At 37.5% G+C, this 60,948-nt stretch overlaps 5 protein-coding genes across 5 annotated transcripts; 4 read left to right on the top strand and 1 right to left on the bottom strand.

The window, feature by feature from the left end:
• The first annotated feature begins 236 nt into the window (after positions 1-236).
• On the top strand, positions 237-9,528 carry LOC149012727 (cytochrome P450 CYP736A12-like). The gene is made up of 2 exons (XM_089159175.1): positions 237-930; positions 8,593-9,528. Exons 1-2 carry the CDS (start codon positions 256-258, stop codon positions 9,418-9,420), a joined length of 1,503 nt encoding a protein of 500 aa, XP_089015301.1. The 5' UTR covers positions 237-255; the 3' UTR covers positions 9,421-9,528.
• Positions 9,529-14,909: 5,381 nt separating this feature from the next.
• LOC149012726 (cytochrome P450 CYP736A12-like) lies at positions 14,910-18,383 on the top strand. Its single transcript, XM_089159805.1, has 2 exons — positions 14,910-15,646; positions 17,385-18,383. The coding sequence occupies exons 1-2, from the start codon at positions 14,972-14,974 to the stop codon at positions 18,210-18,212; spliced, it is 1,503 nt and encodes a 500-aa protein (XP_089015931.1). The 5' UTR covers positions 14,910-14,971; the 3' UTR covers positions 18,213-18,383.
• Positions 18,384-25,956: 7,573 nt separating this feature from the next.
• Positions 25,957-27,843, bottom strand: LOC149012725 (glucan endo-1,3-beta-glucosidase 8-like). The gene is made up of 2 exons (XM_089159628.1): positions 27,509-27,843; positions 25,957-27,061 (listed from the first exon to the last, which is right to left on the bottom strand). The coding sequence occupies exons 1-2, from the start codon at positions 27,841-27,843 to the stop codon at positions 25,957-25,959; spliced, it is 1,440 nt and encodes a 479-aa protein (XP_089015754.1).
• Positions 27,844-41,970: 14,127 nt separating this feature from the next.
• On the top strand, positions 41,971-44,136 carry LOC149012724 (cytochrome P450 CYP82D47-like). Its single transcript, XM_089159339.1, has 2 exons — positions 41,971-42,997; positions 43,513-44,136. The coding sequence occupies exons 1-2, from the start codon at positions 42,104-42,106 to the stop codon at positions 44,134-44,136; spliced, it is 1,518 nt and encodes a 505-aa protein (XP_089015465.1). The 5' UTR covers positions 41,971-42,103.
• An 8,060-nt stretch (positions 44,137-52,196) lies between these two features.
• LOC149012723 (cytochrome P450 CYP82D47-like) lies at positions 52,197-54,316 on the top strand. The gene is made up of 2 exons (XM_089159848.1): positions 52,197-53,165; positions 53,693-54,316. Exons 1-2 carry the CDS (start codon positions 52,197-52,199, stop codon positions 54,314-54,316), a joined length of 1,593 nt encoding a protein of 530 aa, XP_089015974.1.
• The last annotated feature ends 6,632 nt before the right edge of the window (positions 54,317-60,948 follow it).

Here is a 60,948-nt window from a genome sequence, read left to right as displayed (position 1 = left end):
ATCCTCCACACAACCATCTGGCTAGAGTATCAGTTCATCATATGGAGAGATCTGATTTCATCAACAAAAATATGATCAGAGATGTACCTTATGATAGTACACACGATAACTGCAAAGCATAATATCAGTTCTCTCTCTCTCTCTCTCTCTCTCTCGTATGTATAAATTCATGGTATGAGAGCATTGAAACTTAGCATTTCAGTCTAACCCATCTCCCTTACTTAGGCATAGCAAAACACCCTTCTTTCTTCAGAAATGTCTCCTTGGGAAGTCGTTGCTCTCATATTAGCTCTTGGTGCAGTATGGTGGTTTTCAGGTGTCCGAAATTTCTCCGGCGGTCATCGACTGCCACCGGGTCCTCCGGGGCTACCAATTATCGGCAACCTCCACATGTTAGGTAATCTCCCTCACCGTAGACTCAGCCAGTTAGCTACTGAGTATGGACCCATCATGTTCATCCGGTTAGGCCAAGTACCAGCCATGGTAATCTCTTCCCCTAAGGCAGCTAAGTTGTTTCTCAAAACTTATGATTCCATCTTTGCTAGTAGGCCTGATAACATGGCAGCTAAGTATTTATGTTATGGGGGCAAAGGGATAGCCTTCACCCCATATGGCCCTTACTGGAACAAAAAGCGTAGGCTTTGCACTACTGAGTTTCTTAGCAACTCAAAGATTGAACTGTTCAAGTTGATGAGAGAAAAAGAGATTGGTCACCTTGTTCGGTCACTGATGAAAGATGCCCAGACCAGTTCCACGGTGGATATCATTGCAAAGGTGGGATCACTCATCGAGCAGATGACTTACCGGATGGTGTTAGGCGAAAACAGAGATGATTTCAAACTCAAACCAGTTATTAAGGAAGCTTTGAAGCTGTCTGCCGCTTTCAACCTCGCTGATTATATTCCTTACATTGGCTCACTAGATCTTCAGGTAAGTTTCTTTAATAATGTGATCACTGTTGCACCAGGGGAGAGGGCCCCTCATTTGTGATCCCTATTTAATTTGCCAGTTAATATTTTTGTTGGGTTTTTTTTTTTTTTTTTGATAAATACATTTTAATTAAGAAAGAAAAACACAAGCTACAGTCGAGGCATCTAGATTAACAAGGTCCTGGAACCAAGGAGTGGAAGTGGGCCAAACTATCTCGCTCTCGATCGATAGAATCCTCCTAGCTAGGGAATCAGCACAACTATTGCTTTCCCTAAAAATATGATGGATACACATTCAATAAACTTGGCTCTAAGGTACATGATATCATCCAAAATTGGTCTGACTTTTGGAGGACCAGGATGGAGACAATCTTCCAAGTGACGGGTAAGTTCTTGGTTGTCAGTTTCAAAGTGCCCCTGTCATGACATTCGCCCAATGTGTCCAACATGCTATCTCTCAAGGCCATATCTTCTACAACCAACACCAATTGGGCAGAAGAAGGTTTCAAAACCGCCAATAAACAATCACCTCTTTCATTTCGGATAATGAAACCCATACCACACCTATTAGCATCCTTCGTCATGGCTGCATCAGAGTTTACTTTGACCCAACCGTTGCTTGGGGGGGGGGGACCAATCTGGTTGTCTCTCTAGTCTATTTGCCACCATTTTAGATTTGATGGGATTCACTTGTAGATACTCTCCTTGATGCCTCATCACACGTTTGATAACATGTTGAGAAGATGACGCCTCTCTATTGAAAAATAGTGCATTTCCGGCCAATCATAACTTCTAGATAATGAATGCCACCAAGGATGTCGTTTCCTTTATCAAGCCACCCTCTCTAGATCCAAGAGATTTCCACGAATTAAGCCATTCATGGAGCTTAGCTTCCTCTCCTTGCGGAATAGTATATGAAAGTTTAGACCCAAACCATGTTGCTTTGGCGAATGGGCATGAGAGAAATATATGATCAATGCTCTCCTTTTCTCTACCGTGTCTCTAACATAATAGATCAAATTATGTATGTTTCTATTGATTAGCCCCTCAAATGATGCTAGGTCTCTCCCATAGATCCTCCATAAAAGTTGTCTAATCTTTGGTGGAGCATCTACCTTCCAAATATAATTCCATACACACTTATCAACTTGCTTCCATAATCCACTAAAAGATGTGGATGGCTTCTCTCTAAACTTATTTTTCTTCTTCAAAATAATTATTTCATAAGCCGATTTAACTATGAATTGACCATTTATAGTTGTTGCCCAAAATAGAGAGTTGGGTTGAGGGAACAAGCTGAGTTGGATTTTAAAAATTTCATCAGCTTCTATTCCATAGGAATCAAGGCCTTGATGATGTCAGCCTTCCAACTTCTATTGATAGGATAAATCAACTCCTCAGCCCATTCAACATTATTGTCAGGGGCTTTCTATGAGTTGAGTTTAAGGGAAGAGAAGGAATCCAATAAGAGTTCCAGATGTTAATACTTGAGCCACATCCAATTTTCCAGCATAGACCCGCTTTAAGGCCCACTCTTCCTTCAATTACTCCCCTCTAAACCCATGATGGATTTTAGCCCAATCTTGCATTCATGAAAAAAGAATTAGGAAAATAAGTATTTTTCATCACAGAAGCCCATAATGAATTTGGTTCCATCCATAGTTTCCACGCAAGCTTGATTAATAGTGTTTGGTCTTGAATTTCCGGATCTTTAATCTAAGCCCCCCTTTCGATTTTGGTAAGCTCATTCTATCCCATGAAATCCAATGTATGCCTTTTCCCTTCTCATTTTTACCCCAATAAAACCGAGCTGCTACTTTCCTCAATTCCTTGTGAGTAGACTTTGGTATCCCAAAGTGTAAGGCTACAAAGTTGGGCATTGCAAAGGCCATTGATTTAAGAACTTCTTTTCCCGCTTGTGATAATAATTTGTTCTTCCAACTTTGAAGTTTCCCCTCAACTTTATCTTGAAGTTCTCTAAACACCTTGGTCTTTGAGCAATCGAAATCTATTGGCAAGCTTAGATATTTTGAATCTCCCTCATATGGAATCTTTAGAACTCTAGAAAACCATCTTCTGAATTTGACATGTGTGTTTGGGCTAAATGTGAGTCTAGACTTCTTCAGGTTGATTTTTTTATCCACTCGCCCTACAATATATATGTATCAAAACAAGCTTTGAGGTTGGTTACTGCCCCTAGTTTGACTTCTGAGAAGAGCAAGAAATCATCTGCGAACATCAAGTGAGTTAGCATCGGACCTCTTCCCCTAATTCTCACTCCCTTAATGCTTCCAATCTCTTGTGCCTTGTTGATAATACTTGAAAGAGCTGGAGAGCACAAGGAGAAGATGCCCGGAGACAATGGGTCACCTTGTCGAATACCTTTGCTGGGCTTCACTTCTCCTTTCACTATACCATTGATTAACAGGTTAAAATTTGCAATTGTGATGCACCCCATCACAAGAGACACCCATTTTTGACTAAATCCCATTTTCTAAAGTACTCTACTAATAAACACCCATTCAAGCCTATCGTAGGCTTTTTGCATATCTAACTTCATAGTTAGGTATTTCTTCTTCCCTTTAGTTTTCTTCTTCATGCAATGGTATACTTCATAGGCAACAAGGATACTGTCAAAAATTTGTCTTCCAGGCACAAATGTTGGTTGGGTGGGCTCAATGATCAGATCCATATATTTGCCCAACCGTGTTGCAAGAATCTTTGTGATGATTTTGAGCACCACTTTGCATAAACTAATGGGATGGTATTGCTTAATAATCTCGGAAGAAATGTTCTTCGGAATTAGGCAAATCAATATAGCATTTAAATTTTCAGCCATCACTCCTGTTTCAAAGAACTTAGTAATACAGTTTAAGACATAATTTTGAACAACTTCCCAATGGTGTTGGTAAAACCTCGGGGGAAAGCCACTTGGCCCTGGTGATTTTGTGGGGTCCACAGCAAAAATTTCCTTTTTTTATTTCCTCGAGAGATGGAGTTTTTTGATAACTCGTCATCCCATTCAGGTAACACAATTGCATTAAGATTTTCTAACACCCAATCTAAGCCTTAGGGTCAATACCTTCTGATGTAAATAACTTCTCAAAATAATTTTGAATAATATTAAAAATTTCATCAGCATTATCAACCCACTCACCTGCAAAATTTTTTAGTTGAAGAATACGGTTAGATAACCTCCTTTGCAATGTTGAAGCGTGGTAAAATTTTGTGTTCTTATCACCGTGTTTAAGCCATTCAACCTTCGCTTTTTGAGCCCACAGAAGTTGTTCCTTCTCCAATTTAGAATCTAGCAAATCTGTGACCATATTTATTTTTTATTCTAAGTACCCATCTGGACCACCCTCATGGAGTTTCAGCAATTCTTTCTTGAGGTTCTTAATTGTTGTTTGTACGTGGCCAAACACCTCACAATTCCACTTCTGAAGGGATTCCTTGCAGCTATTACCTTTTTGAATTATTTGCTATGCATTATTTCCAGTTGATGGAGATTGCCAAGCTCGAGCCACCACATCTTTACACATCGGGTGCTTGATCCACATTGCTTCAAAACGGAAAGGTTTTGGCCCTTCCGCCTTTCCATCTTGGGTATCTACCACAATTGGATTGTGATCCGACCCAATCGTAGGTCTAACAAAATTAATAGAGTTGCAAAATTTTCTGATCCAATGTGCATTACATAATGCTCTATCCAAACGTATGTGAATGTTGGCATTACCTCTTCTTTTGTTATTCCATGTGAATACTGGGCCTTTTCCTCCTAGATCCACTAGACCATAGACTCAATAAATCTTCTAAACTCATTTGAATCAACATGGTTTCTAGAATCCCCTCCAAATTTCTCCACCCATGTCAAGTGGGAGTTGCAATCACCTATACACAACCATGGTTTGTCTTTACCCTTTGCAAGATCCTCAATTTTCTCCAAGATTTGTTCCTTTTGCTCCTTATAGGATTGCCATAAACACATGTGATGAAGAATTCAGTTTTCTGCAAATTCTTAACATGACAATCAATAATATTTTTATCAACAAATAGTATATCAACCTTCGCTTCTTTAGACCAGAAAAATGCAAGATCACTCCAACTGAATTGACAAATCAGAGATCATCCATCTTAATTAGTTTACTAATTTCTTTCATCCTCTTAGCCTTAGCTTTTGTTTCCATAATGAATATCATTTCAAGCTTCTCACTCTTGGTGAAGTTTTTCAAGCTACAAACTGTCAGGGACACTTCCCAAGCCTTGGCAGTTCTAGCTAGCAATCCTCATTGGTCCAAGTGGAGCTGATTTCCCCTAGCTTCCACAAGGTTAAGAGTTAAAAACGATGGCAATCTTCATCATCCACAGTTTCCAAAGACGTAAGTTCATTCTTACAAGATTTTTTCACCTTAGGTTTAGCTCTTAGAGATACAAAGGGAGGAGGATGTAGGGTGTTTTTGGGGGCAGGAGGTATGCTAGGTTCACTAGGAAGACGCATGGGAACACTTGTAATGGGAAAATGTTCAAAAGGTGTTTCAGTTTGATAAAAACTTTCCTGGGTATTGCATATTGCAGGGGAAGGTGGTGATGGGTTAAGAGATGTGTTGGATAAGGGTTTAGATGTCAGGTTATGCCTTGGCTTGAGAGAATGGAAAGGAGGGAAATTTTGCATATGTGGTTGACCCGTGTTATATGAAGGTGGAAAGTATTGAAAGTGTGAGAGAGAAAGAATAGAGGCCAAGTTACAGGCTTGATAGATGGGGTAGCAGTTGCATGATGGCTTGATTGATATCCTGGGGTTGGTTATGTTGATTAAGCGATGGTGGTTGGGAGAAGTTGACATGTGTAGCATATTTAAGGAAAGGGAAGTGGGGGTAGGGCATTGGGCAGTGTGGAAACCAGGGCTGAGGTGATAGGTTGTTGTGTAGTTTAGCAGGTACTTGGTTGACTTAAAAGTTGACATTGTCAAGGCTAGAAGGATTACCAGCTTTTTCCTTATACGAGCTCATCCAAACTTTGATTGGAGCATAGAGGCGTATTGCTGGTCATTAGTGGCAGATTCTAATCCTTCAGGGTACTTTTTCCTCGAGACTCGCTCCTTTCACTATCCTCCTCTCCGGTGGAGTTACCTGCACTTTTCGGCATCTTGCTTTTTGACTCCTGATACTCCTCTATCGACAAGGAGTAGGAAGTCTTTCATCCTTCCAGAAAATGCAGATAGTAGGAAGTCTTTCATATTTCATTTTAACAATAATCTGATCACCACATCTCAACTGTATTGGTATGCTATCCATTATAGCATTATTTATATCGATAGCAATTCTAACCCTGGGGAAAGCATGCCTTTGAGCAAAAATTAAGCCCATCGATCAACATAGCTTTAACTAGGTTTCCTAAACGAAGACTTAGTTCCAACGCCAGAGATAGGTCTTGCAGCTCTTTCGGGAGTCCATGAAGTTGAACCCTAGCTCCAACTTATCAAACTTTGGAGTTACTCCTTGCTATTTCCTTTCCTTAATGATAACATTGCCTCCAACAGACCATGGACCTTCATCGAGGACATTCTACAAATCAAGAGGGTGTTTGAAAGTGAAGTTGAATAACCTTTCGCCTAGCTGATAAGCCTCGACTTTTTTCTCGGTGTTCTAGGCGTTAAGTAAACCTTCAGAAACTGCTTGTGTTTTGATTCTTTTCCCTTCTAAAAATTTTCCCACTAGAGAGATTTTCTCAAAAGCTTTTAGTTTACTCTCCAGTTCCTCTCTTAAGATAAAAGGAGTGACATTGCGGGTTGGACTAGATGGGATTACCGTATCTGCAGAAGGTGGAGGGGAAGCATTAGAGGAATAGGTAGTACTTGAAGGAAAGGTGGGAGTTGAAGGTGGAGGTTCTCATTTATAGGAGGTGAGTGTGTGGAAGGTGGGAGAGGTAAGCACACCTGAGATGGTTGGGTGGGACACACCTGGACATGGCGGAGCGGAAGAAAATGTATTTTTTGTTGGGTTAAATATCCTACACTTCAATGATTTTGAACGAGTTGATCTACACGACAATGGCCTTTTTGAGTTTCATGGATTTACCATCTCATAGTCCTGCACTCGATCACTTTATTTTCTACTTTTCAAATTCGTAAGATACAATGATGGAGGTTAACTTCTATCCCAAAACACCAGAGAAGAAGACCGAATCCGCATTTTCACACTTACCTTTTTTGTCTATTCTTTCTAGGGGTGTCAACGGTTTTGGTTGGGCCGGTTTCGGGCTGAAAAACATGGCCCATTAAGAAAATAATGGTTTCGGGCCGGTGTGGTTTGGATTCAGGCTAACTAACGGTTTGGGCTAACGGTTTAGAATGGGTTTACTAACGGTTGGGTTCGGGTTTACTAGCGGTATGTTTTGAGTACCTTGTTGATGTGTGGAATTTATCAAGAGCATGTGAACACATATAAGCATTAAGTTCTCTTCAAGTCTCTTGTGTGGGGTGTTCAAAAAAAAAAAATATTAAAAAAAATCTACAAAGAAGTAAAGATTGTAGACTAATATACAAAAGAAAGTTGGCATCTTGATGAATTTTAATGGGTTGTCTCTGCTTATTCTCCTCCCCTTTCTTAACACTTGTAAAAATGGATCAAAATAAAACATTAAAAGATTTTAAATGATACTACACTTGCTAAATATTTATTAAGCCCATTTTCCAAATGGTGAAGGCTTTGATATGCTTGTTGTTTGCATATATCAAAGCAAAACAATTAAGGAAAACAAATAGATACTTGTGGGTTATACTGTCTTTTACATTTAAATTTATTTTATTTTATTTATCTATAGTGGATTTAATGGGCTAGTTTGGGGTCGGGCTGGTTTCGTGCCAAACGGTTCGGGCTAGCGGGCCACACACGGGCTGGCCCGGCCCAACCGGAACCATTGCGGGCTGAGGTTGTTCAGCCCATTAAGCTTCGGTTAGGGCCGGTTCGGATTAGATTTTGACACCCCTAATTCTTTCTCTGTTATTCTTTCTCCCAACCCTTACTAAGAATGACTTCATTCCCAAAAAGAAGTCCAGCGAGAGGAGACCCAATCTGAATTTTCACACTTACCATTTTGTATTCTTTCCTTTATTTATTATATTCTTTCCTCCAATTCTAAGTTTCTAACTGCTTAAATTAGGATTGTGCTCCAGTACTGTGCAACACAGCACAACACAACACAATCTATAGTCAAGATCGAAATCTCGACCGAAATTTTGATCTTGATCGTCCATTTTACAAAAGTGACTTTTTAACTCATTGTGAAACGGATGGTCGAGATGTCAATCTCGACAATAAGCTGTAGGTACTACGCATTAATTACGTAGCACCCAAGCAATATCCTTTAATTAGAGTTTCATTCAAACTCAACAAAGTGACAGAAAGCAACATAGGTGTTCCACTTGAACTCAACCAAATAAAAGACTAGTTACTTAGGAATACCCAACTGTTTTGCCATTACCTTAATTGGGTTAAAAATGTAATGGATCGATCCCACATCCAATAAGATTAACGATTATGATGATCTATCTCATCAAATATAGTCTATTAGTGGGAACTCAAGATCAATAATTCAATGCCATCATGATCAAGAAAACCATTTATTCTTGCAACATCTGAAGTTGAATCTTTGCATTTTTCAGGGATTGAATCAACGGATGAAGGCTCTTAGCAAGATTGCGGATGAGTTACTGGAGAAGCTCATCGACAATCATATGCAAGTCCCTAGAGAACACAAGGGCTTTATTGATACAATGATATCCTTGATGACCAAATCGAGTGGAAATAATGAAGAATATCATCAGCAATGCATGATGGATCGGATAAGTATCAAAGCAGTGATAATAGACATGCTTGTTGGTTCAATGGACTCGACGGCAACCTCAATTGAATGGGCCTTTTCAGAACTCCTGAAACATCCAAGAGTGATGAAGAAACTTCAGCAAGAGCTGGAAAATGTTGTTGGAATGGATAAGGTAGTTAAGGAAGAGGATTTAGTAAGATTAGACTACTTGAATATGGTGATTAAAGAAAGCTTGAGGCTTCATCCTCCTGGTCCACTGCTTGTTCCTCGTGAATCGATGGACGATGTAACGATCGATGGATACCATATACCCAAGAAATCTTATGTGATTATTAATACTTGGGCAATCGGTCGGGACCGGAATGTATGGTCGTCTAATGCCGAAGAATTCCTACCAGAAAGATTTCTTGACTGCAATGTTGATGTTCAAGGGCATGATTTTCAACTAATTCCATTTGGATCAGGTCGTAGGGTTTGCCCTGGTTTGCAATTGGGACTAACTGTGGTTCGACTAGTTCTTGCCCAGCTTGTGCACTGCTTCAATTGGGAGCTTTTAAATGGAATGTTACCTAGTGATTTGGACATGAATGAGATCTATGGCCTCACAGTTTCTAGGGCAAAGCCTCTACTAGCCGTCCCAACTTGTCGTCTTAAGGTCTCTGTGTAATGGTAAAAGTCTACAGCTAAAAATCTTGCTAATAATGAGAAGAGTCTCCCTATGCAATGTAACTATGAACTTTCTCCTCGGTAAGTCTAATGCATTTCTAAGACATCATATGTTGTGATAATTGCATTGCTATTTATAAAGAAGAGATCAAACATGTCTACTGTTCATATATCTATAAAGAAGAGATTTTCTCTTCTCCCTATGTGGATGGAAGCCTTAATTGGATTTAAGCTTTCCAGTGGTTCAATTGTTAAGTTGTTTAAGGTCATCCACGTTTACTTCCACCTAGCATGCTTGATATATCACAAATATATAGAAATATTTCTTATTCTTACCTGGTATGTAAGTAATGAGGTAAACCTTAGGGTATAAATTTGGGCCTGAAAAAACCAAGTGGTTTTTAGCTCCTAAAGATGGGTTGACTTTGTTAAATGCATACTTCGAGTCTAAGGCTGGGTTGGTTAGGGTTGGGCCTTGGCCCGACCTATCAAGCTCAATCTGATGCTGATTTTAATCATAACTTAATACTCTTGACTTTTTATGATTTTTCTTTCAAAGTCTTCTTGTTGGTGACAAGGTTTAAAGTATTAGCATCAGGTATCACGATGATGAGGTGTTTTAAGAGACAATCATCTTGTATCTAGCATTGTATTGTATCCGTCAACATATTATGATGCATCAAATATATGTTTTTGTAAAAATAGGAGAGATATATCATATATGCACTACTATGTATCGTATTGGTTGTATCTAATATGGGAACGTATTGATTAGTATCATATTGTACAATGGGATTATTTAAACCACGTTAGTGGGGTTCCCTTCATTCATCATTGATAAGGTGCATCATCTTTTTATCTTCAATGCATTAAAATTAGGCCAAATAAAGTTAATTAAGACCAATCAAAGCCAATCACAATCATTAAAAATTAATCAATGCCAAACAAAATCAATCATAGCCATGTCACTAGAACTATCAATCGAACTGTATGTTTTGGATCACAAACATATTGTTAAGAAATAACACCTAAACACAGCGGAAATAATACAAGAAAGAAAGAAATAGAACAAGACACCAGGTATATTTGGTTCAGTCAAATGACCTATAGCCAAGGATGAGTTGAGCACTCAACAAGCTATGCAATCATCAAATAGAAAAGCAAGGTTACAGCCCTAAATCATGAAAGTAAATACTTTATACATGGACCAAGAGAGATTATACAAGACTTGGAATGACCACACCTGTAACCAGCAGTCCAACCAAAGCTTTTCCCCTTTCTGCGCATAGCCAAGAACACCACAACCAGTGTCTTCAATCGCATACAATAGCAGATGCTATAAAACCTCCATTAGAGCATCATTCAAGAAGAAGAAGATGTAGGACTCAATGCTTGCACAATCGAAACACCACACTCAGAACCAAGAGCCAAAAGCCAAAGAAACCGAGAGCAAGAAGATGAGAGAAATCGTGAATCCTTCACTTCTGATCGATACCCTAAACCCCCAATTCATGTATACAAATAAAATGACTGAAAAGACTATTTTTCCCTTCAAACTAATCCATAAGACAAACCTTATCCCAAAACTATGTAAAAGGACAAGCCTACCCCTGTATACATTTACAACACATATCCATGTCAGTGCACTAAGTTACTTAATTGATTTTCTTTTGTCTTTATAATCGAAAGAAAAAAAAAGAAAAAGAAAAATAACTCATAGCCAACTTACATAGCCAACTTAGCTTACCCTAACCGTATCAGTCAATTAGGGTGGGCTTGGGCTAACTAAACCTAGTAGGGTTAGGCCTGGATTGAGTTAACAGGTGCTCTACATCATGGAGGAGAAATGCTTATGTCTTGTATGAATTTATTAATATAATCCATGGCAGCTAAAGGGTTAGGTTGTATTTTTTGAAACATTATCTCATTCCTGACCTTCCAAATACTATAGCAAGTGATTATGAAAATTGACAAAAACCAACATAACAGAGGTTCGTCCAACTATGACTGAAAATAAAGACAAAGATCAAGAATCTTTATTTGTGGAAGCTTTTCCACTCTTAACCCTAGTGGTCCTATAGCCTAGGCTTGCCGAGACCAAGGACAATCAAAAAAAGATGCTACATTGATTCGTTGCCATTGTCACACAGTGCACACATAGGATCAACCCTAGTCCACTGAATTAGTTGCTCCTTAATTTGTATTCATGTCACTAGTTGCCAAAAACAGTTTAAATTTAGGATGTATTTTTAGCTTCCAAAATAATGTCCACCATGCAACCAACAAATTTTTGGTAGGGGTGGAGTTCATGCTAGTTATCTCCTTGTAAGCTAGTTTAGTAGTAAACTGCCCAGATATAGATAATCTAGATACCCAAGCAACCTGACTCTTACAAAGCTGCAAGGTTTGAATCATAGAGACAATATCACTGGGATCAAATCCTTCAAAGAAGATTCCAGCATAGATCAGTGTTCAACTGCATCAGAAATATTAGGTCCATGTGGATATACTGGGGGCTGTTGTTTCCTAACTTGTTCCATAGAGTCGTAGATGACCACGGATCAAACCAAAAGGAAGTTGTACATCCCTTTCCAACTCTTCGAAACACCATCTTTTCAAGAGTGGGTAGGATTGTCCTAAGGCTATTTTAGGCTATAGAACTAGATCTCTTGTGAACTTTAGGGTAAAAAATAGTGGTCTTGGGAAGATATTTGGCTTTAAGACATTTACCCTAGATGGAAATTATAATTAGTCTCATTTAATACTCCATCCCTGCTTGAGAAGTAAAGCCTTATTGATGTATTCAATCCTTTTAAAACCAAGACCACCCTAGTGTTTAGAGTGCAACAATTGTCCCAAGCTATTAGAGTTAGGTCCTTACCAGGTGCTATTTGATCCAGCCAAAATTGTTGGCAAATAGAGTCCATTTTCTTGCAAAGAGCGTTAGGAAACGAGAAATATTTCATATGGTACACAAGTAAGGCATGGATAAAAGAATGCATTAGGATTGCTCTACTAGGAAAGGTCAAAGAATTAGCTTTCCATCAAGCCAGTTTAAATTTCATTTTGTTCACAATATTTTCTAGATCATTGGACCTAGACCGATTGTGATGGAGAGTTGTACCCAGATAAGCAACCTTGTTATTTATTTCACTATTCCATGCAATTTCTTTTTATGGAGAATAGGAGCATTTCTACTAAAGAACGCTTCACTTTTTGCAAAACTTATTACTTTACTAGTAATATTAGAGAAATGAAAAATTACATATAGATTCCTTAGATCTACAATCAATTACATATACTACCCCTAAAAGAAATCACTTGCAAATACCTCCCTACTGTTAACTAGTAAAGTTGAATGATGATAATAACAGTAAGGGGTATTTGTAATTGATTTCTTTTCAAGAGAAGTAAATGCAATTGATTGCAAATTAGGGGGCTTATATGTAATTTACCCGTAGAGAAAAGATCTAGGATTGTTTTGATCACACATACATCTTCAACAGAAGCTCTACAAAATAGAAAAGTATCATTTGCAAAGAACAAATGCAAAATTTTATGTGCAAATGAAGATTTCTTTAAAAGCATTTACCATTTTGAATGACATTTACCCTTCTGAATTGATCTTAAAGTCTAGATGGCACCTCCATAACAAGTAAAAACAAGGGTGAATGGGACACCCATGTCTAAGACTCCTAGAACCCTGAAATCAAGAAAAGGAGCCCCATTAATCTTAACCGAAAAATGAGGTAGTGGTTATGTGATTGCTGATCAAATCACACCATTGTTGCCTGAAGCCAAGGCAAGACGAAATTCTAAGAATAAAAATCCATTCAACTTTATTATAGACTTTAGACATGTAGCTTGCTTTTACTACCTCCCTTCCTACTTTTTTTTAGGGGGAAGTAAAAACTTCCTTCCAATGAGGAATATTTTTTCTATCACAAGAACCTCAGGATCTTTTTTCTTTTCTTCTTTTCTTTTCTTTTCTTTTCTTTTCTTTTTTTCTTTCTTTTTTTTTTTTTTTTTTTTTTTTCGGTTTTGCTTTGGAATCTAATTGAAAATATTGATCATCTGATTTTTTATCGCCCTTTCTCTTAAGTGGATTTGAGATGATGTCCTTTATAGGTGTCACCTTAATTTTTTTTCGATAATAAAACAACGGAGTCAATGACTCAAAGAGAAACTAAAAGGAAGTAGCATCACAATCCGCCTAAAGGATCTCCTTCAACCCATGGGGAACATCCTGAAAGAACATCCAAGAGCACTCCAAATCAAGTGGAAACTTAGACATCCAATCAACAGCCTTATTAGTAGCACGTCCAACATATACGCATTGCGTACTCACCATCTAATGCAGCAAAACACCAATATCAAAAGAAAATCCAATATGTAATAGGTAGGGTTGCAATGGGGCCAAGTTAGGTTGACTTGTTTAAAACCCTAATCCTGACCCTAAATACCAAAGTTCAGCATTGGCCCTTACCCTTTAGAGCTAGGCCAAACCTAGCTAGGCAAGGTTAGACACTTAAATATGGTCTTAACCTTGACCTTGATGCTAACCACAAAACAATAAAACCACACCTAATATAAAACAACACCTAATTAATTTTATACCATTCCCTTGCTTTTATGAAAAATAACCTACAATTAAGGTGGTAGGGTTAGGTTACATTGAGCAGATTGGTCCTAGTAAAAAATAAACACTGACATGGACTTGATCTTAATTAGGGCCACCTGACGCAGCCCTAACCCATCTCTCAAGGTAAGAATTTTCAATCCTAATCTTTTTCAGGCTTAGGATTGACCATGAGGAGTTTGGGCCATCAACACCAAACTTACACCCCCTAGTAATAGGGTTTATGAGAATGTCCTTTTGCGCATGCATTTTCCATTTATGACGTAGAGAAACAAATATAGACTTCTTGCTTTGTCTTAATGACCCGTAAATTTTTTTATTGTACCATCCAAAAAAATGTGTGAGAACCGTAGAGAAATTCAGTGCTTTCAATTTTTCTGAATGATGCATTTAACATGCTACGAAAAATTCAAAAAATTACTAGCAAAATCAACTTCACACACTCTTACCCAAAGAAAATCAAAGTAAACACTGTAGGTGGAAGATGTTTTACTTTTTGGAAAGCTTCCTCATGGGTTGGGCAAGATTTTTTTCTGGTTCAAAATGTCTTGACGGTCTCTATCAATTGTTTGGATTGTAATATCATAGAGAAAAATAAAACTTCTTAGACTATGTCCTTCACGTGTTGGCCTTAACAAACGCTTCTGTACCCAATTATACATAAAATTCCACCATTGAAATTTGAGTGCTGAAAAAGAAATATCAACCAAATTTCTTCAGAATTGATATCACTGGGTCCCTTTCTGTCCATGTGTTGCTCGATTTCCTTGGCCAGTAGCTACTGTCCTGTCTTGGGCTAAGCATATGGTCCAGGTTGGTTCTTTTTAAAGGCACTAAGTTTCCTTCTGCTGATAAGCAAAACAGCCACCTGCCTTGAGATCTGGCATAGCAAAACACCCTTCTTTCTTCAGAAATGTTTCCTTGGGAAGTTGTTGCTCTCATATTAGCTCTTGGAGCAGTATGGTGGTTTTCAGGTGTCCGAAATTTCTCCGGCGGTCATCGACTGCCACCGGGTCCTCCGGGGCTACCAATTATCGGCAACCTCCACATGTTAGGTAATCTCCCTCACCGTAGACTTAGCCAGTTGGCTACTGAGTATGGACCCATCATGTTCATCCGGTTAGGCCAAGTACCAGCCATGGTAATCTCTTCCCCTAAGGCAGCTAAGTTGTTTCTCAAAACTTATGATTCCATCTTTGCTAGTAGGCCTGATAACATGGCAGCTAAGTATTTATGTTATGGGGGCAAAGGGATAGCCTTCACCCCATATGGTCCTTACTGGAACAAAATGCGTAGGGTTTGCACTACTGAGTTTCTTAGCAACTCAAAGATTGAATTGTTCAAGTTGATGAGAGAAAAAGAGATTGGTCACCTTGTTCGGTCACTGATGAAAGATGCCCAGACCAGTTCCACGGTGGATATCACTGCAGAGGTGGGATCACTTATCGAGCAGATGACTTACCGGATGGTGTTAGGCGAAAACAGTGATGATTTCAAACTCAAACCAGTTATCAAGGAAGCTTTGAAGCTGTCTGCCGCTTTCAACCTCGCTGATTATATTCCTTACATTGGCTCACTAGATCTTCAGGTAAGGTTTCTTTAATAATGTTATCACTGTTGTACCAGGGGAGAGGGCCCCTCATTTGTGATCCCTATTTAATTCGCCAGGTAATATTTTTTGTTGGGTTCAATATCATACACTTCAGTGATCTTGAATGAGTTAATCTACTTTACCAAAAAAAAAAAAGAATGAGTTAATCTACAAGCACGAGGTGCTTCTTTGAATTTCATGGATTTACCATCTCGTAGTCCTTCACTGGATCACTTTATTTTCTACTTTTCAAATCCATAAGATACAATGATTGGAGGTTAACTTTGATGTGTCCGAGTCAATTCCGATCAAGTTTCCGACTGGTATTCGGTCGCCTTCTCGTGTCTAGAGACGATGAACCCTGCAAAAGAAGGTTAGATGCGGGCCGGCTAGGATGTCAGGCAGTTGCCTCTGATGATAAAGTCAGTCGGTGATCAGATTGAGGTCTTGTGTGTGTGTGACAGGAATTTACTCGTGAGTGTTCCGAAAAGTGTTTGTTCTTCTTACTGGAGGGGTGACTTTGTTTAAATAGTATGCGGGTTACCTTTCTGTTAATAGACAAGATCCCTTGTTGGTGGTCGTTCCGCCTGATCAGCCCTGGACAAGCTCCCGTGACGGTTGTTCCGCCCAATTAGCCTTAAGGTTGACCTTCCATTTATGGCGATGTTGCCATATAGGTTTAGCGTGAGTGGAGCCTTTCATATATGTGGTGCAGTCGGCTAAGATCCCAAATGCGTTGTTGGTGTTGCCCTGAACAAGCTCCCCTGATGGTTGTTTCGCCCATCAGCCTTAAGGTTGACCTTCCGTTTACGGCGATGTTGCCATATAGGTTCAGCGTGAGTGGAGCCTTCCATATATGTGGTGCAGTCGGTTAAGATCCCAAATGCGTTGTTGGTGTTGCCCATATTCGGGTGCAGTTGTCATGTTGGGTCCAGGCCTAGTTGCCATATTCGAGTCTAGGCCCGGTTACCCATGGTCGGGTTCAGCCCTAGTTGGGAATGATCTTTTCTTATCAAACTTCTTTCCCAAAAACACAGAGAAGAAAAATGAATCAGCAATTTCACACTTACCTTTTTGTCTATTCTTTCTCTCTTATTCTTTCCTCCAACCCTAAGTAAGAATGACTTCATTCCCAAAAAAAAGTCAGCGAGAGAAGGAGACCCAATCTGAATTTTCACACTAACCTTTTTGTATTCTTTCCTTTATTTATTATATTCTTTCCTCTAATTCAAATTGCTTAAATTAGGGCCGTGTTTCAGTACTCTGCAGCATAGCACAATCTACAGTTAAGATCAAAATTTTGACCAAGAGTTTGATCTTGATTGTTCATTTTACAAAAGTGACTGTTTAACTCATTGTGAAATATACGGTCAAAATGTCGATCTCGACCACAAACTGCAGGTGTTGCGCATTAATTATGCAGCACCCAAGCAAGACCCTTTAATTAGAATTTCATTGAGACTCAACCAAGTGACAGAAAGTACATAGCTGTCTCACTTGAACTCAACCAAATAAAAGACTAGCTACTTAGGAATACCCACCTGCTTTGCCATTGCATAATTAGGTTAAAATGTAATGAATCCCACACCCAATAAGATTAACTATTATGATGATCTAACTCATCAAATATTGTCTATTAGTGGAAACTCAAGATCAATAATTCAATGCCGTCATGATCAAGAAAACCATTTATTAATTCATGCAACATCTGAAGTTGAATCTTTGCATTTTTCAGGGATTGAATCAACGGATGAAGGCTCTTAGCAAGATTGCGGATGAGTTACTGGAGAAGCTCATCGACAATCATATGCAAGTCCCTAGAGAACACAAGGGCTTTATTGATACAATGATATCCTTGATGACAAAATCGAGTGGAAATAATGAAGAATATCATCAGCAATGCATGATGGATCGGATAAGTATCAAAGCAGTGATAATAGACATGCTTGTTGGTTCAATGGACTCGACGGCAACCTCAATTGAATGGGCCTTTTCAGAACTCCTGAAACATCCAAGAGTGATGAAGAAACTTCAGCAAGAACTGGAAAATGTTGTTGGAATGGATAAGGTAGTTAAGGAAGAGGATTTAGTAAGATTAGACTACTTGAATATGGTGATTAAAGAAAGCTTGAGGCTTCATCCTCCTGGTCCACTGCTTGTTCCTCGTGAATCGATGGACGACGTAACGATCGATGGATACCATATACCCAAGAAATCTTATGTGATTATTAATACTTGGGCAATCGGTCGGGACCGGAATGTATGGTCGTCTAATGCCGAAGAATTCCTACCAGAAAGATTTCTTGACTGCAATGTTGATGTTCAAGGGCATGATTTTCAACTAATTCCATTTGGATCAGGTCGTAGGGTTTGCCCTGGTTTGCAATTGGGACTAACTGTGGTTCGACTAGTTCTTGCCCAGCTGGTGCACTGCTTCAATTGGGAGCTTTTAAATGGAATGTTACCTAGTGATTTGGACATGAATGAGATCTATGGCCTCACAGTGTCTAGGGCAAAGCCTCTACTAGCCGTCCCAACTTGTCGTCTTAAGGTCTCTGTGTAATGGTAAAAGTCCACAGCTAAAAATCTTGCTAATAATGAGAAGAGTCTCCCTATGCAATGTAACTATGAACTTTCTCCTTGGTAAGTCTAATGCATTTCTAAGAGATCATATGTTGTGATAATTGGATTGCTATTTATAAAGAAGAGATCAAACATGTTTACTGTTCATATAGTATATAAAGAAGAGATTTTCTCTTCTCCCTATGTGGATTTAAGCCTTCCAGTGGTTCAATTGTTAAGTTGTTTACTTGATATATCACAAATATATAGAAATATCTCTTATTCTTACCTGGCATGCAAGTAATGAGGTAAACCTGAGGGTATAAATTTGGGCCTGACACCAAGTGGTTTTTAGCTCCTAAAGATGGGTTGACTTTGTTAAATGCATACTTCGAGTCTAAGGCTGGATTGGTTAGGGTGGACCTTGGCCCAGCCTATCAAGCTCAATCCGACTCTGATTTTAATCATAAATTAATAATACTCTAATTTCTAATGATTTTTCTTCTAAGTCTTCTTGTTGGTGACAAGGTTTAGAGTATTAGTATCGAGTATCATAATGATGATGTGTTTTAAGAAACAATATCATCTTGTATCTAGTATTGTATTGTTTAAATCAATATATTATGATGCATTATATACATGTTTTTGTAAAAACATGAGAGATATATGCACTACTATGTATCGTATTGGTTGTATCTAATATGGGAACGTTTTGACTAGTATCATATTGTTCAATGAGATAATTTAAACTAAATCAACGGGTTCCCTTCATTCGTCATTGATAAGGTGCATCATCTTTATATCTTCAATGCGTTAAAATCAGGTCAAATAAAAGTAATTAAGATATACCAAGACAAATCAAAGCCAATCATGATCATTAAAAACTAATCAATACCAAACAAAATCATTCATACCCATGTCACTAGAAAGCATCGACCAACCGAACTGTATGTTTTGGATCACAAACATATCCATGTAAGTGCACTAAGTTACTTAATGGATTTTCTTTGGTCTTTATAATCGAAAAAAAGAGGTAAAAAGATAAATAACTCATAGCCAACTTAGCTTACCCTAACCGTATTAGTCAATTAGGGTAGGCTTGGGCTAACTAAACCTAACAGGTGCTGGGTTGGGTGGCAAACCCGGCCTAACTCAGCCCTGTTGTTTATATCTAAATGGCCCACAAATAAATTAATGACAAATCACAATGAGAACACCAATGCGTTTGGCGGTTTGGCCCTTAGAAGCTGAAGAGCTGGCTGGGAATTCCAACGTCTACTTTTCCTCGAATGGCGCCCTCCTTGTCACTTCTCCTTTAATACCCGACACAAGAGCAGCATCTTATGCTGGCTCTGCCCTTAATGCTCTCCTGAAACCTTTTTGTGGTGCACAAATACTTAAAAAATCCATCTGCTTAGCTGCTTCTCAAATCAAACAACATCATTTTCTTTTACTAAATCTGGTCCGTCCAAAGAGTACTAAACATCCTACCACATTTCTTCTATATTTGATCAGAAGCACAAAGATTGACCTTTTAATATATGGGTTCCCACCTTCTAGTTTCTACTTTACAGCTTCTTTTTCTGATGACAAAGTAACCACTTCCAAGTGATAAACGAAAGGTCTGCAACTTTAGAGGGAGGTGTTATTGAATGGCGCCGATGGAAGAGTCCTCTTCATGGATGGTCGAACAGGCAAAGGAGGAGCTGCAGATTCTTGAAGCCCAACACCCAAATCGATATGGGTTTTTGAAGATGGAACTTAGAAGCTTCATCAGTGGAGAAACCAATGCATCTTCCCCGTTTTTCCACAACAGTGTTGTTTTCTATGGGAAGGACACCATCACCCCCATACCTGCAGATTCCTCTGCAACCACACAAGGTACTTCCTTTTCCATTGAGTGGGTTCCTTCCTTTCTCTATTTTAGTTAATTACTGAACTAAAAGGTCAGTTATTTTTTTCAGCGTCATCAAATAGAAAGAAGAGAAAGGCTTCTATGAATCGAAAACTTGATCAGGATAATCCACAGTTAACAAAGACAAAATTTTCAAAGCTGAATCACTCGATGGAGATGCTCGATGCTGCCATCGGAAGAGCTGAAGAATGCCTACGAAAATTCCAAGAATTCAAAAGAAGTTTTACTCATTATTAATTAGTTATTTCGGGGGAATTTTTATAGAAATAGGTTTGGATTGTATCGTGGTCTTGTTAGCAGTTTATTTGTCAGGGAAAATCAATATATACCTTAGCTACTAAGCTCTGTATAAGGCATAAGATAAGGGGGGCAAAGCAAATGTTAATATGCTTCATATGAAAACTGACGTCTTTTGCGTGCGAACCCTTCTGATGCCCATCTAATGGCTAAGAGCTGGCGACCATGCAACGCAGGTACTTGGGTGCATGTCCAGGCGTTCACAGCCATTGGATGTGCATTTGCTGATGGACTTAATACACTTGTAAAATTCTCTTCCCTTCAAATGAGTTTTTTTGGGACAATGCTCTGTTTCAGGCACTCTAGAAACAAGTTTCTTGAGGCTTAAGAGTAGAATTTACAATGAAGTTTCGTGGATTATGCCACATACATAAGAACTCAACAGTTAAAGAGCACTCTGCCATAAAATCTGCTTGAACATTTGCAGATTTTTTTCTTCCGAAAAGTGATTCAACAATTGACATCCAGACTACAAAGGTCTAGAAGCAAAGTAGAGGAATTCTGCCAAATCATCTTTCTTGCCAAAGATGACACCTTTTGGGCTAGAGCATGATAACGCGGTTAGTAACTCTAGAAATGGGCACAGGAGACGAGCTACCAGGCCCAGCTAAGAACACTCTAATATCATTAACTTTAACTAAGAAGATACCTCCATTGGAACATCAAGAAATGGGTCCAAAATAAGATGAGCTGCCACTTCGCAATCTGATTCCAGAGACACATTGGGGTAGCCCGCCGCATTCGATTCTATACAAATCCCATATGTATAGCCCATATTTCTCCTTCTATAACCGAGCTGCAATCCATTCTCACTGAGCAAGCCCACTAACACACTATCATTTCTGAGAACAGCACCAACTCCACCTGTGCCTGTGTCTGCATCCCATGAATAGTCCACATTCAATTTCAGATGGCCCGTCACTGAAGGAACCCAATTGTGCACCTCAGGCTGCTGTAGAGGCTCATTGACTTCCGATTTCATGCAATTCCAAAACTCAGCATGGGCCCTCTGAGTTCTACCAATGACCTCCTCAGGAGATTGTTCCTGCCCTTCAAATGTAAGCTCATTTCTTGGCAACCACAAGTTCCAACATATGAATACTACTAAACTAAACGCTTTAGCTTCTTCCTTCTTCGAGCTTAACCATAAAACCCCACTGCTGTTCAATCAAATGAACCAACTTGGGCTGAGGAATATTGGGAATACAATAGGATAGGGTGCTTCCAAACCAAACAACCTTAGCAAACAAGCAATCAAGAAAGGTATGATCAATAGATTCACTATGAAATCCACGAGCGCTTACATGAAGGATCAATGGAAATTTGCCTCTTCACTAAGTTCTCACCCATAGCCAAACCTTGAGCAAGGTCTTTCAACTTGAAGACATTTACAGCCCCAATTTTTCTTCCATACTCTTGAATTCACCAACTCCCGCTCATGCATCTTGGAAGATGAGGCCGCCTTCGCCGAGTTGACGTAACTTTCATTGGAAAATAAATGATAGGTCGACTTCACCGAGAATTTACCATTTCAAGCAGCCCTACTCCACACATCCATCCTCCTGATTGGTAACTCCATCCTTATTTTTAAAACGGCTGCCACATTTGGTAAAAACACTTGCTCCAAAAGTCCACGGCTCCATTCATAAGACACCGAATCAATTAAATCTGAGACAAAGTTCACATCACATACCTCAAGTTTAGGTGTAATGCTTTTGAAATTATGTGAAGAAGGAAACCAATTATCATGCCAAATATTGATGTTGACATCCGATCCCACTTGCAACAACAAGCCTTTTCGGAGAACTTCTTCCCTTCATGATATTCTTCCACCCCCACGATGAAGACCACCTTTTAATTCGAGGAGGTGTGTTGGGGCTAAAGGTGATAAAGGATTTGTTCAAATTTACCTCTTGTCTACTCTCAACACAATAAAGTTGAAGACAATCCTTCAAGTTCACCACTTCATTGGGTTCTACTTCAGAGAACAACATACAATCATCAATCATCGGCAAAAAGTAGGTGAGATATCGGTGGTGCTCTATTCTTTATGCTTATGCCTTGGATTTGGTTGTCAAATTCAGCCTGCTCAATATGGAACTCAATACCTAAGAGCATAGGATAAATAAAAAGGGAAATGGAATCTCCTTGCCAAATGCTCCTAAAGGGGGAGAAAATAGCCTTTTTCAACACCATTGACCAACAATGAATAAGAAACAGATGAGATGCATCACATTACCATATCAATACACTTTGCACAAAAGCCTGAGTGTTGTAGGGTTGAGGCTATAAAGACCATTCAAGACGGTCATAAGCCTTATTTGTATCCAACTTAAGGCTTAGGAATGTTTTCTTTCCTTTCTTTTTGTGTTTGATATAATGGAACAACTCAGGTGGCAAATACATATTGTAGTAGGTTCAATTATATTTAGTGCATTGTTATAGTCTATGGAGGATTCATAGGCTAAATACATGAGCCATCTGTGGAGTGTGGTGTCAAAAAATCATCGAGTCTTGTATCCTTAATGTACGATACTATTTTTATCAAAATTGGGACATGAGTTATCGGCCAGCTGCTATGATTATTTGGTAGGAGTAGATCTCGAACTTGTTTTTCATTACACCATATATCCTGTACTTGAAGGTTGTGTTGCAATGCTTTATCTATTGCATCCTTTAATCTAGTCAGTAGTGCCTCAACAATGTTTCCGTTCCTTAGTCCTCCTGCACTTAGATACTTTAGCTGCCGTTCACAAAAATTCCCACACTCCATCCCGAACTGTCTAGCTCTGCATTATGTACCCTTGCACAAACCAACATAGGACCATATGTTAGGTTAGTTAAACTTTTACAAAAGCAAATGTTTGGTTTGGGTGGCTAGGCTTGTACTTGGCTATTAGGGATTGGAGCAATTTCTTGTGTTTTAAGATTTAAATCATGAATCCGAAGTCACTATGTTATGTAACACTCTTACATGGTGGGATTGACTCTATTAAAGATTTGGTTATTTCTTTTTTTCTAGATAAAGTAGTCATGATAGTGCTGGGGCATCAGTGAGCATGTGTCCCATACCACAACCCTCTGATATCCCAAGCAATGGATATCCAAATGGATACCCTTCCATCACCTACATCACATCATCCATTATTATATCATAATCATTCAGTCTATATCACATTGTAATAAAGTATATAAAAACATCATATATAGCATACATTCAACATTAATTCAATGACTTATATAACTACAACAAGTTACATGAACAATGGAGAGTGTAAGCAATATACCATTTATCATATAGCATGCCATTACATATAAATAAGAAAGTGTGTCATTACTCGTAGATATGTAAAAGCTTACTAAAATGTAATTAAACTTCACCCACAACACTTCCAGCAAACTCAGAGAATACCTAAACATAAGGTTGCAAGAATATATAGAAGACATGAGTCAAAACAGAGCAAAGACAAACTTCACAGAGCTATTGTGACCCAGCTGGTCGCTTGGGGCGGTTGGTTGGGTCAAGCGACCGCCATAAGCGATCACCTCTATTACAGACAATTTGCAAGTCTGAAATTCTGACTTTCGATCATCCAATTTTAATCCGATTTCGGGATGATTTAAGTCTGAATTTCATTCTTAAAAGGTCTATAACAAAGGTACAAAACAACCTAAAATTATAAAGATTCATAATTCAATTCATCTCCTTTGATTAGATCCATCTTTTATTCAAATGCAAGGATTCGTTTTCAGACAGGATCTTCTCAAAATCATTGATAGGGAATAGAACCATTACAATTTAGTCACTACCAACAAAAAGGAAATAGATCTACACCATTCCAAAAAATGAAGGAAGAGAATGGAGTGAGTGAAGATCACTTACCTCTTCAAGATTCGCAAAACAGACGAGGGATTGGTTCTACTTCGCGATCCACGCTTCTCTCACCTTCTAGCACGTGTTCGTTGCCTCATAACCGTCCACAGCAGCAATCTAGAGTAAAATAATGAGTAAAAAGGTCAGGGTTTGCTATATATAGGGAACATAGGCCAAATTAGGGCAAAACCACGCAAGTAGACGTGGCGGTTGCTTGGGGCCAATCAACCGCCTTAAACAACCGCCCCCTAGTACTTTTCAGTACTTGGGTGCTTTGCTCAAGGGGTTGATCCCCAACTCAAATCTAACCTTAAACATCATATGGGGGAGGTTTTACCTTCAATCCGAACATCTTCAAACACCTCTTGACTCTGATTGGAAATTCACTTTCCCAGTAAGGCAGGTTCTTCATCAAGAGAATCCAGATCCATGGATCCAGGATATGAATCATGAACTTCAATCCGGATACTCCACAACTTAATCCAGCATGACATTCGAGTTATCGGACCTGCCATACGGATTCCGAGTTAAAAATACAGGGGTTGTTACACCTACAGTGATTCATATGCCTTAGCTTCCCGCGGATCCAACACTTTTAGATGATTTTCCCTTTATATTTTCCTTTACTTCTAGATTGCGATCTACCTCTTGACTGTGACTTTCTCTTATTCGAACTTTTACCCTTTTTCTGCTGTCTTCCCTTTGATTCAATAGGCAACACATTTCTAGATAGGGCCCAAGAATTCTTTTGCGCATATCCCATCACTAAGTATGTAATTGACAAAATCATTGAAGACTAACTTCCTTGTGCTTGTCTTACTAACAATCATAAACCAAGTTATTCCAACTTTTAGGCAAAGAACTCAAAAACAATAAGGCTCTAAGTTCATCATCAAAAGTCAATATCCACATATTGCAATTGACTAGATCCCATATTAAACTCATTCAAATGATCAGCAACAGAACCAGAATCTGACATGATCATATTAAAGAATTTTTTTCATCAGGAAAACTGTACTAGAGGCAGAGGATTTACCATATAACTTAGTTAATTCTTCTATCACTCCTGCCATTGTGGTCTCTTTTATGATGTTGAAGGCAACCTGCAATGTGAGTGACAACACTACACTGGAACCAACGCCTTTCGATCAAGAATCTTCTATTGTCTTCCTTTATATAATTTGATTTCCTTCCAGATAACGGGAAATAGAGACTTTTTTTGAACAAAAGATCCTCCACCTGCAATTTGCACCACTGAAAACTCTGCCCATTGAACTTCTCGATCTTCTGCCATTGACGCTCATGAAAGCTTAAGATTCGATCACTAGCAACTCCATATTGAGACGGAAGTTGAACAAGAGCAAATGTGGAAGGAAATTGATGAATGAGACACTCCAAGTTGGTGGATATAGGAAGAGAAATTGCTTAGATAGAACAGAAGAATTTGGACAAGAAAGAATCTGTGAAAGATTTTTTAGAACAAACAATACCACCCTTATAATTGTTTTGGAACAAAACAAAACAATTTATAATGCATGAGCAACGAACAATGATAAGTCATTGGATATACAGATGAAAGATATATTCATTTATCTTAAAATCTGCTGAAAAAACAGACAAAAAATAAAACGGGGTACAAATGGAATATCCACAGCGCCATCACAGGACAAGAAAAAGCATGGGCAACAATATGGATGATAATGCCACTGCTGAAGGACTGAGGGATGAAGAAAATGAAGCGACCTGAATCATGAAATTGCATGTACCTTGCGATGCATTTTGTGTTGTTATCATGGCCAAACCTTGGAAATTACAGCTCAAATCTTGCTGGTTCTGAACTTGGAAATACATGTTAAACGCATAAGAAGCGTTTCCTTGAGCATCCAAGTTATTGCATGATGACCCATAACCAAGTGCAGTGCAATCAGAAAAGGTACAAGCATAATTGAGGTTATCCCCAAGTTTGCTGAGATTTGTAGCACTTGGATTGAAAACACACCAGCGCTGAGCCATATATTTCACATTCTTTACTGGCACCAGAAGTATGTTCTGGCCCTTACCTGAGAGATCCATTGGGAACTTGGGCTGCCCATCATATCTAAAGATCCCCCAGTGGCGCTCAAAATTCCCAGGAGCAACGCTTTTGGCATCCTCATCAATAAGTCCAAACAAGTAGACTTCCAGATACCCAGGACGCATTGGGGTACCTTGGTTGTTACCAAGTTTTTTCATGAGCCCATTGTAAAATCTCTGAGCATAAGCTACATTTGCGTTCTTATCTCCATCAGTAGGCCAACCAATTTCCCCGACGAAGATGGGCAAGTTTCCAAATCCAATTTTCTTCAGAGCCCAAACCAATGTATCAAAGTTAGCATCAAAGACGTTTGTGTATAAAACCCCATTATCGTTTACAGGTTGGCTCGTCCCATCAAAGAAAGCAAACTCAACAGGGAAATTTGGATTGGCATAGAGACTCAAGAAAGGGTAGATATTGACAGTGAAGGGAGCATTGTTTTGGTTCAGGAACTTAACAATTTCAGTCATCTGTTCACTGATGTCTTCCCGAAATATTCCCCCAGATGGAACAGGATCGCTAGTAGGTGAGTAGTAGACATCAGCATTCATGGGTGTGGTGGCCTTTATGGTGTCTCCAACACCAGCTTCATTGAGTGCATTCTGAATGTTCTGAAGGGCTGGAAAGGTGATGTTTGTAAATGAGTTGTTGTAAGACATAAGAAATGGCTCGTTCCCAACTGCTACATATCTGCCCAGAAGAATAAAAAGGAAAATTAGACACAGAATCATGATTACTAGTGACAAACAAGAGCGGAGCCACTTTCACATGAGGAGGGCCCAAGTACTGATATTTCACATAGAGCACAATGATTTTTTTTTCATTATCCATGTATGTTAAAGAATTTTCTCCAATCAGGTCAAGTACTCATATTTCACACATGGAAACAGTCGATACAGAGGAGATTTCAAAATTTCCTAAAAAGAATGGGGGATTTTCAAAAAAATCAGAGGGATGGGAGAAGTGCTCACATTTCACACATGAGAAAATAGCTATAGGAGAAATCTGAAAAAAATTGACGAACAGTGATCCACAAGTGTCAACAAAGACACGAGTAAAGGATTAGAAGGGCCAAGAAGGCAATTAAAGAAACATTTAGAAGTAGAAAGAAAGGAACAAATTAAATATAAATCTTACTTGATGTTTACACCTCCATTGAAGTGATAAGCAGTAACGTTGCTCTTGACCCACTGCTTGGCCGTGTTATAGTCGTTCATATCAGCGAGCATATTATTGGGAATGGCAACCATGACTTCAATAGAGCTTCCAGCCAGTGAACTCAAGGTAGATTCGTCAGAATCGAACAGCTTCACCTTCTGAAAACCATTGTCTTTCAACATCTGAGCTACAGATTTAGAAGGCAAGGGATGTGTTGCCATTGTTCCCCAGTTGACCCCAAGACTATCAACAGGAAGAGAGTTCAATAACAATGAAACAAAGAGAAGAGCAGATAAAATCCAGAGCCTGGTCATTTTTTAAACAAAAAAGTCACCGGAAAACCGTAGTTTCAGAGAAAACCACAACTGGTTGTAGAACCAGCTTTCCGGAGTTGGTTTTGAGATAATCTCAGGATGATGTAGACTTGGAAAGAGGAAAGGTAAATCTGATAGAAGGGTTAGAGAGAGTTTATGAAAATTGGTTAGCGTTGTAGTTTATCTTTTTTCGCATCATCTTCATTTCTCTAATCTGTGAATTTGGACATGGTGAAGGAGTTAATAAAGACATGGTCATTCTTACTTGGAAAACAATGAAGGTCAAGGTTGACCAGAAAAATCAAAAAACGAATCGATAATTGGCTTGGGGTCTTGGGCAGCGATTCGAAGGAGGACTTGAAAAATAAAATAAAATAAAATAAAATAAAAAGGCTTCCCCAAATGGTCCGTGTGAGAGGGGCTTTGGTTCGGTCCAGCATCATTAATGGCACTGAACCATCAAGCATTAATTTTGACTGTTGGATCAAGATTTCGGTCTAAATTTTGATATTGCCCAAATTTCAATTAACGGTCGAGATTTTCAGCAGACGGCTCATGTTGTTTCACTTAACCATTAAGTGCATTAATGGCACTAAACCAAAGCAAAATCCATGTCAAGGTCCATTTTTAAAAAATATTGAAAACAAATAATTGGCGTGTTGGCAATGGCCAATGCCTCGTTACAAAGAAGTGAAGTTTGACTCTTTTTGGTAATATATATAAATTATACATATAATAGTTATTCCAAGGATTCAGTCAATGTGTGCATAAGCTAGACGATTTTGATCTTCTATTGTTTTGTATTTACCTTGAGCTCTGCTTTGATGACCATCAATTTGTAAATCACCACCGAAGGACTTGAATCTTTTTAGTATTTAGTTAAATGAGAGAAATATTCTTTCATTACAAATTTAGATAAGGGTCAATATCTGGTATGTCTTGTTAATAAAATCTATCTTAAATGTGCGATGAAAAAGAATAAAGAAAAATACAATCTTCTAGATTTGTGATATTTACGATGCCATGCATTGATATTGCCATGCATTGATAATTTGATACAACATGATACACATTGGATGATGGAAATTAGATTTTTCGCTCTGAAGTCTGAACTTGATTAGAAAATTTCAACTTAGAAAGTAAACTAATATTTTTATCAAAAAAAAAAAAAATTAAAAAATTTCAAGTGGGAAGTGATTTCAGCTGTGGGTGAAGTTGATGAAGGGTTGTGGCTTGTGCGTGTGGGGTTGGTCTTTTGAGGGCCATGTCGATTGTGGCCTGTGTGAGCTGGCACACACGTTTTATCATTATAAAAATTTATTTATTTATCTTTTATAAGAGAAATTCAATTTTTCTTTTTAAGTAGAAATAGGAGAAACTCAATTTATGAATTCATCGTGGGAAGTCTTATATGCCATTTACAATGTGGCTGGAGAACATATCATCTTCAATATGATCCACATGTTTTTTTTGTCGACATTTACAAAGCATCATGGCTTTCAAGCTTGTCCAAACCTAACTTCCTATTTTAAAAAAAATGGCTTGTCTTGTCTTATTTATTTATTTATTTATTATTATTTTTTTAATTCATATTCAATGTCAAAGGGTTTGGTAACTCCTATTTAAATTAAAATAACAGAACCTCTCAAGCCTGTTGCATGCTTATCCTCATCTGTTTCTTCTCGTCTCTTCTTCCTAATTAACTCTTTGGTCTGTTCTAGGTTAGTGCTTAGCACTTGTTGGTGGGTTTCTTTCATTTTTTTTTTAATGGGTCTCACGGTCTGTTGGGGGATTTGATTTTTGTTCAGGGGGTTTCTAGTAGTCTTGTTGAACTTGAATGTTGTGCATTAAATACACCCCACCTGCTGCCTACTGTGGAGATTTTGATTTCGACCGAGATTTCGATCTTAACCGTTTGTTTCGCAATTAGGTAAAAAGTGAAATGAGAAGTAGAGATTTTGATCTCGACTGTAGACAACACAAATTTGAGCATTTAATGTACAACACTAAAGTGCAACCGTTTTCTCTACCAAAAAAAAAAAAAAAATTGAAACCGTTTTTAGTCTGTTTGTTTTTATCTCCCTTTAACTTTCTACTTTCGTTTCATCTTATCATCTCTTTATCCTTCTACCTCCTGTATCTTTTCCCATAGTAGTTCCTGTTGTCATTTTCTAGTGCGAGAAACACTTGGAGTCTTTTTGGACTTCCCTCTTTTGGTTTTCCCTTGCTTTGTTTAATTTTTTGTTATTTGTTCTATAGTCTTACCTTATCCTTCTTTCGTTTTTGGTTTTCTAGATTCTCTTTCCCCCAGCACCCCTCACCCCCCCAAAAACAAATCCCGGTGTGGGTTCAAATGCATTAGATATACGTCAGAATTTATGATGTTGACCCTATTATGGATGCTGTTATGTTTTGACCTGAATTCTTGTACTTGATTTGGAAGATGAACCTGAACCGACATATTTTTGTTCGCGATCTGAATGACTTATTTGCGGAGATCGGTGGTGAAAGTGGAGGGTATGGTAGTATGGTACGACCCGACTCAATGGGTCGACCTAAGCTTTTCGATTGGGGTTTTTGGAGAGAGTTCTTGTAACGTCATTTTTGACAATTGGTTATGAGATCTCTTTCTGTTCTTCTTCTGTATAGTGAAAAACTCTTCTTCTTCGTGTTTGGACGTTACATACCATATCGGTGTATCAATTATGTTAAATCTATTTTCATTTTTGTTTTTTTTTTTTTTTTTTTTTCAATTCATTATTACGTGGTGTTTGTTATATCAGATGCGGCTCAAGTGTCAAGAGAAGTGGTGGATGTTCAGGTTAATGGGGGAGACTTAGGGCTTCCTTGTAACGGTGCTTGCGTGAAAGTAATGTTCAACTTGGAGATGTTTGTGAGTTATTCTAAATCAATCGGAAGTTTATCAAGTGAGTATTTTACTGTTCAACTTATGTATGATGTAATTCACCTGTTGTGTTTGCGATGTGTAAGGTTTACCCATTCTGTTGGTATCTAAAAGTGCTCAGAAAATGTTGGATAATAAAGTCCGGGTTTCGTCAGTGCAAACATCAACGCTATTCCAAGACGACAGGGATGCTATCTCGAAAGCGGGAACTGTCAAACATTTACAATGTTTGTTGATCTAAATCCAAGACCGGTAAATTTAGGACAACAAGTGTTCTAGTTGTGAGTGTACTAGAGGCATGGAGGGAGCTAACTAGGAACGTGAGGGTGGAAGTCACATCCACAAGAAGCATGATTTCTCTGGTACATCATCTCCTGTCCTCAACAATTTGGAATCATTTTGTGTTTTTCTGGACTAGCTTGCAGCAAGTTCCAATGATCCTAGTGCTTTGTTCTTCCAATGTCATGGGGAGCTGGAAGCTAGGCTCATGGAGATGTCTGGCAAGACTTTCGCACTCAGAATGTAAACAAACTTTACTAAATATACATGCCTTAAAATTGTGTTAACTTCAAACATTTCCTTTTTTGGAGTATAGGTGTTGATAACCATCTAGTTGAAAAGATCCTTGATCATCATATCTTGATGGTGAGGCACAGACCTTCAGTAGCCTCCAGGGTTTGCTAAAAAATTCTGCAAGTTCAACAACTGCTTGGGTTGGTGAAGCAGGAGGAGCATATAACAATGGCCATAACCTAGTCACCAATGCATTTGTGTTTAGTTTCTGGTAAATTTCTTATGACTAAACTCTGAAAGTTCTCACCTTTTTAGATATTTCTTTCCAGAACTAACTTGTTTTTGAACACGAAAATAGGTACTTGGATCAGCTAGGCATGGCATCATCATATGATACTAAAACATACTGCAGACAAACATTGATTGGAGGAAACTATGGCTTAGTCAACACCACCACCTTTGTTCCAAATCCTGATTTCTATAGGTTATTTTTGAACTTTGAAATTCTTAGCTTACTAGCTGTTGGCAGTCAGAGAAAATTTTTATGAGCAAATTCAATGAAATTATGTCCTATATGATCTCAGAAAACTATTACTTTCGCAGGAATAGATACTTCACCCATAGAAAAGACTTACCCATACAAGTTTTTTTTTTTTTGTCTAGTTTGAAGACTACTCCTTTCAGTTCATTAAACAAAACTAGTATCAGATAGTTAGAAAATGCCTCAGAATGAACTAGTATCTTTTCTATACTATGCAATTACATCATCTAAAAGTTCAAGTTTTATCAATGTTGCAATTTCTAGATTCAGATATTTCAATGTTGCAAATTTATTGTTTTAGGTTATTACAGGGGCAAGCAACTATACGCAGATGCTTAGCTTACATCGACTTTCTAGAGGATGACCGTCGACTGGGTCTTCCAATTGTGAACTATGACAAAAAATTTCGTATCATGCACCAAGTCTCATCTAAGATTGTGGGAGACAACAAGGCTCACAGTGCTTTTTATTTCATGGGTAATAAAAATTCTGCCTTCTTCTAGGACAAGATACTTGGATCATTTCTTTTTTCTTATTTATGTATTTATTTTTTGTAGCTTGCGAGTTTATATTAAGGGGGGGGGGGGGGGGAGAATATTACTAATATAGGTGCCGCTAGATGGGTGCGAACCAATACCTCCCGATGGGAGTTTGGGCTTTTAACCACTCAACTAACCATCATTGGCATACTTGAATCATTTCTCATGATAGGTAAAAGGATTGAAAGTGTAGGAATGTCCCACCCTCCACATAGCCCTAGTTCACAATTGATGAGGATGTCCTTCCTATCGGAGCTGCAATACACACTTTATTTGCACATTTATACCGAAATCAAAGTGTAAACAATGTATTTTTCTTAGAGGCATTTATGCAGTATTTGTAGAAAAATTGATTGTTTATAAACATTTGATGAATACAAATATATTTTTTTATGTAAATAAATAAGTAAACTCTTTAATAATATGTTTGGAATATTGTAAGTAATCTATTTGTAGTATTTCACGGATAAAGGAAAAAGAAAAATGTACAAGACAAGAAAAAAAAATTAGTATCTTTTAATGGCATTATTCAATTGCCCAAAAAAATTAAAAAATATCATTAGAAGCAGGAGTGAAAAGCCTCTATTTTTAATATATATAAATGTCTAAAAAACACTTTTTATAGTTAGAATAACAATGACAGAAAATCTTTAGAGGCATTTTATAAATGCTACTATAAAAGTGTCTCTAAAACATGAAAAATAAAGGCATTTGTTAACAATGCCTCTAAAAGGCTGGGTCTTTTGTGACATGACCTATAAAGGCATTTAAGCAACATTTATAGAAAATGCCTCTAAAAGTATTAGAGGCATTGTTTTTTAAAAATTATAGAGGCATTTTTTTAGAAGGGTAAATTGAAATAAGACTTCAAGCTCAGAGATTGGATATGGGTTGTCGTTTTTTCTATTTTTTTCCGTCTTCCTTTCTTAATATATTATTGAAGGTGGAGAGAGGATTAAAGAACTCAAAAATCTTAAAGAAAATGGAAGACAAAGACGACCGAGTGCAGAGAAAGGGAAGGGAAGACGAAAGAATTAGATTTAAAATAGCAAACTAGAGGGAACTAAACGACGTTGATGGGTGTTTTTTGGCAGGGGTATTTCAGCAAGGTGGTTGGGTTTTGGGGGTGGGGTGGGGGGGGGGTGTTAGATGTAGTTTGAGGATTGTGCGGGGCTAGGTGTAGGTGGAGGGAGCATTTTAGTCAATTTGTGAACAAACTTAACACCTTACAAACCATATTAGTGGGTTTGGGACCTAGACTAATCTTTTACACTAAGGGGCCTCAACAACAGTGTTTAGGCCTCACTAAGAGGACCCACACGTAAATTTCTCATTAATTACATAATACGTTTATAATTGACCAATACTTTTATATATTTGATGGTTCAAATTTAACAACAGGTTAGATTCAAAATTAATTACAAGTTAGATAATGCATATCAATTATTTTTATGATTCAAATTTGATCATTGTTGTGAAAAATAACAACGCAAGTGTATGCTATCGTAACAAATAATATAATGAGAAATAATTGTTCTCTCGAGCACGATAGATTAAGTACCAAATTAATTATACCAATTTTATTCGAACAAATAAGAAAGAAGAGAATTATTCTAAACTATAATGCAAATTGAAATTTAAATTGAGATTTATTAATAGCTAAAAACCTAGGGGTTAGATTTCACCATAACTAAGCATTCCCACCATTTGATCCATCTTTATAATTTGAAAAATATTTTGTGATTGATAATCGAGATTCCCTTCCCTATCTACTAGTCTCTCTCACTAGTCTCTCTCAAGCACTAATAAAAATTCCCTCAATTGCTAACCCACTATATTTCTATGTGGGTTATAACAACTAAGAAATCATTAAATTCTATGGATTCCCATGTAACAACTACACAAACCATGAAAGTATATCTCTATCCTACATGTAATTCATGGCTTTTACTCCAATGAACTAAACACATAAATCCCCTCTCAATTCATTATGATTAACAAATCAGTTGATTAGTGGCCAATCTTTTCGCTAAAAGGATCATTTGTATTTAAAAGTGAAAAGAGAAATTATAAACATATAATCAAAGAACCATCCCTCAAACCCATAACATCAATTGCCCCCAAATACACCCAACCTCACTGGATCAGTTGATTAGTAGCTAATTAATCAAAAGCATGAAGAATAGAAGTAAAAACCCAATCAAAGAAAACAATATTCAAAATTATATTGATGAATTCAAGAGTGCAAATTCAAAGATAGGCTACATCTGATCCCTAGAAAAATTAAATTAGTTCATACTAGAAATTAAAAACATCACAGAAGAGTTCGAGAACATTGAAAGAAGATGAAGAAAAACTTATTCCCAAGCTTGAGATCTCCAAAGCCAACCAACGTCTCCAAAATTCGTCCTCTACGATCCTCCAAAGCTCCAAGAAGGCTCTCTATGCTCTTCCAAAGCTCCCCAAAAACGTTCTTCCCTTCTTGTTGGAGTATGCTCTCATTTTATAGAGTAATTTCCTAGATTAAACTGAGAGTTTGAATCAAACTTAGAGTTCCTATCTGACTTAACCAAGGAGTATTTTGGAGTACAAATCGGACAAACTTAGAGAGACCAAATGCACAATTCCACCGTTGGATTTTATGAAGCTCTCCTCCAAAAATCGGCTCGATTGGACGCTGGATGACCATACGATGAAGGGCTTGATCGAAACTAGACAAAGACTCTCAAAAACGGGATTTTTCTATCTTCCTTCTTTGAATAGGATTCTTTTCCTCTTTTTCCTTCTTTGATCAAGTCCCAAATAAGAAATAAAATATAAAAGCATGCAAAGACTCATTTTTCCATGTTTTTGACTTGAGGAAGCTTTTATAGTGCATTGTAACTTGATGAACAAGACTTTCTTTTCTGGAGTGGAATAAAATCCAGCTTGGTTTCATTAGGACTCTTTTTATAGAATTTTCCAATAATACCTCTTGAGATTTGTTTGATAATTTCCTACATGTAAAATTAATAAATCTTAATTAGAATTTGCAAGAAAATATATAAAATCACAAAAATTATGGAAATTAAAGGAAAGGGTGCAACATATTCAATTTCATATCATATTAGGGTAAATTGATATAAAACAATTATAAACACATGGAAATATAGTAAATTAATCGTCTAAAATAATATGCATGAAATCAACTTATCAATCACAGATAGTAGGGGTGTCAATAAAACTCTATTGACCGGCCTAGTAGACCTACCCTAAGCCCGACCCGATCTCAGCTTGGTTTTTTCAACCCTAAGGGCAAGTTACATTAAAAATGATCAACCCTATGTTAGTAGAATTTTTTAAGTTTTAACGAAAACATTATTATAACCCAAATATAAGGTTCATTAGTTGGTAAAAACATCTCCTCTCATCCAAGACGCCTTAGATTCAATTTCAATAGGTTGCAAATTCTTTATTTTGTATCATAAAAATTAGACCAATCAAGGCGTGCTGGGTTGGGTTAGGGTTCAAGGCTGGCCCGACCCTTTGGGCATTGACAAGGTCAAGGCTAATCAGGGATAGGGCTAGGTCCAACCTATCTTGACCCTGCCCAATTAGGGACAACTAGGGAAAAAATGAGCTTGACTTGGCTTTGCAAGGCGTAGGGTCAAAAACAAGAATTTTGGGCCCTCAATTAGGGTTAGGGTAGGAATGAGCTTAGTTAAAAGCATAGAGCTGAGATTGAGATTGGAAAAGCCCGACCCAACCTGACTTTGATTAAAAGCTAAGAGCATATATAGCTTGTTTGGCTAGATAAGTTAGCCACATTAATATGGCCTTTGTGAACATCATGAAAGGTGAACCGCAAAGTAGATCGCTAACAATGTGGCCACAATTGATGGGAAAAAGGGTGATTAAGAATCTTAACTATATCAAAGTGTCGCTCCATTGGCTGAGATGCATGTGTTGTCATTGTTGGCAACCAAAATGCAATGTGTTCTAAGAGTGCATGGCTTATATTGAAGTGAAGGTCTCATAGAAGGCTTTGGGCACTCTCTATGTTTTTAGAGGGTGACTAACACTATGAAAATGGTTTTTAGTGCTTATGAGAAGATTCAAGTGTTTTGGGTGAAGCGCAGATTCCTTAGGATGGTGGATTTCACAAGTCATTGCACAAGGGTCATCTTGTATGAATTTTTGGGTAGTTATCCAATTTGTTTCTGGATTCGACTTTAACTGAAAAAGTGTAGTTCATGAAATCTTCTTTTCAACGCATTTTACAAATTGTGATTTTGATATCAAACAAAGATGTTATGAGGTTTCTCATGAGAGTGTGTGATATAGAAGCAAATCTAAGCAGTGTAGAAATAAGAAGAAATTTGGCCTTTGTGATGAAATTTGGTCTCTATGATATAATCTACACTCAGGGGTTCGAAAATAATTCTTAAAGAGTTTGGGGGTCTTTGTGAAAGAAGTTTTATATCTCAAGGACAAATGTGTAATTTTTAAAAATTGAATGATACCAATCTAATGGTCATTAGAAGGACATGGATGAATCCAATTTTGAGGGTTGAGATTGATGCGCTTGATTTTCAAGTGTCCAAGATGGAAAAGATTTCATCACATGCCTTTTGGTTGGTCGGGAGCATGAAAATGTGGTGCACTGCAAAGTATAATGATTAACATGATTCAAGTGTGTCATAGATTAAAAGTAAGATTAGAAAAGATTCCATTTGAAATAATCTGGTGAATAGTACTCTAATCTTACATCACTTAAAAGGATTTGATGGCCCATATATATCACTCGCCATTATAAGTGGTATCCAATAGTTGTGTGATTAAATTCTTTTTGGGACTCATCTAGAAGATGAAATCCAATAGTTCATGTACATCAACATTCATCATTTTTAAAAGCCCGAATTTGAGCTAAACAGAAGTGGGTTTTTTTTTTGGCCTGTAGAGACTACGAAAAAACAAGGAGGAGAAGCCAATACGCAAAATTGGTATGGAGAACAAGCTCAGAGGCATATTTTGGTGAAAATCTTGAAGAAGGTGAGTAATCTATTATAATCTCCCTCATTCAAAAAGTTTCACCTTTCAAGTAGTTGCTTGTTAGGGTTGAATTGTTTGAGGTTGTGGCTTTATACTTTTGTAGGTGCAAGAGTTCACACTGGAGTGGGTGTTCTCTAATCATTGTAGTGATCAAGATTTTAATTAAAAAATATTGAGTAGATATGAGCTCTATTTAAGGCATTACTCCATGGATGTAGGCAATTTGGCCGAACTAAGTAAATTTGGTGTATTGTGTTTCTAGTTTATTTTTCATTGCATATATTGGAGTGTTTTGATTGTAGAGTGGTGGTCCATTGTCTAGTAGACCCAGCCACATTGTGGTGTTTGGTGGACTTGTCCTTGTGTAATTGATAACTATAGGAATTATCTTGATTAGTCTTGTCTTGAGACTAAATAAGCGTCATATCAAAGAGAATTTTAGAAGACATTGATTCACCCCCCTCTCTCAGTGTCAACTTGGGAATAACATAAAGTCTGAGCACCAGATTGCCGCCTGTTATTGTAGTGGTCCCTCGAAATAAGCAAAACTTGAACACATGAAGCATATCTGAAAAGAACATCCCAAACATCCCTATATTCATCTCAACATACTAGACTTATTGTCCCAGTACATGCTAAAACACCAACTAGACATAAAACCTTGCACACATATCTTCATTAGTTTCTTTTATTATAAGTCCTTGCACACATTAAGAGAGGTTAGTCAATTCTTGCAAATGAAATTTTATGCAAGTATGAAGGGATATGATCAAATTAAGTGGGACTCCTCTTGGGGGGTGGGGGGGGGGGAGGTTGGTGTTTCCCCAACAACACCTGGTGGAGAGAGCTGAAGCTCCGAGATACAAGTAGAAACATAATTCATAACACTAACACGATTGGGGATATTGTTCTTGAAAGGTCACTATAAAAACTAAGAACATCCATACGAAAGAAAGTTTATCAAGAGTTGGATCTAAGAATATTGATATGCATAAGTGAAGAAGAGATCTCCTTGTGAAGAATTCTGTTCTCAACCCTAAAGGTCTCGCAGCCCATACATGCTTGCTCCACTCACAAGATAAAAATTGGTGCCACTGGGACTCTAAACCATCACCATATAAAACACAAGTAGGTCGAATGGGGATCCACCATGAGAGGGTTGAACAGATTAGTAAACCTGCGTGGAGAAGGCGCCAAATGAAAACTTTGAATTTATGATGGATATTAACTCCTAGAAAACCTTCCACTAGGGAATAAAATTCATTGCTCAAAGAGGGATGCTTTGACCAACAAGCTTAGATGTACATATTCCATAAGAAGAGAGAACATATTTCCAGTCACCAACAGAGGAAGCAAAGATAGATAGAGGTGACTAAATTCGCTACAGCAGGTTCAAAGAAAGAGTTAATATCCAATGTCAAGGCATGTCTACTTCCCACCATGTCTGCAACACTGACACCTCGAGGCTGAAGATTGCAATTAGTCGCACTAATCTTATAATCCACTGTGCAGTATACCCTGGGATCAAACCAAAAAGAGGTGCCGTTTCCATCTCCCACACATTGCCGTTTCCATCTTCCACACATTTGAGTACCATTCTTGCAAGGAAGGTATAATAGAGCAAAAGTTTTTCCAAGTTTTTGAACCATACTTGCTAGTAACCTTTATATCAAATACTCAATCATTATTTTGAAGTTTTAACTTTCGCAAGAGGCCCATAAATTGGGTTTTACACCCATTTTGAAATTCGACGAACCTCATTGGTGGAGTTTGGATCACCCATTTCACAGCCGTAGAAATCATGACCAATTAGGTTATTTGTTGCACATGCCTCGATACTTTTTTTTTGGGGGGGGGGGTTAATTTGTAGAATGCACTAATATTTATCTTTACGTCAATAAAAATGGAATCCCTACCCAAAGAGACTAATAAACATATGATGCATCCCTTGCCTACTGTGACAATCAACTTAGTAAATGATGAGTTCCTTTTCTCTATACATATGTGCATGTATAGTGGATCTAGACTCGTAAAGGACTTTATTACCAAGCTAAGGAATTAAACTAGTAAAATTCAATAACAAGATCTCACCTGCCCAAGGACAAAACAATTATTTGACGCAATACTAGTTCGAAAACAAAAGGTGACCAAACATCATTTTTAATCCACTTCTTTGTCATGATACAGATTTAGATTTTTGATAACAAAATAATACAACCACCCCTGTAATTTAATCCTACACGATAAAACTTCTCATCTGGGACCATGTTTTGAATTCTATAGATAACGACTAGAATTTTAGTTTTGTGTCAAACATCTAGATATTTTATATATCCAGAAAAGGTAAAAAAAAAATCTAGATAAAGGAACGCATATGGTTATGGATTGTAACTTATGTGTGTGTGGAACTTCCTGATCAATCTATCTTCTTTTATTGGGCAACTTGTATATTATCTTGAAGTGGAAGCTTCAACCCCCAAAGAAGAAAAAAAAATCTACATGTTGAAAATTAAGTATTCAATCTGTCTGTGCTTTATGGTCGTTTCTCGTCTTTCATCTGTATTTGATTCCCCCCCCATCCATTTGAAATTTGATTAAGACTTCTTGATCGAGATGGAAGTTGAAAAAGAGCAGATGTGGAGTGTTGTGGTCGAACCCAGAGATACGATGGTCAATTGGAGTGGTTCGACCAGGCCGTATGTTGTGGTCAAACCCAGAGGTACAATGGTCAACCGGAGTGGGTTGACCAGGTCGTAACCACCCAACTTGAACAAGGTTAAATCGAGGTAAAATCAGGTAGATTATACATTAAGTCTCCTAATCTCAAAACAACTCAGGAAGAAGGATAATGACGAACTATCATAAGAAGAGGAAGGAGAGTCCGTAGTAGGCTCTATCTACAATGATTGAGAAGGATTGAGTAATCTCAAAGAGAAAGAGTCCTGAGACACTTCTAAATTCAAGATGCAATAAGCAACCAACCTTCTACAGCTACATAATCGAGTAAGCTCATTGATATGAGGTATGCGCTCTTAATTTATTCTATTAACTAGGATATTGAGATGTAGAGAGGTTGGTTCTTTTGTTTAGAATGAATTAACTTGTCCATCGGAGACATTACTTGATCATACCGATCGAGCATGTTTTTGCAGGTTCGAGCAATCGATGAGGAGGGTCCGAATTCTACAACAGCATGGAGGAAATTGGTTAAATAGATAACCCGAGCTGGCAGATAATAAGGGAAATTGATTAGATATTTTTGTTTTGGTAGAGAAGTTGCTTCGATAAAACCAATGACTTTATGGATGCGGGGGATCTGTAAAAGATTTTCTTTGATTTATTGTGATGGGCCCAAAATAAAACCAGAAAAGGTCAGGGATTTTCTTTGATTTTCTTTCTACAAATTGTTATTTTTTTTCAATTGAAAGTGACTTGAGTCAACCCTCAAGCCCCAGGGATCTAAACGAGAATCAACCTTTATTCTTTTTAGCTAAAAGGTCATTTATATTAAAGTGAAAAGTATGCACAACATAATTACATCATATTATACTAGGAATCAAACATTTTCAACTCATAACATTAATTGCAATTAGTACACCCAATTTCATTGGTTTTAACACTCAAGAAACTTACCCTTATTTTTTAGATAACAGTCCCACATAAAAAAGTTAAAACAATTTTTATATGTTCCATCAAATGTTGGTTTTTGGGAAAAAAGCCAAAAAAAAATTTTGGTACAAAACAGCTTTTTACACAAAAGGGATGGAGATATTACGTAGGGAAAATTTGTCAAATGGTCATATTTTAAAAAAAATTTATTCAATAAAATATTCTAAAAAAATCACTTAACTAGATTCTATTTTTGAAAATAATTACTAAATTCCAGTTTTGTTAATATTTTTCTCTCCCAAGTGTTAGTCTACCATGAACTACTCAAATTACTCTCAAATCTTTGGTTGCAAACAATGAAACTGACCAATGATAAGAGGACTAAGAGTTACAAATGGTAAGATGTTTTTGGCCTTAGAATTATTCAAAGAAATTGATAGTTAAACAGTTCCCACTACTAGATGATAATTTGGATAGTTCATGAAATTAGTTGAGCTGACAAAATTATCATGAAATTTGTGATTTGTTGATTATTTTCAAAAATATGATCTATTTAACTAAAATCTATTTAAAAATATCTTATTTGAATAATTTTTCTTTAAAATTTGATCAACTAATTTTATTTTTTATTTGTTTTTCACTCGCCGCCCGCGCTTTCAGAAGTATTAGTCTTATCGGGTGAGTTGATAGTTGGTTGTTTAACGAAGTATTAATTGAAGAAGCATTCTTTAGCAGTTAGCACTCACCATTCAATCCAAAAAAAATCGGCACGGTGCATTCTCTTAGCAGTTGGCATATCTTCGATGACACATGACCAGTATATTCTTTTCTCATTCTTTATTAATCTATTTTTATAAGTACCCCATAGCGGAAAACATGACACCTGGATTCGCTTCCAAATATTTTTAATAACTAGTAATCTATTTCTGGGTGCCATATTTGACAATCATCGATTGCAAACCGGCTGTAGTTGTCAAACTTATAAGTGAGCATAAGAACACTTAAGTTTCATCCATACCTTAATTTCTTCGTTTTCTCTCAAAAAGCTATGGATTCTTCTCTTCAATCTCTCATGCTTGCCGCCTTCTTCCCTTCCCTTGTATTTCTTTACTATCTTCGAATATGGAGTCGAAAAACCCTAGTTCCAACAATAGTGCTAAAAGGGTTGCACCTGAAGCAGCTGGGGCATGGCCAGTCATTGGTCACCTTCATCTGCTAGGGAAAAACTCAGTTCCTCATATTACTTTTGGTGCAATGGCTGACAAGCATGGACCAGTCTTCACAGTCCGGCTAGGTATGCACCATGCATTGGTGGTGAGCAGTTGGGAAGTAGCAAAGGAGTGTTTCACCATAAATGATAAAGCTCTAGCTACTCGACCAAAATCCATAGCCGTGAAGTACATGGGCTATAACAATGCAATATTTTCGTTCAGTAAATATGGACCATATTGGCGTGAGGCTCGCAAGATTGCAACACTTGAGCTTCTTTCAAATCGTCGATTGGAGATGTTCAAGCATGTTAGAGCCTCTGAAATTGAAACATCCATAAAAGAGGTGTATGAGATGTGGGCAGAGAAGAAGAACTCTGCAAATTCAGTGTTGGTTGATATGAAGAAGTGGTTGGGAGACACATCACTTAATATTATTCTTCGAATGGTGGCTGGAAAGAGGTATTTCGGGAACGATAATACCTGCAACAAGGAGGAGAAGCTGGTATGTCAAGAAGGAATTAGAGACTGCCTCTATTATATGGGCGTCTTCATCATGGCAGATGTTCTACCCTTTCTTGAGGGATGGGATGTTCAAGGATATGAGAAGCATATGAAGAGGACAGCCAAGAACATGGACTCTATTCTACAAGGGTGGTATGAGGAACATAAGCGAAAGAGGTCATCCATGAGCAGCAACAAGGATAGGATTGAACAAGACTTCATGGATGTTATGATAAACATCATGGGAGAGTCTAGTATTACTGATGATTATGATGCGGCAACGGTCATCAAGGCGACTTGTCTAGTGAGTATTGTTGTGCCCTAATAGTTTATGTTTTTTGTACAATTCATAGATGGTTATCATCATGCATGCTAAGCTGACTGGAATATGACCCACTTCTCCCTAATTTATCTTGTTATTTTGTTGTTCATCACTCAAATGGTATTCTGTATTCTAAAAACATTTCAACAATTGGGAAATCATCTGATTGATGAAGGAGTACAAAAGATCAAAACCTTGGTTTGGGCTGAGGTGGTCATAACCCTACTAGATAATTTATGGTATATTTTCATGCATAAACTGGATATGTTCATGTAGAAGAGCGCCCCAGATACTAACGAACCAATTATGTGGAATCAACTGTGGTGTCCATAGCATAGTAGAATCTACTCATCATATCACAATATATTTCTTATGATTAATTTCTAGAGTGTCTTAAACGTCTTGGTACAAAGATATGATTCCAAAATTTCTGTATAGAGTTGATTTAATATTCAAACTTTCTTCTTTGTTCTAATATATAAACTTAAAATTTTCAGAATATGGTATTTGGAGGCAATGACACTACAGTGGTGACTCTTACATGGGCTATTTCACTGTTACTCAACAATCGTCATGTACTGAAAAGAGCACAAGAAGAGTTGGACATGCATATAGGTACGGACAGGAGGGTAGATGAATCAGATATCAATAAATTAGAGTACCTCCAAGCCATTGTCAAGGAAACATTGCGATTATATCCAGCAGCTCCATTGTCTGTACCGCATGAAGCCATGGAAGATTGCACTATAGCTGGTTATCAAGTCCCGACGGTCACTCGTGTAATGACAAATCTGTGGAAGATCCAGCGAGATCCACAAATATGGTCCCAACCACATGAATTTCAACCAGAGAGATTTCTTAAAAACCACAGAGGGATTGATTTTCGGGGTCAAAATTTTGAATTTATACCATTTGGGTCTGGCAGGAGAATGTGTCCCGGAATTTCATTTGCTACTCAAGTTGTGCACTTGACTCTAGCTCATTTGCTTCAAGGGTTTGATCTTGCAACAGTTTCAGATGTACCTGTGGATATGACAGAGAGTTCAGGGATAACAAATCTCAAGGCAACACCACTAGAAGTCCTTCTCGTGCCTCGTCTTCCTAGCAACCTTTATCAGTGACTGTGACAAAACATATATAATTATCTAGCAATCTTATTTTATGTATTATAATTATTAAGAATAAAATCTGAGTTGGGTTGGAAATTTAAGATTTTTTCAATGTATTATATATTAATTGGGAATATCTTAAAATTTGGATAATTAAAAGTAAAATTTCTAAATGTTAACATCAAATTGTATTTGTTAGTCACTTAATTATAGAGAAATTTGCACGTGGATCCTCTTAGTGATGTTTAAACTGTTGTTGAGTCCCTTTAATGCAAAAAATTACATTTGAATCCCCAACCAACTGACACCATTAAAGAGATGTTAATTTTAAAAAAAATAAAATTAAGGAACCCCACCCTACACCCAACCTCCCACACCCCATGCCTACCCTAGCATACTCAACCATCATGCAAGGAACACCACCGTCCCACCTTTCCCTTGCTGGAAATCACCCATGGCCCACACCATGTTGGACGAAGAAAGATAGATTTTCAAATTGTGAGAGGAATTCTTTCAAATTGATCTCTGTCTGGAGTAATCCATCCTCGTTTTCTTAGAAATATATCTCTTGCAACTCTATATAATGACCATAATTTAGTGGGAAAAGCTTCACCCCTGTCACAAGCATGCCAACATTGAGCACGGATCAAGTCAATTATTAGTACGTGAATATATTTCTTTTGTTGAAACAGAGAATTTTCCTGCAACTCTATTTGAAAATATATTAGTTGCTCTTTCTACTGATTTGCTGTTTTAAACCGAGCTGGAAAGTCTTCTATTAAATGCTTGTTTATTTCCAGTGTTTGCACTTTCTCTAGAGATAATTACCGGAGGTTTTGGTTTGTTCATTAAACCAGGTGACCTTCCTCTTGGTTGACGAGCTACAGTGTCTCCTGGACCGGAGTTAGCTGATACAACCTCAAGTCTTTGATGGGTTGAATCATCATAGTCACCAGAAAACTGATCTCTGTTGTTCTTTCATAATTTCTCCTTAATTATATAATACATATTTATAATAGATCAATATCTTTATATATTAGATGGTTCAAATTTAATAACATGTTAGATTCAAAATTAACTGCAAGCTAGATAATGCATATCAATTATTTTTATGATTCAAATTTGATCACGAACAGTAGAGGTGTCAATAAAACTCTGTTGATCGGCCTGGTAGACCTACTTGAGCCCAACCCGATCTCAACTTGATTTTTTCAATCCCTAAAGCAGGATTTTGTTACAAAAATGATCAACCCTATGTGATTATAATTTGATTAAGTTTTAATGAAAACATTATTTTTACCCAAATATAAGGTTCATTAGTCGGTAAAACATCACCTCTCATCCAAGATGCCTTAGGTTCAATTTCAATACGTTGCAAATTCTTTTTTTTTGTTTCATAAAAATTAGATTAATCAAGGCGGGCTAGTTGGGTTAGGGTTCAAGGCTGGCCCAACTCTTTGGGCATGGACACAATCAAAGCAATCAGATAAGGCCAAGGCCAACCTATCGTGATCTGACCCAATTACGGACAACTAGGGCGGGAATGTGCTTGACTTGTCCTTGCAGGGCTTAGGGTGAAGGACAAGAATTTTGGACCTCAATTAGGATTAGAACATGAATAAGCTTAGTTAAAAGCATACATGGCTGATTTGAGATTGGAAAAGCTTGACCTTAGCCCAACCTTGATTAAAACCGAAAAGCATATATAGCCAATTTGAGATGGTGGAATTTGTAAACATCATGAAAAATGAAGGGCAAAGTAGATAGCTAACATCAAGGTGGCCACACCATCCAATGGCCATGGATGGGGAAAAGGGTGATTAAGCATCTTAACCATCTTCAAGTCCGAGCACCAGACTGCCGCTTGTGATTGTAGTGGTCCCTCGGAATAAGCGAAACCTATACACATGAAACATATCTAAAAAGAACATCCCAAACATTCCTATATTCATCTCAACATAAGTACCTGCTAAAGAGCGTGGATCATCTCCCCCGACGGCGTTACAACCACAAATTATGTGGGGACAACAAGTAAAAATAATAAATTGTGCCCCCCCCCCTGTAATTCTTGGTCAACAGCCATTGAGGGAGACGATCTAGACTCCATGCTAAAACACCAACCAATCTTCATCAGCTTTTTTATTTTAAGTCCTTGCACACACTAAGAGAGGTTGGTCAATTCTTGCATAGGATATTTTATGTAAGTATGAAGGGATATGATCAAAGTGGCATTCCTCTTTGGTGGGGGGGGGGGGGGTTTGGTGTTCCCCAACAACACCTGGTGGAGATACAATTAAGCAGAAACAAAATTCATAACACTAACACGATAGGGGATACTATTCATGAACACAATGAACTCTTTCCAAATGAAATAAAAGGTCATTATAAAAACTAAGAACATCCATTCCAAAGAAAGTTTATCAAGAGCTGCATTTGAGAATATTGATCTGCATAAGTGAAGAAGAGATCTCCTTTTGAAGAATTCCGTTCTCAACCCTAGATGTCCCGCAGCCCATACATGCTTGCTCCATTCACAAGATAAAAATAGGTGTCACTGGGACTCTAAACCATCACCATATTCACCATATAAAACACAAGTAGGTCGAATGGGGATCCACCATCAGAGGGTTGAATAGATTAGTAACCTGCAAGGAGAAGGCGCTAAAAGAAAACTTTGAATTTAGGATGGATATTAACTACAAGAAAACCTTCCACTAGGGAGTAAATTCATTGCTCAAAAAGAAGGATGCTTTAATAAAAATAACACTTGACCAACAAGCTAGATGTTAATATTCCAAAAGAAGAGAGAACATATTTCCAGTAACCAATAGAGGAAGTAAAGAGAGATAGAGGAGAGTTAACTTGGTACAGCAGGTTCAAAGAAAGATTTAATCTCCCGTGTCAATGCATGTCTACTTCCCACCATGTCTACAACACTGACACCTCGAGGCTGAAGATTGTAATTAGTCATACAAATCTTATGATCCGTGGTGCTGTATACCTAGGGATCAAACAAAAAAGAGGTGCCCTTTCCATCCCCCACGCATTTGAGTACCATTCTTGCAAGCAAAGGTATAATTGAGCAAAAGTTTTTCCAAGTTTTTGAACCATACTTGCTAGTAACCTTTATATCAAATACTCAATCAGATTATTTTGAAGTTTTAACTTTCGCAATAGGCCCATAGATTGGGTTTTACACCCATTGTCAAATTCGACAAACCTCATTGGGGGAGTTTATCTCACAGCCATAGAAATCATGACCAATTAGGTTATTTGTTGCACTTGCCTTAATACTTCTTATTCTTCTTCTCTCTCTTTTTTTTTTTTTTTTTTGGGAGGGGGGTAATTTGTAGAATGCATTAATACTTATCTTTAGGTTCTTGTACAACAACATTAAAAGAGACTAATAGACATATGATGTATCCCTTGCCTACTGTGACAATCAACTTAGTAAATGATGAGTTCCGTTTCTCATATACATTTATGCATGTATAGTGGATCTAGACTCCTAAAAGACTTTATTACCAAACTAAGGAATTAGAGTAGTAAAACTCAACAACAAGATCTCTTCTTATAATAGAAGACGTGCCAAAGGACAAAGCAATTACTTTGACACAACACTAGTTCCATCCTAAACAAAAGGTGACCAAACTTCATTTTTAATCCACTTCTTTGTCATACATATTTAGATTTTTGTTAACAAAATAATACAACCACCCCTGTAATTTAATCCTACACCATAAAACTTCTCATTTTGGGACCATGTTTTGAATTTTATAGATAACGACTAGAATTTTAGTTATCTGTCAAACATCTAGAGATTTTATATATCCAGAAAAGGAAAAAAAAATCTAGATCTTATGTGTGTGTGGAACATCCATATCAATCTGTCTTCTTTTATTGGGGTTGCGGGCGGCCCCGGGGGCGGGGGGGGGGGGGCGCCCCCCCCCCCCCCCCTTGGGGGGGGTTGAAAAAGAGTTCTCTGAGTTGGCGGACGGGAAGGGAAATTGATTAGATATTTTGTCTTGGTAGAGAAGTTTCGATAAAACCAATGACTTTATGGATGCGAGGGGATCTGTAAAAGATTTTCTTTGATTTCTTGTGATGGTTCCAAAATAAAACCAGAAAATTATCAAATTAAGTAACTGAAATATGAGAGAAGGATAGCCTTCTCATGCGAGGCACCAATTATTAGTAGGTTTGAACACTCTGACAAAGAATTTAAAGCAGTTGTAGGCAAAGCAGCAATGCTTCAAGTGGAGGCTGACCTTCGTTTTTGCAGGTATTCAGTTTGGCAAGGTTGAAGAAAGGGCATTGAAATGGAAAAAAAAACAGTTACTGGGCATTTTAGCTAGTCATGAGAATGATTAAACTAACATCCATTTGGTCATTAAGAGGTTAATTGATCTTGTTTAATACTATAGTGAAGTTAAATACAAATTGTTGGATTTCCCCCCCGTGCCCCCCCCCCCCCCCCCCCCCCCCCGGCTTTTAGATGATGAAGAATGAGGTCCGGGCCCGGCCGGGGGCCCAGGGTCGTCCCCTTTTGTTTTACTTCGTTTGGGTTGCCGTGGGTTGTTCTCTGGCGTTCCTGTCGTTGGTCGTTCGCTGGTTGACCTTCTACGGTGTGCTTGTGGGTGGCTTTGGTCTGGTGCGGTTTTCCTCTGCTGGGGCCCCCCGGGTGGTCGTCCTTGTTTTTTTTGATGACTTGAGTCAAACCTCAAGCCTCAAGGATCTACACGAAAATCAATCTTTAATCGTTTAGTTAAAAGGTCATTTACATTAAAGCAAAAGATATGCACAACATAATTACATCATGTTATACTAGGAACTAAACACTTTCAACTCCCAACTTCATTGGTTCCGCACTCAAGAAACTTACCCTTTATTTTAGATAACAGTCCCACATAAAAAAGATTAAAACAGTTTTTATAAATTCCATCAAATGTTGGTTTTTGGGAAAAAAGCAAAAAAAACTTTTGGTACAAGAGAACTTTTTACAAAAAAGGGATGGAGATATTAAGTAGGGAAAATTTCTCAAATGGTCATATTAAAAAAGATTTATTCAATATGATATTCTAAAAAAAATTACATAAATGGATTCTATTTTTGAAAATAATTACCAAATCCCAGTTTTGTTAGTATTTTCTCTCCTAACTAATATTCTACCATGAACTACTCAAATTACCCTCAAATCTTTCGTTGCAAATGATGAAACTAATGAATGATAAGAGGACTAAGAGTTACGAAAGGTAAGATGTTTTTGGCCTTAGAATTATCAAGAGATTGAAGGTAGGGGAGTCAACGGTTCGGGTTGGGTGGGTTTCCGGCTAAAAAACACTCAACCTAAACACAGCCCATTAATAAAATAACGGTTTTGAGCCGGTGTAGTTTTGTTTCGGGTTGACTAACGGTTTGAGCTAACGGTTTAGAATTAGGTTTACTAAGGCTGCATTTGTTTGCAAAGGTGGGGTGGAAAAAAAAACATGTGGGTCCCATGTGTAGTGGGGTGAGGGAGAAGGAAAGGAAATGGTTTTGTAGAAAAGTGATAGGGTGGGAGAGTGGGATCCCACTTTCCCTTTCCCTAACTTTCAACCAAAGTCCAATCTACCTATTTTGGGTTTAAAATGGCAGGGATGGGAAAGTAAAGCAAATCTGACATTTTTCCTTAATTCCCATTTTCCCACCCCACCTTTATTCCAGCAAACAAACGCAGCCTAACGGTTTGGATTCAGGTTTACTAGCAGTATGTTTGGAGTACTTTGTTGATGTGTGGAATTTATCAAGAGCATGTGAACACATATAAGCATTAAGTTCTCTCCAAGTCCCTTGTGTTGGGTGTTCAAAACCAAAACTTTTTTTTTACAAAGAAGTAAAAATTGTAGAACTAATATACAAAAGAAAGCTAGCATCTTGATGAATTTTAGTGGGTTGTCTCTGCTTATTCTCCTTCCCTTTATTGACACTTGTAAAAATGGATCAAAATAAAACATTAAAAGATTTTTAAATGATAATACACTTGCTAAATATTTACTAAGCCCATTTTCCAAATAGCAAAGGCTATGATAGGCTTTTTATTTGCATATTCCAAAGCTAAACAATTAAGGAAAATAAATGGATACTTGGGGTTTTCTTGTCGTTTACATTTAGATTTAATTTATTTATAACGGGTTTAACAGATTGGTTCGGGTTTGGGCTAGTTTCGGGCCAAACGGTTCATGCTAGCGGACCACACACGAGCTGGCCCAGATCAGCCAAACCAATGCGGGCTGAGGTTGTTCAGCCCAAACACAGCCCATTAAACTTCGGTTTGGGCCAGTTAGAACTATAATGGACCGGTTCGGTCTAGTTTTAAGAGTTGGGTTAGGTTTTGACACCCTTAATTGAAGGAATTGGTAGTTAAACATTTCTCACAACTTGTGGGTGATTTAGATGGTTCATGAAATTAGTTGAGCGGAAAAAATTATCATGAAATTTGTGATTTGTTAATTATTTTCAAAAATAAGATATATTTAAATAAAATATTTTTAAAAATATCTTATTGAATAATATATATATATATTTTTTTTTTAAATTTGATCAACTAAATTTTTTTTCCTATGACCTGTTCACCCAAAAAGTGTTGGTCTTATCAACTAACAACTCAGTGTTTGGGAGAAGCCAAAATTTCATTCGGTGATTTTACCGGGTGAGTTGATAGTTGGTTGATTAGGACAGGGGTCAACTGTTCAACGAAGTAGTAATTGAAGAAGCATTCTTTACGGGAAAAAATCGTTAGTTGTGCACAACAATGCACCACTAAATTGTGACATGTGTAAAATGCCAGTTTAATGATTGAGATCAAAATGGTAATTTGTAAGTGTAAAACCCCTAAAAAAAACCCATTTAACCTACACCCGCTGCATATGAAAAAAACCCGATTGATTAACAACTCTGAAAATCCCAACTTCGCCTTCGTGTCTTAGTGATCGTCTTCTTCCTCCTCAATTCGTGGGTTGCAAGAACTCCCCTTCGTTTAACGAAATCTAGAGAAGAAGTTCCCCTTTGTTTCTTAGTGAGAGTAAATGCAGGAGAATGCTACTCACTCTCAAATCTCAATTAAAACTCCCAGTTGTTCTGTTCCTGACTTCTTTCTTACTTCATGATCTGAAGAGTCAAGAGACAACAATGAAGAATAGAAGAAGATGGGAGACTCTAAGACAGAGAGAGGATGAGGTGAGATTGAAACTGAGAGAGCCCACAGTACCAGTGGACAGTATGATCCATTAACGGAAAACCCAAACCAGAAATTGAGGAAAAAAAATCGTGATGACTTCTTCTCTCTCACTCATCCTTTTAACCATTCATCTCAGCAGCATTTCAAGGTTTCTACACTAGATTTTGCAGAGAAAATGATGAGGGAAAAAGAAAAAGAAAAAGAAATCAGTTAAATGAAGGGAGTTGTAAAAGCCAAGGATGGAAAAAGGAGGAAGACGACTTCAAAGATGCAATTTAAGGGTGATTTTTAGAGTTTTTAATCATTTGAATTTTCTCATATGGGGCGGGTATATGATTAAATGGATTTTTTTAGGGGTTTTACACTTAAAAATTGCCATTTTGATCTCAACCATTAAACTGGCATTTTACATATATCACAATTTAGTGGTGCACTGCTGTACAGGCAAACGATTTTTTCCATTGGATACAAAAAGACATCCGCATGGTGCATTTTCTTTGCGCGTGGGAAGTGAGATGCCAGTTGGCAAATCGACAATGACGCATGACCAGTATATTCTTTTCTCATTCTTTATTAATCTATTTTTATAAGTACCTCTAGGGGAAAAAATGACAACTGGACTCCCTTCCAAATATTTTTAATAACTAATAATTTATTTCTGGGTTCCATATTTGCACTTAAATGCAATTACCTGACCCGTCAAGGACATCATCCGCTGTAGTTGTCAAACTTTAAGGAATTACACGAAACGTAACTATAGACGATAAAAATCCATATATTACAGATATTTGTGATCATAAGAACATGCACTTAGTTTCATTCATACCTTAGTTTCCTCGTTTTCTTTCAACAAGCTATGGATTCTTCTCTTCAATCTCTCATGCTTGCCGCCTTCTTCCCTTCCCTTGTATTTCTTTACTATCTTCGAATATGGAGTCGGAAAAACCCTAGTTCCAACAATAGTGCTAAAAGGGTTGCACCTGAAGCAGCTGGGGCATGGCCAGTCCTTGGTCACCTTCATCTGTTAGGGAAAAAATCAGTTCTTCATATTACTTTTGGTGCAATGGCTGACAAGTATGGACCAGTCTTCACAGTCCGGCTAGGTATGCACCATGCATTGGTGGTGAGCAGTTGGGAAGTAGCGAAGGAGTGTTTCACCATAAATGACAAAGCTCTAGCTACTCGACCAAAATCCATAGCCGTGAAGTACATGGGCTATAACAATGCCCTATTTGGATTCAGTAAATATGGATCATATTGGCGTGAGGTTCGCAAGATTGCAACGCTTGAGCTTCTTTCAAATCGTCGGTTGGAGATGTTCAAGCATGTTAGAGCCTCTGAAATTGAAACATCCATAAAAGAGGCGTATGAGATGTGGACAGAGAAGAAGAACTCTGCAAGTTCAGTGTTGGTTGATATGAAGAAGTGGTTGGAAGACACAGCACTCAATATTATTCTTCGAATGGTGGCTGGAAAGAGGTATTTCGGGAACGATAGTACCTGCAACATGGAGGAGAAGCTGGTCTGTCAAGAAGGACTTAGAGACTGCCTTTATTATTTTGGGATCTTTATCATGGCAGATGCTCTACCCTTTCTTGAGGGATGGGATGTTCAAGGATATGAGAAACATATGAAGAGGACAGCCAAGAACATGGACTCTATTCTACAAGGGTGGTACGAGGAGCATAAGCGAAAGAGGTCTTCCGTGAGCAGCAACAAGGATAGGATTGAACAAGACTTCATGGATGTTATGATAACCATCATGGGAGAGTCTAGTATTACTGATGATTATGATGTGGCGACTGTCATCAAGGCGACTTGCCTGGTGAGTATTGTTGTGCCCTAATAGTTAATGCTTCTTGTACATTTTGTCTCACCCTACAGGTCAATAGATGGTTATCATGCATGTTAAACTGACTGGATTATGACCCACTTCTCTCTAATGCATCTTGTTATTTTGTTGTTCATCACTATATCATGTATTCTAAACACATTCCAACAATTACTAGGAAACCATCTGATTGATGAAAGTGTACAAAAGATCACAACCTTGCGGTTTGGGCTGAGGTGATTATAACCCTACTAGATAATTTATGGTATATTTTCATGCATATAAACTAGATATGTTCATGTTGAAGAGCGCCCTGGATACTGACGAACCAATTATGTGGAATCAACTGAGGTCCATAGCATAGTAGAATCTACTCATCGTAGCACAATAGATTCCATATCATTAATTTCTAGAGTGTCTTAAATGTCTTTGTACAAAGATTATCCAAATTTTCTGTATAGAATTGATTTAATGTTCAAACTTTCTTCTTTGTTCTAATATACAAAAATTAAAAATTTCAGAATATGATATTAGGAGGCAATGATACTACAGTGGTGACTCTTATATGGGCTATTTCACTGTTACTCAACAATCGTCATGTACTGAAAAGAGCACAAGAAGAGTTGGACATGCATATAGGCAAGGACAGGAGGGTAGATGAATCAGATATCAATAAATTGGAGTACCTCCAAGCCATTGTCAAGGAGACATTGCGATTATACCCAGCAGCTCCATTGTCTGCACCGCATGAAGCCATGGAAGATTGCACTATAGCTGGTTATCGAGTCCCAGCGGGCACTCATGTAATGACAAATCTGCGGAAGATCCAACGAGATCCACAAATATGGTCCCACCCACATGAATTTCAACCACAAAGATTTCTTAAAAGCCAAAGAGAGATTGATTTTCGGGGTCAAAATTTTGAATTTATACCATTTGGGTCTGGTAGGAGAATGTGTCCTGGAATTTCATTTGCTACTCAAGTTGTGCACTTGACTCTAGCTCATTTGCTTCAAGGGTTTGATCTTGCAACACTTTCGGATGTACCTGTGGATATGACAGAGAGTTCAGGGTTAACAAATGTCAAGGCAACACCACTGGAAGTCCTTCTCATGCCTCGTCTTCCTAGCAAGCTTTATCAGTGACTAAGACAAAACATATATAATTATCTAGCAATCTTATTTTAAGTATTATAAAAATTAAGAATAAAATCTGAGTTGGGTTGGGCAACACTAGCTAGGCAGGTTAAGATAGTTGCAGTTGTGTTATTTTAAATTCTATATATAATGTACCCACAAAAAAATTGTATATAGTATAATAAGTGTGTTTGACAATTTGAAATATGATATTTGTATATTACAACACTAATGTTGATTCCATTATATTATCTATATCTTTAACACTCAGTCAAAATATGTTGTTATGCATCTTTCATTTTAGGGAATATATTAAGGACACCTCCACAATATTTGGCAATAAGCATGGACATCCTAAAACTTGCTTTGTCAAATTGGCAATGACCATCGATCTTCACAAGCTGTCTTAAATTTGTACGATAATACTTTTTGTTAGTAAATTCCATTAAGTCATGGTTAGATAATTTCATAATTTCTATATTGTCCTTAATATTTTATCACTTTACAATGTTAATCATGAATTTCATCTTCTTTCTTCCTTTTATGAGTTCCTTCTTCTTCCTCCATTGGTCATTTTATATTATAAGATATAACATAATACAAGTAAGGATATATTCCTCTAACTAATTAAAGACTCTAACAGAAAATGGGGCATTTGCCAATTTCAAATATATTCATCTTCAAATTTATGTAGATGGTTAGCCAGCATGAATCCAATCTACATAATCTTAAAACTAGGGACCCCGGAGAATCTCAGGTATTGAAGATGGTGGTAGAAGAAGCAACTCAAAATCGCCTCTTGTCCCTGAATAGTCAAGATAAATACATATGAAGACACGAGGCAGGAGGGAAGTTCATTGTCAAAACATCTTGGAATAGCATTCACCATAAATATTGATAGAAACCTGCAGCAATTAGAATTATTGATATCAAGAAAGAATGGGGTGTCCTTGAAGGTAATTGTCAAGAAACTGAATATGGACGGAAGTTTATTGAGCAACCGAGGCAAAGTGGGGCAGAGGTGTACTTAGGGATTCTTATGGCAAGATATGATGAGGCATCATTTAGACTCTTTGTTGGTATAAAAACAAAATCGAAGCAGAGTTTGAGGGGAAAATATCCTCTGTTGTGCACATCTCTTTACTGTGCATAGCAATGCACTTTTGTACCAAATGGTTGGCTGAGAAAACAAAACAAATACAAGACTATTGAGGATTTTACAATTTTAAAATTAAGCTTTTAATCTCAGCCTTCTATTTGGTACAAAAGTGCACTGCTGTGCATAGAAGAGGATTTTTTTCCAAGGCAGCGTGATGAGGCAGTTGAAGGAAGCTAGCTCATGCTCTAGAGGATTGAGGTTTGGGTGGAGACAAATTAACTCGACAACAGCAATGGTGGTGTTGGTACCTTGGTTTGTGTTTCAAAGATGGTGGGTGGGATTTACGGCAATATTTAGGTAGAAATGATAAAATGGAAGATCATACATTTTAACAAGAGCAAATTACACTGGCACCCCAAAATGGAGGCTTTAAAGTACCGACACCCCACTTTATGTTTAAAAAGCAGAGAGACCCCAAAATTGGATTTTCATTGGACATATTTGTCTAATTTATCATTGAAAATCTTTCGGACACTATTTATTATAGATATATTTTTGAAAAAAACAGTAATTTAACTGTTTTTAGTGATAAATTAGACAAATATATTCAACAAAAATAATCCAATTTTGGGGTCTCTGTGCTTTTTAAATATAAAGTGGGGGTGCCAATACTTTAAGGCCTCCATTTTGTGATGCCAATGTAATTTGCTCTTTTAACAAATAAATAAATAAATACGATACGCTAGCGGACTATCTTGCAAAATCAGGGGCGAAGGAGCAGCCAGTCATCGGGGATGATTCACGCATGGCCCCATGAAACCTATACTGATATGGAGTTGGATGCAGCACTAGGTGGACCGATCGGTTTGAATTTGTAATGAGGTGGCCCTAGCTTTGTGATATATCGATGGGCAGTGTTTTCTAGATCTTTTCATTTTAAATGTTTTATTGCCCCTTTTAATGAAATTGAATTTTTATACCCAAAGACATAAAGCGACTCTTCTAAGAAAGGCAACTTTTGGAACTATACCTTTCAGGCGTAAAATATTCTTCATGCGAGCAGTAATTTTGATCAGCTATGATGGGGTTATTGACATTTTCCCATTATTGCATCTTTGAAGAAGATATCGCTTACGAATCCGTTGTTGGCCCTGGCCCTGGCCCTGGCCCTGGCCGATGACTTTATCCTATACCCATTCTTACTAGCTGTAAATGTGACTTTGTTTAACTGTCACATATAACACTCCCGTGGTTCTTGAAAAGCCTTCCCAAGACTTCCTACGCTGCAAAACAAGAACCTTTGATCTCGTTTGCTACACGTAGAAAAGTCAAGACCATCAGAGCCGATCATTGTACCAAATGCCATCTCGAGGTCCACAAGTGATACCCTAGATCCATTAGTCAAACGTGCCCGGATCATTGTACCAAATGCCATCTCCAGGTCCACAAGTGATACCCTAGATCTATAAGTCAAATGTGCCCGGGCCCCGCCACCGTTCAAGATGCAATCTTCACCAGTAACTGTCACCACTCTTGACCTGATGCCATGTCCAGGCCAACAAGTGATACCCAAGATCTTTAGGTCAGAAAAACGCGTTCAGGCCGATCGAGATGCAATTGTTGCCGGTTGTTATCGACATATTTCTCAACTATTCATGGGCCAAAGAACTGGTTTCTGAACCGGCCTCAAACGCATGTCTAGTTTGGACACTTCTCAGCCTGAAGGCTCAATGAAGTCTCATCTACCGAGAAGATGCATAAGGATGAAGCTTCCTCTTAATATGGAACTTGGCAGAAAGCTCCACGTGGCGGGCTCGCATTAAATGTGCCTAGAATCCCTGTTATCTCCTTCGGATGGCAGAGGCTTCGCACACTCCAAGCCTCCCTCGAGCCCTGAGTCAGTAGCTTGATTGACCCCTCTTTATGGGCTTTGGTCACATCAGCAGAAGGGTATGATAGGTCTGTATTTTGCTGACAGGACATTCTAACGGCCAAGATAGCCTCGCTGGCCAAATCTAAGGGCCATCATATCTAGAAGCCATCTTCCTCATTCTCCTTTTCATCAAGGAACCAAAGCATAGCTGGAGGCCACCAAAGGCTTGAGGTTCATCATAAATAGCGAATGATTGCGCAGGTAAGAGAGAGGTTCTCCAGCCATTACTCCCCCTCTTAAATCCACCAAGAACATTCTCTCCATAAATTTCCTGCATCCTCCTTGAACATTTATTCTCCTAGGAGTGATTTACAGTTTATTCTTCAAGGATTGACTTAATCATTGGAGGTGGCTTCCCGTCCTTAGAGGTGGCCCACTCTCACCTCTTTTTTTATCACAGGATTGAGGTTTGGAACCAGCATGAACCATGGAACTGAGACCATATTTTTCACACGAAAATGTCAACGGTCTTGATTCTGGCACTAAAGGATTATGACACCTGTTGACATTGTACTTGATGATGAATTCCATGAGTATTGGGATTATTCCCTATAGCTGTTATGGTCAACCCTTGAACTTTGACAATGTGGAATATTTCACTATTTAATGATGTTAAACCATTGATTAAGATGGATTTTGAGTCTTTAAATCCTAATTCTACTCAGAGAAATGTGTCTTCAAACACCGAAACCCTCGGAAGAAAAGGTTGTAATGAATGGAAGAGGCCAATCGAATCCAGTCCAAGCCCATTATAGTGTACTTTAAATGTATGGGCCAAAAGGCCCAATACTTCGTTTACTGAGATGTCCTCTAGAAAATCTTACCCGTTGAATAAACTCTACATGTTATATATCGGTTTAATTAATCTGGTTCATCTGTCAACCCCAATCATCCAACCAAAACTAAAATGACTCGCTCTTCATCACCCTCACGATTCCTATCGTCTCTACTCGCTTGTGGAGGATTTTAATCTTAGATCAAATTACGTCAAAAATGGAGAACCAAGTGGATTTCAAACCCAAAACCTTTGGTGCCTAAAAACGCCAACGATTTGTCTTTTTTTTTTTTTTTTTGGCATGGAAAGTCATTAATTAGAAGAAAACCGTGATACAGCTGATGATACAAGCGTGCATAGTGCCTAGAGCCATCAAGTGGAAAAAGGTCAAACCGTCACACACGGAACTGAAAGGGCCCTCCTAGCAAGAGCGTCCACAACTGCGTTAACTGCTGTTGAAATATAGCAAAATGAGCAAGATAAAAACGTAAAACTTAGCTATCTTATATCTTCTACCAAAGATGTTAAGTGTAGAGGAGAGGGTTTGTTCACATTTTGAATATGTTGCACAAGAGATTTGCAATCTGACTCAACTATAAGGTGGTTGAAATCTTCGGATAAGGCAGCCCATAGACCTGCTCTCATTGCCAGTGCCTCACCTTCTTATGTAGATGAGCATGAAATTGGTTCCAAGACTGCTTTCAGAATCTTCCCTTGCTGTCCTTGGAGTGTGAAACCTATGAATACTACTAAACCAAACGCTTCAATTTCTTCCTTCTTTGAGCTAAACCTTAAAAACCACCCCACTGCTCAATCAAATGAACCAACTTGGGTTGTGGAATTTTGGGAATAAAATAGGATAGTGTGCTTTCAAACCAAACAACCTTAGCAAACAGACAACCAATAAGGGTATCATCAATAGACTCACTATGAAATCCACAACTCTTACATGGAAATTTGCCTCTTGACTAAATTCTCACCTGTATCCAAACCTTGAGCAAGTGCCTTCTACAAAAAGGTCTTCAACTTTGGAAGACATTTACATCCCTAAATTTTCTTTCATACTCTTGAACTCACCAACTCCCACTCATGCATCTTGGAAGTTGAGGCCGCCTTTGCCGAGTTGACATCCCTTTCATTGGAGAATTAATGATAGACTAACTTCACCATAGAGAGATCATACCAAAAGATGTTTCTAAATAAATATCAACCACTTTAGCTTACATTCTTGAAGATTCACGTTCTTATACTAACTGAAGATTATAGTAATGCATTCTTCCATATCAATATTATTTTATTGTGTGCAAGAATTATATATTGCATTTTTTCTTGTAGATTATGATATTTCCATATCAGAAGAGATGCTCATTTATCTATAAATATGTGATGCAAATAACTTGGTTTTGATTCGTCTTGTTTTCATTTTCTTCTTTGTCTTTAATATATCTTCTACAGTTTATAACACAACAAATTTTTTTATTTTATTTGATGTTGTCATTTAGTAAAAGTAAATTATTATTATTATTATTATTATTATTATTATTATTATTTTTATTATTATTTTTTTTTTATATGTTATGATAAAAACTTTTTTGTTTTTGGTCATAAGCTATAAAAACAAATCTAAGTCATTTGTTACATTTCACATTCTTATTAAATTTATTTATGCAAACAATTGTTGTCTTATTGAAAATCAAAATTTTAATCCAAGTTACTTAAAATAGTGTGTTTTATAATTAAAATTTTAATTAACAAGCCTAATTTGGAACATCAAAGTAAAATTTCAAAATAGGGGTTCTTGGGCAAAATTTGAATGACATGATATATAGTTTATTTTTATTTATATGACATGATGTATTAAAAAACATTTTTAACCATATTAATTATTGATAAAAGATGACACATCGGCCTTCAAGGATGTGAAGTATCTATTATCTATTATCTATTGTATATCTTTTTTTTTTTATTAATGAATCAATCAGTTGAACAAATAAATCTATGTTGTAAAGTTAATTGCAACTTTTTTAATAGAAATTTCATTTTTCAATCTGAAATTGGCCAAAATTATTGGTATTATTCAAACAAATCCATTTGGAAGAATAAAATTATACTAATCCATGAAAGATAAATTATTATTTATTTTTTATTTTTTAAGATGTTCTATGATAAGAGTTATTTATAGTTTTACATTTTTTTTAGGTAAAAACAATTGGGTTTTAATTAATAAGGTATAATAAATACTTTAAATTATTGGACTAATTTTTATTTTTCAAAATGTATTATGTTGGTAGGGATTACAAGGGGTGTGACAAATATTTTGATTTGTTTTGTAATAATGGTGACATTGAAAACCAAATCAAGAAGTGCCACTTAGGGCTGCAATAGGACTGGGTTGGGTAGACTTTTGCAGTCCCAAGCCTAGCCCTATATATTCTAACCTAAACCCATTCCTGCCCTAACCCTAATTCAGGGCCAAAGATTATTGTCCTTGACCCTAAGCCCTACAGGGCCAAGCCAAGCTCATTCCCACTTTGATTGGCCCTATCCCTAGCCCTAACCCTGATTGGCCCTATCTTTGTCCATGTTTCTAATTCATTGAGATCAAGCATCAAGGACAAAATTATGACCAAAATCAGGGCCAGAGGTAGGGCAAAAAATAAGGGATGGATCAGGCCAAGGAGTGATCTTAGGCCCTCCTTTGGCCTTGACCCGCCCTCAGAGCCAAAATCTTGAGCCCAAATCCTATTTTGGCTCAGAGTGGGCTTAGGGTGTCAGGGCCAAACTTGCACCCCTACTCCCACTAATATATATATATATATATATCTACATATATA

The sequence above is a fragment of the Hakea prostrata genome, chromosome 6 (assembly GCF_041222555.1).
Source record: "Hakea prostrata isolate BN-2017 chromosome 6, UWA_Hpros_2, whole genome shotgun sequence".
NCBI lineage: Eukaryota > Viridiplantae > Streptophyta > Magnoliopsida > Proteales > Proteaceae > Hakea > Hakea prostrata.
Note: the sequence above shows the minus strand (reverse complement) of the source record. Positions and strands in the feature narration are given on the sequence as shown.

What these genes read in the sequence shown, in the direction of transcription:
- LOC149012727 (XM_089159175.1), top strand. Translation starts at nt 256, where the DNA reads ATGTCTCCTTGGGAAGTCGTTGCTCTCATATTAGCTCTTGGTGCAGTA. An exon ending in TTGGCTCACTAGATCTTCAG is followed by an intron (nt 931 to 8,592) that starts GTAAGTTTCTTT and finishes TGCATTTTTCAG; the next exon opens with GGATTGAATCAACGGATGAA.
- LOC149012726 (XM_089159805.1), top strand. Translation starts at nt 14,972, where the DNA reads ATGTTTCCTTGGGAAGTTGTTGCTCTCATATTAGCTCTTGGAGCAGTA. An exon ending in TTGGCTCACTAGATCTTCAG is followed by an intron (nt 15,647 to 17,384) that starts GTAAGGTTTCTT and finishes TGCATTTTTCAG; the next exon opens with GGATTGAATCAACGGATGAA.
- LOC149012725 (XM_089159628.1), bottom strand. Translation starts at nt 27,843, where the DNA reads ATGACCAGGCTCTGGATTTTATCTGCTCTTCTCTTTGTTTCATTGTTA. An exon ending in AATGGAGGTGTAAACATCAA is followed by an intron (nt 27,062 to 27,508) that starts GTAAGATTTATA and finishes TCTTCTGGGCAG; the next exon opens with ATATGTAGCAGTTGGGAACG.
- LOC149012724 (XM_089159339.1), top strand. Translation starts at nt 42,104, where the DNA reads ATGGAGTCGAAAAACCCTAGTTCCAACAATAGTGCTAAAAGGGTTGCA. An exon ending in TCATCAAGGCGACTTGTCTA is followed by an intron (nt 42,998 to 43,512) that starts GTGAGTATTGTT and finishes TAAAATTTTCAG; the next exon opens with AATATGGTATTTGGAGGCAA.
- LOC149012723 (XM_089159848.1), top strand. Translation starts at nt 52,197, where the DNA reads ATGGATTCTTCTCTTCAATCTCTCATGCTTGCCGCCTTCTTCCCTTCC. An exon ending in TCATCAAGGCGACTTGCCTG is followed by an intron (nt 53,166 to 53,692) that starts GTGAGTATTGTT and finishes TAAAAATTTCAG; the next exon opens with AATATGATATTAGGAGGCAA.